The sequence below is a fragment of the Aquarana catesbeiana genome, linkage group LG02, assembly GCF_042186555.1.
Source record: "Aquarana catesbeiana isolate 2022-GZ linkage group LG02, ASM4218655v1, whole genome shotgun sequence".
NCBI lineage: Eukaryota > Metazoa > Chordata > Amphibia > Anura > Ranidae > Aquarana > Aquarana catesbeiana.
In genome coordinates, this window is record NC_133325.1 from 24,534,414 (window position 1) to 24,606,502 (window position 72,089).

A 72,089-nucleotide genomic window follows, 5' to 3' on the forward strand; every position below is an offset into this window, starting at 1 on the left:
TAGGGCTTATTTTCGGGGAAACAGGGTAGGGCTTATTTGGGGGGTAGGGCTTATATTGCAGCCATCACCGACAATCATGCTAGGTCTTATTTTCGGGGAAACAGGGTATATATATATAATATATATATTTTTATTTTTTATTTTTTTTATTTATTTATTTATTTATTTTTTGGGGGTGGGGGGGGGGGGTTAGTCACGCACAGCTGCTGTATGAGTGTTGGGTGGGAATGAATCATGGGAGTAAATGTGTGGAACAGGTAGGATGGAAACTGGTCACCTTAAAAACCCCGGGGGTTTACCTGGTTAGGTGGGAAAGGGGGGAGATAGGGTAGGAGAGGGGAGGTGGGAGGGCGAGAGGGGGGTAGGGGTAGGGAGGGTTTTTCAGTGGGGTGGGGGGGTGGGGGGGTTTATAGGTATTGTTGAAACACTGATAACAGGGAAGCTTGGTTTAAATGTACTCACAGTGAGTAGGAACATTAGAACTCTGAAGGGGATCACTTTTGATGGTTTTTGGAGTGTATACAAAGTCAGGATTATAGGAAAATATTTGTAATCTACACTGGTTATGTTGGACACGCTATTAAAAATCACTAAGGTTTTTGGAAATGAAGGGGGGCATGGAATACACGGTTTAAAAAACGAAATAGAAGAGGGGTGTTAACTTCCCCACATCATTTAACTTCACCGCTGTTTATAGTAGGAGAGGCGATTTGGAACCCACGAGTTAAAATATTGCATAGCAGAGCGGTGTTAAAGTATTATTTTTTAATGAAATTAGTGTTAGATAGATATATCCTTTAGATCAGTACTTGTTTTCCTCTGGTACCTAGATGCGAGCTAAAATGTTAAAAATAGGATCCTGGAATGTCAGGGGATTAGGGACTCCGCTCAAAAGGATGGCAGTGCTGTCCACGTTGGAGAGCTGCGGCGTGGAACTGATCTGCCTGCAGGACACTCATTGAACTAAAAATTCACTTCAGCAATTACAGTCGAAGAAATACCACTGCCATTTCCACGCGGTTTACTCCTCCTATAGTAGGGGGGTTATGGTGAAAACAGGGGTGAATTTTTCCTGCAGGCAGGCCAGTATTGATGAGCTGGGCTGTTACATTTTTCTTTATTGCTCAATTGATAGTAGTATGTATGTTGTGGCAAACATATATATATATATATATATATCCCCCCCCCCTTTTAATTTGGACGTTATGTTTAGATTGAACGAATTTCTGCTAGATAAAGAAGGGGTGCCGATTATAGCAGTGGGCGATTTTAATGAGATATTGGATAGAAGGTTGGATAGATTTCCTGTACGATCTTTTTCAGAGTCTAGGGAGAGGAGTCGTTTGCGTCAATTCTTGGATGAAGTGGGGCTATTAGATCTGTGGAGGGCGAGGAACCCGGGAGTCTTGCAATATTCATGCTACTCAGCCTCGCACTCTGCGCTATCTAGGATAGACTTGGTTCTCGGAAAGGATAGAGCTCTACAGATTACCGATAAAATCTTATATTGGCCAAGAGGTATATCAGATCATTCCCCTGTGGTGGCCACTCTGAAATTAGGAGGGAATAATAAGTGGAAAATAAACCCGTACTGGTTTGAACTAATAAAAAAGACGAACGGGGTTCTCCCCAAACTGAGTGAATTTATAGAAATAAATGAAGGAACAGTGTCACCTATCTTGCTGTGGGACGCCCTGAAGGCTTTCCTCAGGGGGGGGTACTAATTCAGCAGGTGGCCAAATTGAATAAAGAGGCTAGGAGTGGGGAAGAAAAAATTCAAAAAGAGGTGTCTGAGGAAGAATACAATTATATAATGGATCCGACTCCTGAGAGAGAAAATTCTTGGCTAGATAAACAGCAAGAGTATAAGGTAGTTGTCATGCAGAAAGCGGAGACTAGTCGCCTCCTTCAGCGACAGGTCTCTTGGGTTGAGGGCGAAAGAGTGGGAAAGTTGCTGGCGCAACTGGTGAAGTCCAATTCTGCCCCGTCGACTGTCCTGGCTATTAGGTCTCCAGGTGGAGATATATTAGCAAAGACCTCAGAGATAGTGCAATTATTCAGGGATTATTATACAAATCTTTACTCCACCCAGAAAATAGGAATAGAGGGGGGTAATGGACAATTTTTTGAAGGACCTGGCAATACCGACCATCTCACAAGCAGAAAGGGATCTATTAGAAATGCCAATTACACTTGCTGAACTTCAGCAAGCTATAGCTAGTATGGCAAATCAAAAAAATCTCCCGGCCCAGACGGACTTCCAATTGAGGCCTATAAACAGTATGGTGATGTATTAATTCCAGAGCTGTTAAAAGCACTGGGAGGGGTGACTAAGAGGGGACATTTGCCAGTTTCAATGCTGGAGGCAACTATCATAGTAATTCAGAAAGAGGGGAAGGACCCCCTCGATGTGGCCGCTTATAGGCCAATCTCCCTTCTATGCTCTGATGCCAAAATTTTTGCAAAGGTTTTGTCATCTAGATTAAAGTGGTGTTCCGGACTAAATTATACTTTTCAAATAAAAATACCCCTATCATACACAAGCTTAATGTATTCTAGTAAAGTTAGTCTGTAAACTAAGGTCTGTTTTGTTAGTTTATAGCAGTAGTTTGTTATTTTATAAACTTACAGCAGGCCGTGGCCATCTTAAGTGTGGGCATCTGAAGCTAGACTGTATTTCTTCCTGGATCTCATCCTTGCAGATCTCGCACATGCTCAGTGCAGCACAAGCAGTGTAATAGGTTTCAGGTCAGGTTTCCATAGCAACGGCAGTGTCAGAGGAAGTTGCCGCCCCTTCCCAGAAGGCATTGCAAACAGGAAATGATGCGATGGGCCGCGGCCAGGGAGGAGGAAGTGAAAAATGAATACAGCAGATATACAGTAGGTGCTGAGAAAAAAAAATTAAAATATCCAATTCGTTTACAGTGCACAGTTTAGTGAGGGATGCTGAAGAGTTGTAAAAGTGGGTGGAACTCCACTTTAATGAATTTGAAAAAATGTGGAAGCCATGGTTGGAGAAGGTGGGAGGCTCTTAATAGGATGCAAAGAATATTACAGAGTGGGGTATAATAATAATAATAAAACTCCCAGTCTGCTAGGGAAATGTACTACCAGACTTTAACCAAGAGAGCGATTGTTCCTATTAGATAAATAATAGCTATTAGCAGCTTAGTTCGTTATATTTAATCGGGCTGGAATTCCAACTTTGAGTATTTTCTGTAAGGGGGAGGGGGGTGCTGGAAGGGGGGGCTGAGGGGAAGGGGAAAGAATGATGGAATTAAGATACATATATTGATTTGGATAATACTGGAAGTGGCTGTAAGAGTGGGCGCGGGAAGTTCTTTACTTACTTGGGCTGATTTACTGAACTCACACCGCGACCCGATTCGACCATAGTAACCGTTTGTTAATTAATGTTTAAACCAATATCTTGCTCAATCTTTGTTTAAAGCTCAGGGAAGATAAAAAAAAAGAAAAAAAAATAGGGATAGAAAATTTTGCCACAATGATGTGAACCCGAGAAGGAGTCTGAAAATGAACGCTAAGCTCAATAAGCCCCCAGACAGAGTTCTCTGAAGTGGTAAAAAGAAAAAAAAAAAATCTAGTATTGATGTTGGGGGGGGGGGGGGGGGGGGGTGAGAAGCTGGTCCCGGCTGTTTTTAATGGACCTAATAGAAGTAGAGGGGATGCTGCCCCTTGCTAACCAAGCCAGGAGCTTCCCATTCTTCCCCCCCGAACTCAAACACCCGTTGGGCCGAATAAAGGAGGGCCCTATCAGACGGATCACGTAGGGCCTGTTGCCAGGCTTGATAGTGAGCCTCAGTCTGGTTGGAAATATAGTCAGCCTCTAGTTTGATGGACCTACCCTCCAGCTCCTCCTGGGCCTGGGCTCTTTCTCGTTTAGTGCGTGATATCTTGGATATAAAATTCTCCTCTAACCCAGGCTTTAAAAGAATCCCAAAGTACTGGGGGGGGGGGGGACTGTGTCAGTATTTTCAGTCCAGTAGTTGCATACGGATGCTGTAATAGGCTCCTGGAGCTTCTCCTCTGCTGCCCAATAGCTAGAAAGTCGCCATAGACGGGACCCAGAGGGAACAGTTAGTGTTAAAGAAAGGGCCAATGCTCAATGTAGAGATTAGCAGTGAAGAGATAGACAAACAGTACGTCTGTTAGAGCAGAGTAAGGACAGACCATCCACACCACCCAAGTCCAGCAAAATGATGCCTGGTTTGGGAGTGGTGTAGTCTGTCCTCGATTGCTGTGGCCGGCCCTGGTACCGCCCCTTCCCCAGTCCTCGGGACCCTCCACCTCAGCTCCCGTGTGGAGTTGTTTGTCCGGATTGCTCGTGCGGCCCTACCACCATATAGACACTACACCAACCTCAGTAAGTAAGCCTCGGTTGGAGGGGGGTGACACCTCACCCCTTACCTTGTCTTTCTTCTTAACGTCACAAATTGTTCTTACATCTATATTATCTCTACAGATATTACACGTGCTTGATCCAGACGAGTGGCAAAAGCCACGAAACGCGTAGAGCTATCGATTGCCGTGTCCTTACCAATTTTATCAAGATTCTTCAAGCTATCACGTATTTATCTTTTCAGGTCTAGTGAGACCACAGGTCCCGCAAGTAATACCATGTGATTTACTGTTTATACTCATCTGTTTTGTGATGTACTGAGGAATTTATAATATGTGAGTTTACCATCATTGTCTACATGTTGTCCAGTATTTATTACTGTTACCTTAATGCATGTCTACATGAGATCTTCAATGGCTCAACTAGTGTGTGTATATATATATATCTATATGTTACTTTGTATCATTGCCACCAGAACTATTTATATATGTATTTTTTATTCAGCTCTTTAATAAAATTCCCCTTTTTTCATCCAAATATTTATTTGCTGTCCGGTGCTTCACTCAAAGTCCCACCCTCGGTGTTTCTACACGTTCCTTTCCAAATGTATATGGGATGGATATGCATGATCTTACCAGACCATGATATCAATTAAAGTCCCTAGGGATGGAAACGCATGACACCCTACCATGTCATGCATTCCTGAAAGACCCTATTTCCCCAAATCTCTTTGATTGGTGGGGTCAGGGTATTTAAAGAGTGGTTAATCCCGGTCAGCTGGCGCACAAGATGCACACAGCTGATGACCGGGATGGTTTCCAGGGAAACCTAAGAAGCTGCCCCCTGGGCTGGATGTGCGGCCCCCCACCGCGCACGCGCGAGCGCCTGCACGTCGGGGCGACGTCACGCACACCCAGTCCACCGACACGGAATGCCGACTCGGTCGACTGCGCATGTCCGCCAGAGTGGCAAGATGGAGGCTGTGGGCGGTGGAGGTCCAGCAGCCTCCAAAGGCGCCGCCCAGAGAGAAAAACTGTTTGTCTATTCACTGCTAATCTCTACATTGGCTCATAAGGAGACTAAGCAATGCTTTATTTAGTCTTACTGATAACAGAAATAGAACCTCATTCCTAATATACTCCTTTATTTATTTATGTCCGTACATACCCATAGACTTTCCCATTCCCTTTCTATTTATATATGTAGATTCAAACTCCCACTTGCTATAAATGCAACATCTCAATTTCATTTATTTAGCTATTTACAATATCCCACCACTTCATTTATTTTGCCTGTACAAATTTAATATCCCATTACCTAAATAATATTGAGACTAATTCATAGTACCTGTATGTGAATATTTTTACATCCGGGTATTTTCTCCAATTAGTTATAAGCTTACTCTTTGAATCTCACTTTTATTCCTGATATTACTATCAGAATACGTATATAACTAATAGACATTCACACATATTTATGTATACATATAATTGTTTCCCCCTCATATGTCTTTTTACAATTCAACTCATTCCTATTCCTCTACCACACACCAACTACATTTTATTAAGGAGATTCATATATTCAGTTTACTTTCTTTTTACCCCCAGGGATCCCTTTTTGCCTCAGTATATTCCTTGGGCCGTAACGCTGCCGTGGAGTGCAGGAGGGACCCCCTCCCCCTCTCCTAAGGATACTAACTCACCCCTTTTTGAATATATCACTCTGATACTCCATTGTTCACCCCAAGACAGCCGTCCCACCAACTCAAATATTTGGTGCTACTCTAATTGCAAGCTTTTATGTGAATCGACAAAACATTGTTAAACCGCTCTACCAATCAATCGTATGTAAGTGCCATGATACTAATGCTTTAGACTTACAATTCTCTATGATCCCATATGCTCTAGGTTTGTCTAACTGATTTTATATCCTTAATTTCATCTTAGATGAACCCCTCCTAATTCTCTACACCCCTGAAGAAGGACTATATATAGATACCGAAACGCGTTGGATGTGAGGAGGTTTTGTTACATACTTTTTTATGGCGTTCCATATGCACTGTATAGATTAATCAATGTCTTGTTACAAATGTTTTTAATGTATTTCTATAAATAAAAATTATGCATTTTTATACATTTTTGTATACTTTGATATATATACTTTTACTACACAATACGATTTGAGTGCCTTTAAAGTCCATTTAGGGGAACCATTTGTGCTTTTGCCTCAGTTACTGGATGTGGCACTCCCCCCGGACATAGGTTAGCCTTTTGTCCTTCTTTTAGAACCCCAAACATTATACACCCAACGCTAGGGGGCGTGTACCAGTGGGCGTATATACACACTGAGGGGGGGGGAGCGACCCCGCAGATCAGGAGAGGCTCCACCCCCCAGTGCAGGAGAGGATCAACCGGGAGTGGACTGATAACTTATGGGGCCCCCGGGCAATAGGAGATTATGGGGCCCCCAGGCAATCAGAGATTATGGGGCCACACAGTATACACACACACAGTATACACACACACAGTATACACATACATGTACACACAGTATACACACACACAGTATACACACACACAGTATACACACACAGTATACACATACATGTACACACAGTATACACACACACAGTATACACACACACAGTATACACACACACAGTATACACACACAGTATACACATACATGTACACACAGTATACACACACACAGTATACACACACACAGTATACACACACACAGTATACACACACAGTATACACATACATGTACACACAGTATACACACACACAGTATACACACACACAGTATACACACACAGTATACACACACATGTACACACAGTATACACACACACAGTATACACACACACAGTATACACATACATGTACACACAGTATACACACACAGTATACACATACATGTACACACAGTATACACACACACAGTATACACACACACAGTATACACACACAGTATACACATACATGTACACACAGTATACACACACACAGTATACACACACACAGTATACACATACATGTACACACAGTATACACACACACAGTATACACACACAGTATACACATACATGTACACACAGTATACACAGACAGATGTAAAAAAAACACAGATTTATACATACTGTCCCTGGATTTACTGAGGCTGGCAACCCTGATGGGGCCCCCTATTGGCCCAGGGCCCTCGGGTCAGTGCCCGAGTGGCTCAATGGTCAGTCCGCCCCTGGGATCAGCACAATGATTAGGTTTCATCTCCATACGTCAAATGTGCACCGAGAGATAACAAAACGCATACCCTTTACGCATTTAAACATGAGCGGGGGGGGATAGCATACGGGTAGACCCCAAGAGAAATACAATCCCATCCCCCCGAATATCAGTCCTTTAAGTCAGGGCCAAGGAATAAACCTTCTGCATCTATACAGTCTGCACAGGAGTACAGGGCTACAGTACCTCTTACCCGACACTAGAGTCCGCTAGGGAGTCAGAAGTTAGTGCAACATAAGTCTGTCCGTTTTGGTCCCTCTTCAGCAGGAGAAGTGAGACTCTGTGCAAGTGAAAAAAAAACAACAGATAAGGCAAACTCTGCATCAGGAAACGACATCTTGGCAGATCGGGGAGGGGCTCTACCTCCATTGTAGGGGAATATCAATAAAAATATTAGGTCTCATCCGCTTCCGGCAAACATACAAGAATTATTAGAACATATCCCCATCCCCCTCCCCTCCAGAGGGGAAGGGGGGGGGACAGCACGAGAGCAAACATCCCCCCAACCCCCTGAATACCGACCCTGTAGATCAAACTTCTGCAGCTGCACTTCACAGTCTGCATAGGAATGCAGGCTGCAGTACCCTTTACCCGACACTAGAGTCCGCTACTGAGTCAGAAGTTAGTGTAAAGGAAGTCTTTCCACTTTGAGCACTTTGCAGCAGGAGGAATGAGACTCTGTGCAGGCAAAAAAAAACAAAACAACATATAAGGCAAACCCTGCAGCAGGAAATATCATTTCGTCATGAGCCGTAAAATCTGGGGTACTTAATGCGCTGTTCTGCTGTATGGATTCTGGAGCGCACCTTGTCCATGTCCTGCCTGATTAACCCCACATCAAGCTGCACCACATCTACTTCAGTGGTTAGGGAGGTGACCGAGGCATGACAATTTGTGATGGCAGCCAGGACCTCCGCAAGACTGGTTACAGGCGGCTCCTGGTTCTCCACCTGGGACGCCATGATTGTGGATGGGCGCCTTCCATGCCCCACGCGGTCCTTGCAGACCGGGACGGATTCCTCCGACACCGGGGGGGGGAGTATACTTCTTACCCCGTCCTCTCGATGCCCGGGGATGAGTATCGTCTCCTGGAGATGTCCACTGCCTCTGTAGGTGTACTCTGTCTACCAGGAGGAGGGAGGAAAGCCTCACTCAGAGACGTCCGCTCAGTTCGCCATCCCCCCCGCCACGTTCAACCCTTAAAGTGTGTGTGTGGGCTGCGGATGTGCCTTGGCAGAGATTGCAGGCAGCCCGGAGACCCCTCCAGGAGGGGGTGGATTGCAAAACAGCCAGGGGAAGCTAGGAGAGCCCACCAGGGCCACCGCCGGGTGGAGCAAGATGGCCGCCGTTCCTGGGAGGTAGGCCGGGGAGATACAGGGTGCGGGTGCACAGCGATGGCGGCCTCAGGTAGTCCGGAGGTGATTCCAAAAGAGGATCAAGTTCTGTGTGGTCAGGGAGGCCCGAAAAGCTTGCCCGGGCCGCCGCCGGGTGGAGCAAGATGGCCGCATCCCAGAGACGTCCAACGATCGATAGACTTCATACATGGGAATGGAGGCCACAATGGATAACGAGGTGATAAATGGGAGGAGTTACGTCTTCTAGTAAATTCTGCTGGAAAGGAGGTTGAAGGTTCTTCTGGGTAGGTAGAGACTTTAGTAGAAGTATTAGTGGTCAGTGGGCACTCCGATCACCGGGGGGGGGGCACGTCCCATTCATCACCCAAGTGTATGACGGATCCTATTCCCAGGAGAACTTTACAGATGTCTATGGGCATAACAATCACCGAGGAGGAGTGTTGTTGTTGTTGTTGTTGTTGTTGTTGCCATACAAGGGGGACACAGCTGTTCTCCTCGGTGACTCCAGGATATGCCAGTAAAAACTTGACTGTGTCAGTAAATTTTGAGTGTTTTTTGTTGGGTCTTGAGCCTAATATACAAACCAGGGCGCTATATGGAAAATGACCACAAGGTGGCGATAAAATGTCACAAAAAGTTCTTTGCGGTTAAATCCTCACAAATAAATCAGATGTTCAAATAATCCAAAAATAAAGCGTCATAAACTTCATGACCGGAGCGTTGTCTGCTATTCAGCACTGCGCTACTTTAACTGGTAATTGCTCCGTCATGCAACACTGTACTCTATATTACCAAAAGTATTGGGACATCTGCCTTTACACACACATGAACTTTAATGACATCCCAGTCTTAGTCCGGAGGGTTCAATATTGAGTTGGCTCCGCCCTTTACAGCTATAACAGCTTCAACTCTTCTGGGAAGGCCGTCCACAAGGTTTAGGAGTGTGTCTATGGGAATGTTTGACCATTCTTCCAGAAGAGCATTTGTGAGGTCAGGCACTGATGTTGGACGAGAAGGCCTGGCTCGCAGTCTCCACTCTAATTTATCCCAAAGGCGTTCTATCGGGTTGAGGTCAGGACTCTGTGCAGGCCAATCAAGTTTCTCCACCCCAAACTCACTCATCCATGTCTTTATGGACTTTGCTTTGAGCACTGGTGTGCAGTCATGTTGGAACAGGAAGGGGCCGTCCCCAAACTGTTCCCACAAAGTTGGGACTATGAAATTGTCCAAAATGTCTTGGTATGCTGACACCTTAAGAGTTCCCTTCACTGGAACTAAGGGGCCAAACCCAACCCCTGAAAAACAACCCCACACCATAATCCCCCCCCCCTCCCCCCACACCATAATCCCCCCTCCACCAAATGATTTGGACCAGTGCACAAAGCAAGGTCCATAAAGACATGGATGAGCGAGTTTGGGGTGGAGGAACTTGACTGGCCTGCACAGAGTCCTGACCTCAACCCGATAGAACACCTTTGGGATGAATTAGAACGGAGACTGCGAGCCAGGCCTTCTCATCCAACATCAGTGCCTGACCTCACAAATGCTCTTCTGGAAGAATGGTGAAACATTCCCATAGACACACTCCTAAACCTTGTGGACAGCCTTCCCAGAAGAGTTGAAGCTGTTATATCTGCAAAGGGTGGGCCAACTCAATATTGAACCCTACGGACTAAGACTGGGATGTCATTAACCGCTTGCTGACCACCTCATGACGATATACCTCAGCAGAATCACTTACCTGTACGTTACCCTTTAAGAGGCGGCCAGCGGGCGCACAGCAAGCTCCATGAGAGTGACTGGGGGTCCCGTGGACTCGATCGCCGTGGGGATACCCGCGATCGGCTCACTGGGAGGAAGAACGGGGAGATGCTGATGTAAACAGCATCTCCCTTTTCTGCCTAGTGACACTGACACTGATCACAGCTCCTTGTCATCGGAGCAGAGATCAGTGACATCACACACACAGCCCATCCCCCTACAGTTAGAATCACTCCCCTAGGACACACTTAACCCCTCCCCGCCCCCTAGTGGTTAACCCCTTCACTGCCAGTGTCATTTACACAGTAATCAGTGCATTTTTATAGCACTGATCGCTGTATAAATGACAATGGTCCCAAAAATGTGTCAAAAATGTCCGATGTGTCCGCCATAATGTCACAGTCATAATAAAAATCACTGATCACCGCCATTACTAGTTAAAAAAAAATATTAATAAAAATGCCATAAAACTATCCCCTATTTTGTAGACGCTATAACTTTTGCGCAAACCAATCAATATACACTTATTGCGATTTTTTTTTACCAAAAATATGTAGAAGAATACATATCGGCCTAAACTGAGGAAAAAAAATGTTTTTTTATATATTTTTGGGGGATATTTATTATAGCAAAAAATAAAAAATAATGCGTTTTTTTTTTTCCAAAATTTTTGGCCTTTTTTATTTATTTAGCAAAAAATAAAAACCGCAGAGGTGATCAAATACCACCACAAGAAAGCTCTATTTGTGTGGAAAAATACAGGTCAGTTTTGTTTGGGAGCCACGTCGCACGACCGCGCAATTGTCAGTTAAAACGACGCAGTGCCGAATCGCAAAAAGTGCTCTGGTCAGGAAGGGGGGTAAATTCTTCCGGGGCTGAAGTGGTTAAAGTTCATGTGTGTGTAAAGGCAGGCGTCCCAATACTATTGGTAATATAGTGTGTATCTTTTTTCCCCACAAATAGAACTTTCTTTCAGTGGTATTTGATCACCTCTCCGGTTTTTATTTTTTGCTAAACAAATAAAATAGACCGAAAAGTTTGTAAAAAAAAAGTTTCTTTGTTTCTGTTATAAAATTTTTTAAATAAGTAAGTTTTTTCCTTCACTGATGAGGCTGCACTGACAGGCACTGATAAGATGGCACTGATGAGTGTGGGTGAGGTGGCACTGATATGCGACAATGATGGATACTTATGAGTGGCACTGATGGGCCCTGATAGGCGGCACTGATAGGCGGCACTAATGGGCCCTGATAGGTGGCACTGATGGGCACTGATAGGTGGCACTGATAGGTGGCACTGATGGGCACTGATAGGTGGCACTGATGGGCACTGATAGGTGGCACTGATAGGTGGCACTGATGGGCACTGATAGGTGGCACTGATGGGCACTGATAGGTGGCACTAATGGGCCCTGATAGGTGGCACTAATGGGCCCTGATAGGTGGCACTGATGGGCACTGATAGGTGGCACTGATAGGTGGCACTGATGGGCCCTGATAGGTGGCACTGATGGGCACTGATAGGTGCACTGATAGGTGGCACTGATGGGCACTGATAGGTGGCACTGATGGGCACTGATAGGCGGCACTGATGGGCACTGATAGGCGGCACTGATAGGCACTGATAGGCGGCACTAATGGGCCCTGATAGGCGGCACTGATAGGCACTGATAGGTGGGCACTGATGGACACGGATGAGTGGCACTGATTGACACTGATTGATGGCACTGATGGGCATCACTGATTAGGAGGCACTGGCAGGTATTGCTGGTGGGCACTGATTGGCATCATGTGTGGGCATACACCCACCCATGGCTACCAGGGATGCCGTACCTGGTGGTCATCAGTTGTGGACATCCCTGGTGGTCCTGGGTGGGCATCCGTGGGGGGGGCTGTGCTGATAAATAATCAGCACTGCCCCCCCTGTCAGGAGAGCCACCGATCGACTCTCCTCTAGTCATGTCTATCAGATGCGAGCGAGGAAAAGTCGATTAACGGCTCCTCCTGTTTACATCGTGATCAGCCGTGATTGGACACGTGATTGGACACGGCTGATCACATGGTAAAGAGTCTCCATCAGAGACTCTACCTAGATCGGAGTTGTGTGTCTCAGACTGACACGCTGCAACAACGATTGCCGCGATGCGTGCCCCCGGGTGCTTGTTATCCTGATGTTGCTCGGTGATGTTGCCCGGTGATGTTGCTCGGTGATGTTGCCCGGTGATGTTGCTCGGTGATGTTGCCCGGTGATGTTGCCCGGTGAGGTTGCCTGGTCATGTTGCCCGGTGATGTTGCCCGGTGATGTTGCTCGGTGATGTTGCCCTGTGAGGTTGCTCGGTGATGTTGCCCGGTGATGTTGCCCGGTGATGTTGCCCGGTGATGTTGCCCGGTGATGTTGCTCGGTGATGTTGCCCGGTGAGGTTGCCTGGTCATGTTGCCCGGGGATGTTGCCTGGTGATGTTGCCCGGTGATGTTGCCCGGTGAGGTTGCCTGGTCATGTTGCTTGGTGATGTTGCTCGGTGATGTTGCTCGGTGATGTTGCTCGGTGATGTTGCCCGGCGATGTTGCCCGGTGAGGTTGCCCGGTGAGGTTGCTCGGTGATGTTGCCCAGTGAGGTTGCTCGGTGATGTTGCCCGGGGATGTTGCCCGGGGATGTTGCCCGGTGATGTTGCTCGGTGATGTTGCTCGGTGATGTTGCCCGGTGATGTTGCCCGGTGAGGTTGCCCGGTGAGGTTGCTCGGTGATGTTGCCCGGTGAGGTTGCCCGGTGATGTTGCCCGGGGATGTTGCCCGGGGATGTTGCCCGGTGATGTTGCCCGGTGATGTTGCCCGGTGATGTTGCCCGGTGAGGTTGCTCGGTGATGTTGCTCGGTGATGTTGCTCGGTGATGTTGCCCGGTGAGGTTGCTCGGTGATGTTGCTCGGTGATGTTGCCCGGGGATGTTGCCCGGTGATGTTGCCCGGTGATGTTGCCCGGTGATGTTGCCCGGTGAGGTTGCTTGGTGATGTTGCTCGGTGATGTTGCTCGGTGATGTTGCCCGGTGATGTTGCTCGGTGATGTTGCTCGGTGATGTTGCCCGGTGATGTTGCTCGGTGATGTTGCCCGGTGATGTTGCCCGGGGATGTTGCCCGGGGATGTTGCCCGGTGATGTTGCCCGGTGATGTTGCCCGGTGATGTTGCCCGGTGATGTTGCCCGGTGATGTTGCCTGGTGAGGTTGCTCGGTGATGTTGCCCGGTGATGTTGCTCGGTGATGTTGCCCGGTGATGTTGCTCGGTGATGTTGCCCGGTGATGTTGCCCGGGGATGTTGCCCGGTCATGTTGCCCGGGGATGTTGCCCGGGGATGTTGCCCGGGGATGTTGCCCGGGGATGTTGCCCGGGGATGTTGCCCGGTGATGTTGCCCGGGGATGTTGCCCGGTGATGTTGCCCGGTGATGTTGCTCGGTGATGTTGCTCTGGCTCGTACTGCTTCCAGGTCCTGGCTGGGTTGTATACAGCAGGCTCAGTCCTAGGACCGCACCACACAATGGTAAGCCACACCAATGGACACAAAATGTATAAAAACGCCCCACCCTGGGAGAACGCACTTCACCCAATATTTAGGACCTAATCATAGAGGCCTCTACCATTAAGCCTTAAATGTAGTGAAACGCGTCGGAGGCTCTCCCAGGGGCGGAGACCATTTTTTATACATTTTGTGGCCATTGGTGCTCCTTATCAGTGTCATAAAAAAACAACAATTTTTACAACATTCCGGATAAAGCTGTTTTAGCCCCCCGATAACCAGAGAGTACACAATGGGGGGGGGATTTACTAAATCTGGAGAGGGGCGAAAATCTGTCACATTTCTACAAAGACCCCAAAAAAGGTTCTGACCTCAGATTGTTTCATTAAAGCTTAAAGCAAACAAAACCTGGAAGCGGATTGGTTCCTCTGCAGACATGTGACTCGTTTTCCCCTCTCTAGTTTTAGTAAATAAGCTCCAATGGGGTTTGATTTACTAGAACTGGAGAGTGAAAACTCCGGTGCAGCTGTGCACGGCGGCCAATCAGCTTCCAACTTCAGCTCCTTCAATTAAACTTTGACAAAATCCTGGAAGCGGATTGGTTTCTGTGCAGAGCTGCACCGGATTTTGCACTCTCCTGTATTAGTCAACCAACTGCGGTGCCTCATCTTCAGCTGTGTTGAGGGTTCTTTACTGTCAGAACGTAAAAAAATTTGACTGTGTCAGTAAATGTTGAGTGTTTTTTGTTGGGTCTTTATCCTAATATACAAACCAGAGCGCTATATGGAAAATGACCACAAGGTGGCGCTATAATGTCACAATATAAAATGTTCTTTGCGGTTAAATCCTCACAAATAAATCTGATGTTCAAATAATCCAAAAATAAAACATTTATTCCAATTCAAAGACCAATTCATAAACTTCATGACCGGAGCGTTGTCTGCTATTCAGCACTGCGCTACTTTAACTGGTAATTGCTCCGTCATACAAACTTTTCATCTGATTTCTAAATTCCAAAACCCAATATAAAGGAATAATAGGGGGTAAAAAAGCCCTTTGTGGGTTTAACCAATCATTTTGTTTGTCTGATTCCCCTTTAAGGGGGCGTGGCAAGGGGTGTGTCCTATGCCTGTATACTTTTTCTAATAGGTGTCCCTCAATCCCATCTCACAAAGTTAGGGGGTGTATTGGTGTCACTGGTGATGTCAGTGTGGTGGACAATCTTTAACATGAACTTTAATGACATCCCAGTCTTAGTCCGTAGGGTTCAATATTGAGTTGGCTCCGCCCTTTGCAGCTATAACAGCTTTAACTCTTCTGGGAAGGCCGTCCACAAGGTTTAGGAGTGTGTCTATGGGAATGTTTGACCATTCTTCCAGAAGAGCATTTGTGAGGTCAGGCACTGATGTTGGATGAGAAGGCCTGGCTCGCAGTTTCCGCGCTAATTCATCCCAAAGGTGTTCTATGGGGTTGAGGTCAGGACTCTGTGCAGGCCAGTCAAGTTCCTCCACCCCAAACTCGCTCATCCATGTCTTTATGGACCTTGCTTTGTGCACTGGTCCAAATCATTTGGTGGAGGGGGGATTGTGGTGTGGGGGGGGGGGATTACTGACCAGTAAAAATAATAATTATTGGCAACATTATCAGGAAAGAGAATATAAAAATGAGTATTTGTTTCCCCAAAATACACGGCAACCTCGGTTATCCTCTTGCGGATCGCCCACCACGACAGGGCGGACCCTCGGCGGCGGATCACGTGCGTGTTCAATCACTCCTGACGCCCCGTCTGGGCTGTGATTCGGCACAGCACAAGCCGATCAGCAAGTCCCAGCCAATGATTTGGAGGGATTGTCCCTGATTTGGAGGGATTTTCTATGATTTGGAGGGACTGTCTCTGATTCGGAGGGATTGTCTCTGATTCGGAGGGATTGTCTCTGATTCGGAGGGATTGTCTCTGATTTGGACGGACTGTCCCTGGTTCGGAGGGATTGTCTCTGATTCGGAGGGATTTCGGAGGGACTGTCTCTGATTCGGAGGGACTGTCTCTGATTCGGAGGGACTGTCTCTGATTCGGAGGGACTGTCTCTGATTCGGAGGGACTGTCCCTGGTTCAGACGGACTGTCCCTGGTTCGGAGGGACTGTCCCTGGTTCGGAGGGACTGTCCCTGGTTCGGAGGGACTGTCTCTGATTCGGAGGGACTGTCTCTGATTCGGAGGGACTGTCTCTGATTCGGAGGGACTGTCTCTGATTCGGAGGGATTGTCTCTGATTCGGAGGGACTGTCCTTCATTTGGAGGGACTGTCCCTGGTTTGGAAATCAGGAACAATCCGTCCAAATCAGGGACAATCCCTCCAAATCAGGGACAGTCCTTCCAAATCAGGGACAATCCCTCCAGATCAGGGACAATCCCTCCAAACCAGGGACAACCCTCCAGATCAGGGACAATCCCTCCAAACCAGGGACAATCCCTCCAGATCAGGGACAATCCCTCCAAATCAGGGACAATCCCTCCAGATCAGGGACAATCCCTCCAAACCAGGGACAATCCCTCCAAATCAGGGACAATCCCTCCAGATCAGGGACAATCCCTCCAAACCAGGGACAATCCCTCCAGATCAGGGACAATCCCTCCAAATCAGGGACAATCCCTCCAAACCAGGGACAATCCCTCCAAATCAGGGACAATCCGTCCAAATCAGGGACAATCCCTCCAGATCAGAGACAATCCCTCCAAATCAGGGACAATCCCTCCAAATCAGGGACAATCCCTCCAAACCAGGGACAACCCTCCAGATCAGGGACAATCCCTCCAAATCAGGGACAATCCCTCCAGATCAGGGACAATCCCTCCAAATCAGGGACAATCCCTCCAGATCAGGGACAAATCAAGGACAGTCTTCCAAATCAGAGACAGTTGGGAGCTATGGTGATCAGTGCTAATACTATACACTGTCACTGTACTAATGACACTGGCTGGGAAGAGGGTTAACTTCAAGGGGCAATCACGGGGTTGCCTGTGTAGCTAACAATGTGGAGGTGTGCTGCTTTTACTAATAGATGTGGCTGATTGTCCGCCCTGCTCTGCAGGGAGAAGAAACAGGCAGATCACTCCTCTGTGTACAGAGCTCTGTGTTGTTAGTAAGCACAGGGCTCTGTACTGTGGATTCACTAAGCCGATCAGCAGGTCCCACCCAGAAATCATTGGCTGCGACTTGCTGATCGGCCTGTGCTGTGCTGAATCACAGCCCAGACGGGGCGGCAGGAGCGACTGAGCGCGCACGTGATCCGTCACCGAGGGTCCGCCCTGTCGTGGTGGGCGATCCGCAAGAGGATAACCGAGGTTGCCGTGTATTTTGGGGAAACAAATACTCATTTTTATATTCTCTTTCCTGATAATGTTGCCAATAATTATTATTTTTACTGGTCAGGTGGTGAATTATTGATCAGGTGGTGAATTATTGGTCAGGCTGGTGAATTATTGGTCAGGCTGGTGAATTATTGGTCAGGTGGTGAATTATTGGTCAGGCTGGTGAATTATTGGTCAGGTGGTGAATTATTGGTCAGGTGGTGACTCTGACTCTACCACCACGTGGTCCTAACAAGTACCAGAACTACACCAACCACTGGGTTATTGTATATAAAGCTCGGGACAAGTGTTTTAGAGGTATTTTTGGTCACTGTTTGTGTCCCCGATGGAGAAATGTACCTTCACTTCCTGCCTTGGTTGTACCTTCAAAGGACAAACATTTAGGAGAAGAGACTCCATTGTGGGGGAATATGAGGAGACCAGGAATTACAGATCTCCATTACCAAAAAAATAAAAGTAGAGCGGATGATTTAGCCTCTTGGAGTTCATCACACACTAAACTATTGGATTCAGGTGGACTGTCCCTTTAATAAGGCGGAGCAATGATGGATGGCGGGTCAAAGTTTAGGTACAGGGCCGGGATTGTGTGTTCCATTCCCACTAAAGACCATCGGATAGTTTGTTTGGATTTTTTTCTTTATCTAATCCAGTTTTCTTCACCAAAAAACATGTTGGTAGGCAAGTCCATATCCTCCTGGAATTTCCCCTAGTGGGGCTGTGCACATGGTACAGATATTGGACTGAAAGCAAAGACTGAAGTGATGGACTTGATGTGATCCATGATAGTGCAGTGGCAGTATAACATAGTCAGTGGAAATATAACATAGTCAGTGGCAGTATAACATAGTCAGTGGAAATATAACATAGTCAGTGGCAGTTTACCATTGTCAGCAGCCATTTACATAATAATAGGCCAATGAGATCTGATTGGATGTGCTTTGCTGGTTAAGGAGTTATAATCTGGATGTGTTTTCTAATAGTGCCCGAATATTCACTCACCGGACACTCTATTCGGTCCCCCTTGCTAGTCCCGGGTTGGACCCCCTTTGGCCTTCATTCTTGGTGGCATAAATGAAACAAGGTGTTGGAAACGTTCCTCAGAGATTTTGCTCCATAGTGACATGATAACATCACACAGTTGCTGCAGATTTGTCGGCTGCACATCCATGGTGCCGATCTCCCGTTCTACCACATCCCAAAGGAACTCTATAGGATGAGATGTGGTGAGTGTGGAGGACATTGGAGTACAGTGACCTCATTGTCCAGTGGTGAGATGATTGGAGCTTTGTGACATGGGGCATTATCCTGCTGGAAGGAGCCATCAGAAGATGGGGACACTGTAGTCATAAAGGGATGGACATGGTCAGCAACAATACTCAGATAGGCCATGGCCATTAAACCATGATCAATTGGTACTAGGGGGCCCAAAGTGTACCAAGAAAATATCCCCCCCACCATTACACCACCAGCCTGAACCGGTGATACCCCATCCCCCACACCATTACACCCCACCACCAGCCTGAACCAGTGATACCCCATCCCCCACACCATTACACCCCCACCACCAGCCTGAACCGGTGATATCCCATCCCCCACACCATTACACCCCCACCACCAGCCTGAACCGGTGATACCCCATCCCCCACACCATTACACCCCCACCACCAGCCTGAACCGGTGATACCCCATCCCCCACACCATTACACCCCCACCACCAGCCTGAACCGGTGATATCCCATCCCCCCCACCACCAGCCTGAACCAGTGATATCCCATCCCCCACACCATTACACCCCCACCACCAGCCTGAACCGGTGATATCCCATCCCCCACACCATTACACCCCCACCACCAGCCTGAACCGGTGATATCCCATCCCCCACACCATTACACCCCCACCACCAGCCTGAACCGGTGATACCCCATCCCCCACACCATTACACCCCCACCACCAGCCTGAACCGGTGATACCCCATCCCCCACACCATTACACCCCCACCACCAGCCTGAACCGGTGATATCCCATCCCCCACACCATTACACCCCCACCACCAGCCTGAACCGGTGATACCCCATCCCCCACACCATTACACCCCCACCACCAGCCTGAACCAGTGATATCCCATCCCCCACACCATTACACCCCCACCACCAGCCTGAACCGGTGATACCCCATCCCCCACACCATTACACCCCCACCACCAGCCTGAACCAGTGATATCCCATCCCCCACACCATTACACCCCCACCACCAGCCTGAACCGGTGATATCCCATCCCCCCCACCATTACACCCCCACCACCAGCCTGAACCGGTGATATCCCATCCCCCACACCATTACACCCCCACCACCAGCCTGAACCGGTGATACCCCATCCCCCACACCATTACACCCCCACCACCAGCCTGAACCAGTGATATCCCATCCCCCACACCATTACACCCCCACCACCAGCCTGAACCGGTGATACCCCATCCCCCACACCATTACACCCCCACCACCAGCCTGAACCGGTGATATCCCATCCCCCACACCATTACACCTCCACCACCAGCCTGAACCGGTGATATCCCATCCCCCACACCATTACACCCCCACCACCAGCCTGAACCGGTGATACAAGACAGGATGGATCCATGCACCAAATTCTGACCCCACCATCTGAATGTCGCAGCTGAAATCCAGTCTTCAGACCAGGCAATGTTTTTCCAATCTTCTATTGTCCAATTTTGGTGATCCTGTGCCAATTGTAGCCTCAGTTTCCTGTTCTTAGCTGACAGGAGTGGAACCCGGTGTGGTCTTCTGCTGCTGTAGCCCATCTGCTTCTACGTTGGATGTGTTGTGTGTTCAGAGATGGTATTCTGCATACATTGGGTGTAACGAGGGGTTATTTGAGTTACTGTTGTCTTTCTATGATCTGGAATCAGTCTGCCCATTCTCCTCTGACCTCAACAAGGCATTTTCCTCAACACAACTGCCGCTCACTGGATATTTTCTCTTTTTCCCACCATTCTCTGTAATCCTGAGAGATGATTGTGTGTGAAAATCCCAGAAATACTCAGACCAGCCCGTCTACCACCAACAACCATGCCACGTTCAAAGTCATCGAGATCCCATTTCTTATAAATGTGCACCGAATGGAAACGAAAAATGACAGTTTTTTAAAAATATACAAATAATTGTTTTATATTGAACTTCTTAATTCATATCATGAATTTAAATGACTATGAATTTATTGTCAGCCATTATGGGCACCTTTAACGCAAGAAAAGCTCAAGAAAAATGTATCCCTTTTACCACTTGACCTCTGGAAGATTTACCCCCCTTTCATAACCAGGCCATTTTTTGCGATACGGCACTGCATTACCTTAACTGACAATTGCACGGTCGTGCGACGTTGTACCCAAATACAATCGATGTTCTTTTTTTTCCACCCCAGAAATAGAGCTTTCTTTTGGTGGTATTTGATCACCTCCTCATTTCTTTTTTGCGCTATAAACAAAAAGACCGACAATTTTGAAAAAAAAACAAAACAGTATTTCTTACTTTCTACTATAAAACAATCCCAATAAAAAAAAAAAAAACGAATTTCTTCCTCAGTTTAGGCCGATATGTATTCTGCTACATATTTTTGGTAAAAAAAAAATCCCAATAAGCATATATTGATTGGTTTGCACAAGTTATAGTGTCTACAAACTATGGGATAGATTTAGCGGGACTGCGACATTGGGACGGAGAAATCGGACACTAAGTGACACTTTTTTTGGGGACCAGTGACACTAATACAGTGATCAGTGCTGAAAGAATATGCACTGTCACTGTACTAATGACACTGGCAGGGAAAGGGTTAATATCAGGAGCGGATCAAAGGGGTTTAAATCTGTTCCTAGGGAGTGATTGCTAACTGTGTGAGGTGGGGGGGGGGGAGGTGCTTGTACTATGGGAAGGTAGAGATCCGTGTTCCTGCTTGGCACAGGATCACAGCCTTCCCTCCTCACAGACCGCCGTTCTGCCTGTGTTCCTGAGCGATCGCTGGGTTCCCGGCGGAAATCATGTCCACAGCTCCCGCCGTGTCCAATCACAGCGGGAGCGGGTCCCTGGCATTGAAAACGCAGCACAAACGCAGCAAGAACGCGCCGTGTTATGTTTTTGATGCGATTTTTGAGCCACGTGACCTATGAAAAAACACACCATAAGCACAGTAAAATTTTGGTAAATTGACGCAAAATTGCGTGCGTTATCGGCAAAATACCAATAGCACCATTTTCGTCCGAAATTTCAGTGCAACTCTACTTTCTTCCCCATTCTGATGCTCGGTTTGAACTTCAGCAAGTCGTCTTCACCACGTCTAGATGCCTAAATGCATTGAGTTGCTGCCATGTGATTGGCTGATTAGCAAATTGTGTATCCAAGCAATTGAACAGGTGTATGTAATAAAGCGGCCGGTGAGTGTACATTTATTGTGATGGGGACAGGCCCATCTGGTGGCGGGCGGTGGTAAACTAAACACAAGGCAGAACAATCTACATATTTGCCGGCACACCATGGATCTTGAAATAACATCCAAAAGGTTTTATTCAAAAGTGGTCGCATGACAGCGGAAAATTGCCATGTTTCGGGGGCCATGCAGGGCCCCTTCATCAGGCATGTGATAAGTACACACAGCAGTGCGAGTGAGCGGGGACGAAACACGTCAGGGGAGTGTGGCTGGAGCGGTGCTGGCTGAGGCCACATTCATCTACATACTAATGCACTGGTTTGGTGAGCGGCGACTTTCCTTCTCTTTGATAAAGATATAGGGTTACTCCACGGTCGTAACGTTATGTTTTTTAAATGTTGTTCATCTCCAATGGAGACTTACAACACCAACCTGTAGTCTTCTGACAATGTCCCCAACCTGGCAAAAGTGCCACCTGAAAGAAAAGTAAATCTACAAAAACCGGCATAACCAGAGGAACTTCACACCTTACACAGAACATTCTTGACATGTTTGAGAAAAAAAATTGAATTTATTAGTGCAAATCATCAATATCCAGTCAAACAATCCAGAATCGCACAAATCTTTACAAAGTATTACCAGATTCTCCTTCTGATTCTACGCCTTCAACTTCTGGAATCTCAGCAGAGAAGCACACAAATGATCACTGTAATAGGATTCATACTACACAATTCCGTTTGTATTTGAAGGCGGGTCATGGAAATCTGTGGTGGGGGGGATAGAATGTAGTGCAAGGTGTTGTAGATAATTAATGAGCTGTGTATGGTGTGGTGGGGTGAGGAGAAGGAGGAGATACTTTGGGTTTGGTGGAGGATGAATGAGCTGTGTATGGTGTGGTGGGGTGAGGAGAAGAAGGAGATACTTTGGGTTTGGTGGAGGATTGATGAGCTGTGTATGGTGTGGTGGGGTGAGGAGAAGAAGGAGATACTTTGGGTTTGGTGGAGGATGAATGAGCTGTGTATGACGTTGTGGAGTGAGGAGGGGGAGATACTTTGGGTTTGGTGGAGGATTGATGAGCTGTGTATAGTGTGGTGGGGTGAGGAGAAGAAGGAGATACTTTGGGTTTGGTGGAGGATGAATGAGCTGTGTATGACGTTGTGGAGTGAGGAGGGGGAGATACTTTGGGTTTGGTGGAGGATTGATGAGCTGTGTATAGTGTGGTGGGGTGAGGACAAGGAGGAGATACTTTGGGTTTGGTGGAGGATTGATGAGCTGTGTATGAAGTGGTGGGGTGAGGAGAAGGAGGAGATACTTTGGGTTTGGTGGAGGATGAATGAGCTGTGTATGGTGTGGTGGGGTGAGGAGGAAGAGGAGATACTTTGGGTTTGGTGGAGGATTGATGAGCTGTGTATGGTGTGATGGGGTGAGGAGGAGGAGATACTTTGGGTTTGGTGGAGGATGAATGAGCTGTGTATGAAGTGGTGGGTGAGGACAAGGAGGAGATACTTTGGGTTTGGTGGAGGATGAATGAGCTGTGTATGAAGTGGTGGGTGAGGAGAAGGAGGAGATACTTTGGGTTTGGTGGAGGATGAATGAGCTGTGTATGAAGTGGTGGGGTGAGGAGAAGGAGGAGATACTTTGGGTTTGGTGGAGGATGAATGAGCTGTGTATGGTGTGGTGGGGTGAGGAGGAGGAGGAGATACTTTGGGTTTGGTGGAGGTTGAATGAGCTGTGTATGGTGTGGTGGGGTGAGGAGGAGGAGATACTTTGGGTTTGGTGGAGGATGAATGAGCTGTGTATGAAGTGGTGGGTGAGGACAAGGAGGAGATACTTTGGGTTTGGTGGAGGATGAATGAGCTGTGTATGAAGTGGTGGGGTGAGGAGAAGGAGGAGATACTTTGGGTTTGGTGGAGGATGAATGAGCTGTGTATGAAGTGGTGGGGTGAGGAGAAGGAGGAGATACTTTGGGTTTGGTGGAGGATGAATGAGCTGTGTATGAAGTGGTGGGGTGAGGAGAAGGAGGAGATACTTTGGGTTTGGTGGAGGATGAATGAGCTGTGTATGGTGTGGTGGGGTGAGGAGGAGGAGGAGATACTTTGGGTTTGGTGGAGGTTGAATGAGCTGTGTATGGTGTGGTGGGGTGAGGAGGAGGAGATACTTTGGGTTTGGTGGAGGAATGATGAGCTGTGTATGACATTGTGGGGTGAGGAGGAGGAGATACTTTGGGTTTGGTGGAGGAATTATGAGCTGTGTATGGTGTGGTGGGGTGAGGAGGAAGAGACACCTTGGATTTGATAGAGGTTTAATGAGCTGTGTATGGTGTGGTGGGGTGAGGAGGAGGAGATACTTTGAGTCTGGTGGAGGATTTATGAGCTGTGTATGGTATGGTGGAGTGAGGAGGAGATATTTAGGGTAGGATTGATGAGCTGTGTTTGGTGTGGTGGGTTAGGGAAGAGAAGCAGATACTTGGCGAAGGATTGATGAGCTGTATACAATATGGTGTGGTGTTTTGGGGAAGAGAAGGAGATGCTTTGGGCTTGGTGGAGGACTGATGAACTGTGTATGGTGTGGTGGGTTGGGGAAGAGGAGATACTTTGGGCTTGGCGAAGGACTGATGAGCTGTGTACAATATGGTGTGGTGGGTTGGGGAAGAGAAGGATATATTTTGGGCTCGGTGGAGGATTGATGAGCTGTGTATGGTGTGGTGGGTTGGGGAAGAGGAGATCCTTTGGGTTTGGTGAAGGATTGATGAGCCATGTATGGTGTGGTGAGTTAAGGAGGAGAAGAAGGTTTTTTGGCTTGGTGGAGGATTGATGAGCTGTGCATGAAGCGGTGGGTGAGGAGGAAGAGATACTTTGAGTTTGAAGTAGGATTGATGAGATGTTGTGGTATGATGAGGAGGAGATAAAGGAGATAAGTTGGGCTTGGTGAAAGATGGATGAGCTGTGTATGATGTGTTGGGGTGAGGAGGTATTTTGGTTTCGGTGGAAGATTGAGTAGCTGTGTATGGTGTGGTGGAGTGAGGAGGTACTTTGGGCTTGGTGAAGGGGGCATGAGCTGTGTATGGTGTGGTGGGGTGAGATGGGGAAGGAGGTGGAGATACAGTACTTTGGGTATAGTGGAAGATAGGTGAGTAAAGTGCAGATATGTGATGTAGAGATACTTTGGGTGTGATGGGTGATGGATATGTAAGATTGGTGAGTTATATATAGTATGGTGGAGTGAGGGGGAAGAGGAGGTGGAGATACTTTGGGTGCAGTGGAAGATTGGTGAATTGGGTGTTTTGGATTGGCGAGTATGGCATGGAGAAATGATAGGGAAGATTGGGTGGAGATACGTTGGGTGTGGTGGAAGATTGGCGAGCTGCGCATGGTATGGTGGGGAATTTAAAAAGCAGCAAGTTGGAGATGTGAGGGGTTAATAAGATCAAGATTGTAACAGCATTAATAAGAGTGGGTGAAATGTTATGAGGTTCAGAAGCACAATGGGGTGAGATGTGGGAGTAGAACAGGGTACAACAAATATTCCTCAGGTCCCATTAACAGTTTTGTGTCCAAATAAGTAGCCAGAGGACACTGCTGGGACATGAATTTGTCCCCCCTGTAAATAGTATGTAAGCTTACCTGCTCAGTAGACTTTGAGGACAGTTCTGGGAAACACTTGGGTTGAAAGCAGAAGTAACTCACACAGTGATGTAACAGATTATAAAAAGTTTGATTGGACACGAGGAGTTATGGAGCGCAGTAAAGGAACTGGGGTGATGGTGACGATTGGGGCATTAGCAGATTGATATACGGGGAGATTTTGGAGGATTGTGGAAAGATGGCAGAGGAACCTATTTGGGGTGTGGGACAGTTTGGTGTTGTTGGCAGTTCCTGTGAGGTGGTAGGGTGGAAACATTTCTGGTCATATGGAGTTGGATGGAAGAACTGAAGTCATTTTTCAAGAGTAATGCAGAGACAGCAGGAGGCCAGGTGAACCTTTCTCTGTCACTTTCTTCAATGGCTTCCAATCCAGCTGAACCAAAGAGAACATATTTGAACTCAAAAGTCATTCTCCTTTGTTTTTAAAAACACTTCCCCCATCCCACGGCTATAGATCTCACCTCAATGATAAACCTCACAATTTCACTCTCGGTTCCTCCACCGATTTACTAATGGCCTCTTTGACCATATCCTCATTCCTTGTACGGTGTATGGTGGAGGAATGTAGAGGAACTGAACATGTGTGGTGACTTCCCTGATGGAGCTCCAATCTCTACCACATAGACTAAGTTCTTTATAATTACATATCCACCCTTTTCTCCTCCCCAACTGTTCTTGATCAAAGGGATTCACAAGATCACTAGGTATTTACTGTACATAGCAGATTTCACTTCAATAAAGGAACTAATATTTGTAATGTGAAGGACAAAGGACTGAGATCCCTGAGTTTTATCATTTAGGAGAACATACACTTTAAGGAGAGACGAGCTGTGATTTGTATGTGCCTGTTGGGAACTTTTGAAGAGTTTCTCTACTATGTGCTTGGCTCTTTTACTGCTTGTTCAGAATAAGTACATTTAATATCCTTTAGTCATGTTTGAGGTCAAGCCTGAGTGGCAACCATAGCTCCCTCCATAGATACAATGATGAAGTTAGTATAGCCACCAATGGACTGGCAGCCTCTCCCTCTTAAAGTGGTTGTCAGAATGCCACTCCTACAGACAGATAAAACGTTTAATGGTGTCATGCCACTTCTTCTGCCATTGGCATCTGTTCTGGAACTATGCAGGCACCATTAAGCAGAAGGTCAACCAGCCACAGCTCAAGGAACTTCTATGAACCTCTGGAGGAACCCTACTTGAGAATGGCTGTTCTCAATTGTTAGATCATTTATAAACGACCCTCTTCCTGCTCCGGTACGTGTTTTTACCCTTTTATATGATGTACATTGGGGTTTGTCATATTGCTAAGGCAGACTTGTTTAGTGGTGAAAAAGTCTGGGGCAGAATATGAAGGAAAGCGAAGAAGAGATTAAAAGATGGCCGATGAATGGGGACTTTGATAAAGGAGGGGTATTGGGGTTGTGATATAAGAGATTGGGGAAGTTAGCGATTTGTCATTGTTTGAGGAGAGAATGGCTAAGGTCAGAAATTAGCTAGGGTGCCTTTGGATATAAGAAGGCGTATTAATTAGTCCCACTTCCATACGATATAAGAAAGATCTAAGCCATTAGGAAGTGTGGTAGCAATGGTCACTTTCAGAGACAGAATTGTCTAAGTGACTTGTCAGTTGAATAGAAAACACCTGAGCTTGTAGATAGAACCACCAAAGGTATCTGAATGCAGAAGTCACCAGGAAGACGTTGGCGTGTGAGTAGTCCACACGTTTTAACCCTTCGCGTTCTCAGAACTTCACAGAGAGATCAGATTGTTGGAGAACATCCTGGTCTACGTTGCCTTCATTCAAGTTTATCTCCATGTCGACATTCCCAAGGAACCACCACAGTTCTATAAATACTCTAAAAGCTCCTGAGATTTCTTGGTTGTGCTTAGCTTATACGAAACGCTTTTCAGGAGGTCTGTGCATTTTGTAAACAGTCCTTTCCTCCATGAGATGAGTTCCATCTCCTCTAGGAGAGGAATATAGATCTACAGGTCCTCAGAAGCTGCAGCCTCAGCAAAGGGATTTGCGTTTCCAGTTGGGTTTCCGGTCAAGTCCCAGATCTTTGCAGAGTTGGGGATCACTGGACCTTCCAGTACGAAGGATACAAATCACAGTCCTCTTACACATTGGCTCACATACCTCTTTGACGTGACCCTTGTGATGGAGGAACCAGAAGGTCTGGAAAAGGCTTTCATCCTGTAGGAATCTCTTTAGCAGGTTGTCCCAGTCTGATGGATAGGCCGACTTCATCCCATACGTGTTGAGGGCGCTGTACAAGAAAGTCCACCGTGGCTCCTCCTTTTTTTTGTTGGCTTCAGTCAGGTTGAGGATGTAGGTCTCGTGGTCTAATACAACGTGGGAGCTGTTGGGGTATTCGCCATCAATCTGGTACACACGGTAACCTGAAAAAAGAGGACATTTGTGAGATCCACTACACACGGACTATAAGGAACATCAACTCTGTCCACATCTACCCAAAGTGAAGGTCACCATACAGATTCAATTCTGGCTATATAGTGGTGGGAGTTTCATCCACCCTCACTGTAGTGGATGGAGACATTGTTAGATTTTTTTTTTTCGATCACATGTATGTGTGCATGGCCAGCCTCACTGAGAGAGGTCAGAGGAGAAAAGCCAGTCTAGGTGAAGAAGGAAGGAAGGCCAAAACTGATCCACAAACCTCTCTTTACAGCACTGCTGTGCAGAAGACCATCTGTGAACACATAGTACAGGCAATCTGAAGAAGATGGGCTACAGCAGCAGGAGGCCATGCTGGGCTCCTCTCCTGAGAACGGGAACAGGAGGCTACATGGGGAAGTTTATTACCAGCACCACAAAAAGTTGGTGGTCTGATGGATCTCCAGATGTTCTGGGACAAGCAGGAGGGTCATACGAGATCAGAAGACCTCATTTTGAAGTCCATTTCTCCCACATTTCTGCCTCGGAGGTAAAATGAAATCCGTTTAAATTCTGCCTTCCCTGGTTCTCTGTGCTTCTCTACGTATGCAGGCTGGTCAGATGGACCGGCAGGGCGCTTCCTGAAAATATCACCCCCCCCCCCCCCCCCCCGGATTCTGTACTCCTCTCCAGAATGCTCAGCTCTGATGTAAGCAGTAGGCGGGGCTCTCGGGAGGAGTAATACAAATATCACAGTGTCTTCAGGGGAAATGTCATTCTGTATGGAAGTGCCGACCTACCGAGGTGAGAGACCAAGTCTTCATTATTAGAAGAACTCAAATCCAATCAATGAAATGTTTACATTACTGGTCTCCAAAGTGCTGCTTCATTTATCTGGGGCACCATTCTTCCCACTGATACTAATGATGGGGCACCGTTCTTCCCACTGACACCAATGATGGGGCACTATTCCTCCCACTGATACTAATGAAGGGGCACCGTTCCTCCCACTGATACTAATGATGGGGCACCGTTCTTCCCACTGACACCAATGATGGGGCACTATTCCTCCCACTGATACTAATGAAGGGGCACCGTTCCTCCCACTGATACTAATGATGGGGCACCGTTCCTCCCACTGATACCAATGATGGGGCACTATTCCTCCCACTGATACCAATGATGGGGCACTATTCCTCCCAATGACACCAATGATGGGGCACTATTCCTCCCACTGACACCAATGATGGGGCACTATTCCTCCCACTGATACCAATGATGGGGCACTATTCCTCCCACTGATACCAATGATGGGCACTATTCCTCCCACTGACACCAATGATGGGGCACTATTCCTCCCACTGATACCAATGATGGGGCACTATTCCTCCCACTGACACCAATGATGGGGCACTATTCCTCCCACTGACACCAATGATGGGGCACTATTCCTCCCACTGACACCAATGATGGGGCACTATTCCTCCCACTGACACCAATGATGGGGCACTATTCCTCCCACTGACACCAATGATGGGGCACTATTCCTCCCACTGACACCAATGATGGGGCACTATTCCTCCCACTGACACCAATGATGGGGCACTATTCCTCCCACTGATACCAATGATGGGGCACTATTCCTCCCACTGATACCAATGATGGGGCACTATTCCTCCCCACTGATACCAATGATGGGGCACCGTTCCTCCCACTGACACCAATGATGGGGCACTATTCCTCACACTGATACTAATGATGGGGCACTATTCCCCCACTGATACTAATGATGGGGCACTATTCCCCCACTGATACTAATGATGGGGCACTATTCCTCCCACTGATACCAATGATGGGGCACTATTCCCCCACTGATACTAATGATGGGGCACTATTCCCCCACTGATACTAATGATGGGGCACTATTCCCCCACTGATACTAATGATGGGGCACTATTCCTCCCACTGATACCAATGATGGGGCACTATTCCTCCCACTGATACTAATGATGGGGCACTATTCCCCCACTGACACCAATGATGGGGCACTATTCCTCCTACTGATACCAATGATGGGGCACTATTCATCCCACTAACACCAATGATGGGGCACTATTCCCCCCACTGACACCAATGATGGGGCACCGTTCCTCCCACTGATACTAATGATGGGGCACCGTTCCTCCCACTGATACCAATGATGGGGCACTATTCCTCCCACTGATACCAATGATGGGGCACTATTCCTCCCACTGATACCAATGATGGGGCACTATTCCTCCCACTGACACCAAAGATGGGGCACTATTCATCCCACTGATACTAATGATGGGGCACTATTCCTCTCACTGACACCAATGATGGGGCACTATTCCTCCCACTGACACCAATGATGGGGCACTATTCCTCCCACTGATACTAATGATGGGGCACTATTCCTCCCACTGACACCAATGATGGGGCACTATTCCCCCCACTGACACCAATGATGGGGCACTATTCCCCCCACTGACACCAATGATGGGGCACTATTCCCCCCACTGATACTAATGATGGGGCACTATTCCTCCCACTGATACCAATGATGGGGCACTATTCATCCCACTGATACTAATGATGGGGCACTATTCCTCCCACTGACACCAATGATGGGGCACTATTCCTCCCACTGACACCAAAGATGGGGCACCGTTCCTCCCACTGACACCAATGATGGGGCACTATTCCTCCCACTGACACCAATGATGGGGCACTATTCCTCCCACTGATACCAATGATGGGGCACTATTCCTCCCACTGATACCAATGATGGGGCACTATTCCTCCCACTGATACCAATGATGGGGCACTATTCCTCCCACTGACACCAAAGATGGGGCACTATTCATCCCACTGATACTAATGATGGGGCACTATTCCTCTCACTGACACCAATGATGGGGCACTATTCCTCCCACTGACACCAATGATGGGGCACTATTCCTCCCACTGATACTAATGATGGGGCACTATTCCTCCCACTGACACCAATGATGGGGCACTATTCCCCCCACTGATACCAATGATGGGGCACTATTCCCCCCACTGACACCAATGATGGGGCACTATTCCCCCCACTGATACTAATGATGGGGCACTATTCCTCCCACTGATACCAATGATGGGGCACTATTCCTCCCATTAACACCAATGATGGGGCACTATTCCTCCCACTGACACCAATGATGGGGCACTATTCCTCCCACTGACACCAAAGATGGGGCACCGTTCCTCCCACTGACACCAAAGATGGGGCACTATTCCTCCCACTGACACCAATGATGGGGCACTATTCCTCCTACTGACGCCAATGATGGGGCACTATTCCTTCCCACTGACACCAATGATGGGGCACAATTCCTCCCACTGATACCAATGATGGGGCACCATTCCTTCCACTGATACCAATGATGGGGCACTATTCCTTCCCACTGACACCAATGATGGGGCACTATTCCTCCCCCTGACACCAATGATGGGGCACTATTCCTCCCACTGATACCAATGATGGGGCACTATTCCTCCCACTGATACCAATGATGGGGCACTATTCCTTCCACTGATACCAATGATGGGGCACTATTACTCCTCCTACTGATCTCAGTCGCTGAGTAATTTTTTTCTCCTACTGACCACTAACCCTGGGAGACATTATCTATTATCACCGGTCACAGTCCGGCCCCCCTAAAGTCTAAAGGACAGTAATCTGACCCTTTCTTGAGAAAGTTTGGAGACCCCCCTGATCTAGATGATGCTGGACGTTCTCCAGCCAGGAAATGAGGGCGGGGCTCTATCTGATTGGCTGCAGTTTCTAATGCACATGGTGAGAAGCTCACAGTGTGCGGTGAAATCAGAGGAAGCCGTTTCAGTTCAGGATGGGAGCCGGTACGCCCGTGGTGCAGGACTGAAGGGGAGGAGCCGGTACACCCGTGGTGCAGGACTGAAGGGGAGGAGCCGGTACACCCGTGGTGCAGGACTGAAGGGGAGGAGCCGGTACACCCGTGGTGCAGGACTGAAGGGGAGGAGCCGGTACACCCGTGGTGCAGGACTGAAGGGGAGGAGCCGGTACACCCGTGGTGCAGGACTGAAGGGGAGGAGCCGGTACACCCGTGGTGCAGGACTGAAGGGGAGGAGCCGGTACACCCGTGGTGCAGGACTGAAGGGGAGGAGCCGGTACACCCTTGGTGCAGGACTGAAGGGGAGGAGCCGGTACACCCGTGGTGCAGGACTGAAGGGGAGGAGCCGGTACACCCGTGGTGCAGGACTGAAGGGGAGGAGCCGGTACGCCCGTGGTGCAGGACTGAGGGGGAGGAGCCGGTACGCCCGTGGTGCAGGACTGAGGGGGAGGAGCCGGTACGCCCGTGGTGCAGGACTGAGGGGGAGGAGCCGGTACGCCCGTGGTGCAGGACTGAGGGGGAGGAGCCGGTACGCCCGTGGTGCAGGACTGAGGGGGAGGAGCCGGTACACCCGTGGTGCAGGACTGAGGGGGAGGAGCCGGTACACCCGTGGTGCAGGACTGAAGGGGAGGAGCCGGTACACCCGTGGTGCAGGACTGAAGGGGAGGAGCCGGTACACCCGTGGTGCAGGACTGAAGGGGAGGAGCCGGTACAGACGTGGTGCAGGACTGAAGGGGAGGAGCCGGTACACCCGTGGTGCAGGACTGAAGGGGAGGAGCCGGTACACCCGTGGTGCAGGACTGAAGGGGAGGAGCCGGTACACCCGTGGTGCAGGACTGAAGGGGAGGAGCCGGTACACCCGTGGTGCAGGACTGAAGGGGAGGAGCCGGTACACCCGTGGTGCAGGACTGAAGGGGAGGAGCCGGTACACCCGTGGTGCAGGACTGAAGGGGAGGAGCCGGTACACCCGTGGTGCAGGATTGAAGGGGAGGAGCCGGTACACCCGTGGTGCAGGACTGAAGGGGAGGAGCCGGTACACCCGTGGTGCAGGACTGAAGGGGAGGAGCCGGTACACCCGTGGTGCAGGACTGAAGGGGAGGAGCCGGTACACCCGTGGTGCAGGACTGAAGGGGAGGAGCCGGTACACCCGTGGTGCAGGACTGAAGGGGAGGGGCCGGTACACCCCCCGTGGTGCAGGACTGAAGGGGAGGAGCCGGTACACCCGTGGTGCAGGACTGAAGGGGAGAAGCCGGTACACCCTCCGTGGTGCAGGATTGAAGGGGAGGAGCCGGTACACCCGTGGTGCAGGACTGAAGGGGAGGAGCCGGTACACCCGTGGTGCAGGACTGAAGGGGAGGAGCCGGTACACCCGTGGTGCAGGATTGAAGGGGAGGGGCCGGTACAGCCGTGGTGCAGGACTGAAGGGGAGGAGCCGGTACACCCCCCGTGGTGCAGGACTGAAGGGGAGGAGCCGGTACACCTATGGTGCAGGACTGAAGGGGAGGAGCCGGTACAACCCTCCGTGGTGCAGGACTGAAGGGGAGGAGCCGGTACACCCTCCGTGGTGCAGGATTGAAGGGGAGGGGCCGGTACACCCGTGGTGCAGGACTGAAGGGGAGGGCGGAGGTCAGACTTAACCAATGCTTCACTATTATTAGATAAACCTCCGGGACGCAGTGAACTTTCCGGCAGGTAAACTGTACTTCGGTCCAGCCACATTTGTGGTGTTACTTGCCAGCTGTCTGGTGGTGCACGGAATATCCAGGCTCTGTACATGGTCACAGTGCCCGCTAATTACCTGGGTTGAGGTCAATGAAGGTGGTGACACTGGGTGCGATGTAGGCCACAGAGAGTGGGCGGCTGATGGTCTCTTCATCATAAAATATCTCAAACTCATCCAGGTGAGTGTGTCCAAAGAACTGGGCAGCAATGGTGCTCTCATATCTGTGGAGAGAAGGTAACAATGAGACAACGGGGAGGATTCTGGGAAGACCGGACCATGACCCCCATCAGATGTGTGGAGCGTTATCAGGGTTACAACAATGGATCTCTTATCATGTTAGTGGAAGTCCTGAGCCCTGTATCAGTAGACCCAACTCAATATTAAGGGCTGTGGTGTAGACGTTAGGATAGGATGGTCATGGCTGGGGGTACAGAGATTAGGTGGGGTGGTCATGGCTGGGGGTACAGATATTAAGGGGGGGGTCATGGCTGGGGGTACAGATATTATGGAGAGATGGTCATGGCTGGGGGTACAGATATTAAGAGGGGGTGATAATGGCTGGGGGTACAAAGATTATGGAGGGATGGTCATGGCTGGGGGTACAGATATTAAGGGGGGTGGTCATGGCTGGGGGTACAGATATTAAGGGGGGGTGGTAATGGCTGGGGGTACAGATATTAAGGGAGGGGGTCGTGGCTGGGGGTACAGAGATTAAGGTGGGTGGTAATGGCTGGGGGTACAGAGATTATGAAGGGATGGTCATGGCTGGGGGTACAGATATTAAGGGGGGGTCATGGCTGGGGGTACAGAGATTATGGAGGGATGGTCATGGCTGGGGGTACAGATATTATGAAGGGATGGTCATGGCTGGGGGCACAGATATTAAGGGGGTGGTCATGGCTAGGGGTACAGATATTAAGGGGTGTGGTCATGGCTGGGGGTACAGATATTATGGAGGGATGGTCATGGTTGGGGGTACAGATATTATTGAGGGATGGTCATGGTTGGGGGTACAGATATTATGGAGGGATGGTCATGGCTGGGGGTACAGATATTATTGAGGGATGGTCATGGCTGGGGGTACAGATATTATTGAGGGATGGTCATGGCTGGGGGTACAGATATTAAGTTGGGTGGTCATGGTTGGGGGTACAGATATTATTGAGGGATGGTCATGGCTGGGGGTACAGATATTATTGAGGGATGGTCATGGCTGGGGGTACAGATATTATTGAGGGATGGTCATGGCTGGGGGTACAGATATTATTGAGGGATGGTCATGGCTGGGGGTACAGATATTAAGTTGGGTGGTCATGGTTGGGGGTACAGATATTATTGAGGGATGGTCATGGCTGGGGGTACAGAGGACACAGTAGGGGGGGTGGTACAAGTAACAAGGGACACACTACCCCTTGACATGCCATGAAGAGGGGTATGGGAGTGTGCTGGGAAATAACATGGGCTCACCTGTTGACAATCCGGTAATAGTTCCAGCTCCAGCTCTTCAGGCACACCCCGGGTGGGATGTGTCCAATAATATGAACCTGTGACCATAGAAATGAGGAGATTAACTCACAGACCTGGGGTCATATCTCACCCATGTATTCCGGGGTTGTCACTGCTCTCACAGTCTCACCCTCCACCTAGACCTCCTCTAAGCCCTAATAACCATATACCACCATATCATCACACCAAATCTACAACTCTTATTTATAATATCACCGTATCTTTGTTATGGATACATCCTCTTCCGGTGTCTACCATGAATCACACGGGCAGAAGTAGACCTCATAGTCCGTAGCTCCTCAACCACTCGGGCAGCATGGGGAATCCATTTAGCCCATTTGTCAAATCACCTTTGCTGGACAAGGCTGGTTCTCCCCTTTGGCAAAAATCATATGGCCAAATGTCTTTAATCATGTGGGCTGCACTGGGGGGAGCATGAAGAAGCATTTTCTCCAGGGAAGCCAGAAGGTGATTCCTTCTATTACTCCTAATCCCAGTAAAGATGATAATGTAGATCTAGATATACAATTGCCAGAAGATTGGAAACACTCCTCACCTTTTCATGGTTGTCCTCGGCCTCCTGTAGAATTCCCACCAGCCACTTCAGCTGCCCAGCGGGGTCCGTGAAATTGATGAGGAGCCAGAAGTTCTCGCTGGCGCAGTAGTTCATGTTCAGGGACACCAGTCGCAGGCCGGGACCGATCTTCACTGTGTAATAACCAACCGTACTGAAACACCAAGGCCAAAGGTCAGAGACAAACAGGAAGAGGAGGCCAAGTGCAGAAGATCAGGAGAGGGAGAGGACAGGCTTGACACGGGAAGAGACGGGACATGGAGAAACCTCAACCCCTAGATATGAAAAGGAGAGGAGCAGGACCCTCATACCTCCAGTTCTCTATTAGATGTAATGATCGGGACCCTCATACCTCCTGTTGTCTATTAGATGTAATGATCAGGACCCTCATACCTCCTGTTGTCTATTAGATGTAATGATCAGGACCCTCATACCTCCTGTTCTCTATTAGTTGTAAATAATGATCAGGACCCTCATACCTCCTGTTCTATATAAGATGTAATGATCAGGACCCTCATACCTCCTGTTGTCTATTAGATGTAATAATCGGGACCCTCATACCTCCTGTTCTCTATAAGATGTAATGATCAGGACCCTCATACCTCCTGTTCTCTATTAGATGTAATGATCGGGACCCTCATACCTCCTGTTCTCTATAAGATGTAATGATCAGGACCCTCATACCTCCTGTTCTCTATAAGATGTAATGATCAGGACCCTCATACCTCCTGTTCTCTATTAGATGTAATGATCAGGACCCTCATACCTCCTGTTCTCTATTAGATGTAATGATCAGGACCCTCATACCTCCTGTTCTCTATAAGATGTAATGATCAGGACCCTCATACCTCCTGTTCTCTATTAGATGTAATGATCGGGACCCTCATACCTCCTGTTCTCTATTAGATGTAATGATCGGGACCCTCATACCTCCTGTTCTCTATTAGATGTAATGATCAGGACCCTCATACCTCCTGTTCCCTCTTAGATGTAATGATCAGGACCCTCATACCTCCTGTTCTCTATTAGATGTAATGATCGGGACCCTCATACCTCCTGTTCCCTCTTAGATGTAATGATGAGGACCCTCATACCTCCTGTTCTCTATTAGATGTAATGATCAGGACCCTCATACCTCCTGTTCTCTATTAGATGTAATGATCGGGACCCTCATACCTCCTGTTCCCTCTTAGATGTAATGATCAGGACCCTCATACCTCCTGTTCTCTATTAGATGTAATGATCGGGACCCTCATACCTCCTGTTCCCTCTTAGATGTAATGATCGGGACCCTCATACCTCCTGTTCTCTATTAGATGTAATGATCGGGACCCTCATACCTCCTGTTCCCTCTTAGATGTAATGATGAGGACCCTCATACCTCCTGTTCTCTATTAGATGTAATGATCAGGACCCTCAGTCTCTGGTTCCGTTTCCATATTGAGGAGCACCATGGGATACAATGTTCTATATATAGTAGACAATAGTGATCTCAGCTCACCTGAGTGTCTCCAGAGCTTCTGGGGAAAGCCATTCCTTCCACTCCTGGGCCATGGCCTGGTACAGCCAGCTGGAGGACAGGTTTCCATGCACAGAGGGGGGAGGGAAGCTATTGACAGGCGCACTCTCATGGTTGCCCACGGCGGGATAGACAGGCACTGGGCCCAGGTATTTCTTGATGAGTCCAGTAATGGTTCTGAGGGCACCCAGCTGTTCCCCCCGGGTCTGCTCCCATATGTTGTGGGCCGGGATGTCTCCTGTCCAGTAGACCCGGTCATAGGGGCCACTGCTGGCAACATGACGCAGAAGAGACTCGATGGTGTGCAGAGGAAGGTCGCATTTGCTGTATTCCCCCCAGTACCCAGCCGAGCCGTGTCCTTCTGATGGGCTGCTCCTGCAGCACAGCGGTTCCCTGCAGGTAATCGGACCCCCTGGGGAGTAGCCATGATCCCAATGGACATCCGTCAGGAAGAGAACACGAGATACTAGAGACCCCGGAGCTGGTGGGACAGGAGGCTGTACGGGGGGTTTGGGCACAGCGGGCAGCGTAATATTCCAGTCCAAGCCTATATCCCAGTGGCCGCAGTCAGTGCCCAGGAGCAGACCACAGATCTCAGAGGGGCGCAACACAGAGAGGACCCAGGCCATGATCATGTCCTGCTTGAAGATCTGCACCGCCTGCTTGCACACGCTGGGCTCCGCCAGGTGCAGATCGTCACACACCCTCACCGCCAGCGAAGCCACCAGATCCATGTTACTCTCCAGCTGCAATCAGAGAGAGACGGGAGATTAAAAATGAAATATCCATAATGCCTTATCACATGACAGTGCTTGGGCCTGCTTGAATGGTATTGGGCTTGTGTCAATGGCATCAGATTGAGACTCTGCTGAGATCATTCAGATTTCATTGACAGGTGCATTTTACACCCTTCTGCTCTGCAATTGATGCCCTTCTGACAGTACTGGATTCAGGTTTTGTCCTGCCCTAGGCCTGACTAAACTTGGGTACCCCCCCCCCCTAATTTAAATATGACCCACCCCTTCCTGTCAAGGCCACACCCCTTGCTGTTTAAGACCTGCCCTGAAATTTTCAAGTGGGGACACTAGTTCTGAGGGACGGGGGGGGGGGGCAATGGATTCCCTTAATTTGCATAGATTTCCTCTCACTTCCTGTTTGGCTATGGGGCAGGAAGTGGAGGGAAATCTCTGCAATGGGACAGGGATGGTAAACAATAAACTGACAGGGGCTATAACCCTCCCTTATTCTATCCAAAATGAAAAAAAAAAAAAGTGTTGCCTATAGTTCTACTTTAACCACTTCCCGCCCGCCCTATAGCGGATTGACGTCCGGGAAGTGGTTCTGTTATCCTGACTGGATGTCATATGCATTGCGGCGATCGGTGGAGCGGTGTGTCAGTCTGACACACCGCTACACTGATCTTGGTAAAAAGCCTCCGGCGGAGGCTCTTTACCACGTGATCAGCCGTGTCCAATCACGGCTGATCACGCTGTCAATAGGAAGAGCCGTTGATCGGCTCTTCCTCACTCGCGTCTGACAGACGCAAGTAGAGGAGAGCCGATCGGCGGCTCTCCTGGCAGGGGGGGTCTGCGCTGATTGTTTATCAGCGCAGCCCCCCCTCAGATCACCACACTGGACCACCAGGGATCGCCACTAGGACCACCAGGGAAGGGGCAACATGTGGATGGCCAGGTATGTACCCCATGGCCATCCACATGTGCCCAGTGTGCCAAATCTGTGCCAATCAGTGCCCACAAATGGGCACTGATTGGCACAATTATGTTGCAGTGATGCCCAGCAGTGCCACCCTTAGGGGCATCACTGCAAACAAGTAATGCCATCAGTGCCACCCATCAGTGTCCATTCATGCCACCTGTCAGTGCCCATCCGTGCCCATCAGTGCCCATCTATCAGTGCCCATCCGTGCCCATCTGTGCCAACTATCAGTGCCACCCATAAGTAACCATCAATGCCACCGAGTGCCCATCAATGCCGCCTATAAGTGCCCATCCGTGCCACCTATGAGTGCCCATCAGTGCCGCATACCAGTGCCACCTATCAGTGCCCATCAGTGCCCGTCAGTGCCACCTCATCAGTGCCACCTCATCGGTGCCCGTCAGTGCAGCCATATCAGTGCCCATCATTGAAGAAGAAAACGTACTTATTTACAAAAAGTTTTAACAGAAACAAAGAAAAACTTGTTTTTTTTTTCAAAATTTTTGGTCTTTTTTTATTTGTTGCGCAACAAATAAAAACCGCAGAGGTGATCAAATACCACCAAAAGAAAGCTCTATTTGTGGGAACAAAATGATAAAAAATTTGTTTGGGTACAGTGTAGCATGACCGCGCAATTGTCATTGAAATTGTGACAGCGCTGAAAGCTGAAAATTGGTCTGGGCGGGAAGGTGTCTAAGTGCCTGGTATTGAAGTGGTTAAGCACAAATTTCTGATAATTTTATGGAGAGGAGTAAGAAGATATAACTATGGTGCAGCAGAAAATATATAGCCCAGTGAGGAAGGTTTGTAGTCCAGGATGAGAGGACAGTCAAAATTAGAATCAGCGCCCGCCCCTCAGTTGCAGCATGCCGGCCGCCCGCATACTGGAAGCAGTGCGGCCGCTTTATGGGGGCGCTAGACTCATTTGCCTCTCAGCCTAATATGCCCCATAAGACTGGCGCTATACTAACAGTGTAGCGCAAGGCGGCGGGGACTCTTTCCGTGCTGCCCCCCTGCAAAGTGCTGCCCTAGGCCTGGGCCTTGTCGGCCTAGGCCAGGATACAGCATTGCCTTCTCACCTGCAGATGAAGCCCTTCTCACCCGCAGATGAAGCCCTTCTCACCCGCAGTTGAAGCCCTTCTCACCCGCAGATGAAGCCCTTCTCACCCGCAGATGAAGCCCTTCTCACCCGCAGATGAAGCCCTTCTCACCCGCAGTTGAAGCCCTTCTCACCCGCAGATGAAGCCCTTCTCACCTGCAGATGAAGCCCTTCTCACCCGCAGATGAAGCCCTTCTCACCTGCAGATGAAGCCCTTCTCACCCGCAGTTGAAGCCCTTCTCACCCGCAGTTGAAGCCCTTCTCACCCGCAGTTGAAGCCCTTCTCACCCGCAGATGAAGCCCTTCTCACCCGCTGATGAAGCCCTTCTCACCCGCAGATGAAGCCCTTCTCACCTGCAGATGAAGCCCTTCTCACCCGCAGTTGAAGCCCTTCTCACCCGCAGTTGAAGCCCTTCTCACCCGCAGATGAAGCCCTTCTCACCCGCAGATGAAGCCCTTCTCACCCGCAGTTGAAGCCCTTCTCACCCGCAGATGAAGCCCTTCTCACCCGCAGTTGAAGCCCTTCTCACCCGCAGATGAAGCCCTTCTCACCCGCAGATGAAGCCCTTCTCACCCGCAGATGAAGCCCTTCTCACCCGCAGATGAAGCCCTTCTCACCTGCAGATGAAGCCCTTCTCACCCGCAGTTGAAGCCCTTCTCACCCGCAGTTGAAGCCCTTCTCACCCGCAGATGAAGCCCTTCTCACCCGCAGTTGAAGCCCTTCTCACCCGCAGATGAAGCCCTTCTCACCTGCAGATGAAGCCCTTCTCACCCGCAGATGAAGCCCTTCTCACCCGCAGATGAAGCCCTTCTCACCCGCAGATGAAGCCCTTCTCACCCGCAGATGAAGCCCTTCTCACCTGCAGATGAAGCCCTTCTCACCCGCAGATGAAGCCCTTCTCACCCGCAGATGAAGCCCTTCTCACCCGCAGATGAAGCCCTTCTCACCCGCAGATGAAGCCCTTCTCACCCGCAGTTGAAGCCCTTCTCACCCGCAGATGAAGCCCTTCTCACCCGCAGATGAAGCCCTTCTCACCCGCAGTTGAAGCCCTTCTCACCCGCAGATGAAGCCCTTCTCACCCGCAGATGAAGCCCTTCTCACCCGCAGATGAAGCCCTTCTCACCCGCAGATGAAGCCCTTCTCACCCGCAGTTGAAGCCCTTCTCACCCGCAGATGAAGCCCTTCTCACCCGCAGATGAAGCCCTTCTCACCCGCAGTTGAAGCCCTTCTCACCTGCAGATGAAGCCCTTCTCACCCGCAGATGAAGCCCTTCTCACCCGCAGATGAAGCCCTTCTCACCCGCAGTTGAAGCCCTTCTCACCCGCAGATGAAGCCCTTCTCACCCGCAGATGAAGCCCTTCTCACCCGCAGATGAAGCCCTTCTCACCCGCAGTTGAAGCCCTTCTGAATTGCAGTTTACACCCTTTTTAACCTGTGGTTGACATCCTTCTGACCTGTATTGGAAGCCCTTCTGACCTACAGCTGAAGCCTCTCTGACCTGCATCAATTGCTCTTCTGACCTGCATATGATATCCTTCTGACCTGGAGTGGATGCCTTTGTGATCTTCAGTTGACCTGGTCCAAGCTGGTTTTGCATTCCCATAGACTTGTATAGGAATGTGAAACCCTTTTGACACAAACAAAGCCTGTCAACAAAGGCCCAAAAATGCCAGCTTTACCTCCCAAATTACCGTATGTTACCGCAATGGACAAATCGGGGTGCGTTGCTGGACCATTCATTTTTAATAAGATCTCAACACACTATGACAGCAACATCAGAATGACGAAACACGTAGGAAGGGATTAGCCTATGTCATCAAGATACACACTGGCGCTCTGTTGATCTGGGAGTGAGAAGCTGCTGACTTGTGGTGGATCGCATGGTCAGCAGCAACTGGCTCTGGGGAAGGTAGGAGATCGGGAAGGGGTGCGACACCTACGGGACACCTGGCAAGAAAGTGGTATGACCCTTTTTTTTTTAAAGGGACAGTGTAAAAATAAAAAATAAATAAGAAAAAAAAAAAAAAAATGTAAAGCGCCCCGTCCCGCCGATGTGAGGTATCACCGCGATCAGTAGAGTGAGAGCAATAATTCTAGTCCTAGACCTCCTCTGTAACACAAAACAAGCAACCGGTAGAATTTTTCAAACGTCGCCTATGGAGATTTTCAAGGGTCAAAGTTTGTCGCCATTCCACGAGCGGGCGCAATTTTGAAGCGTGACATGTTGGGTATCAATTTACTCGGCGTAACATTATATTTCACAATATACATTTTTTTTTTTTTAAATGGGGCTAACTTTACTGTTTTCTTATTTTTTTAATAAAAAAAGTGTATTTTTTCCCCAAAAAATTAAGTTTGAAAGACCGCTAAAAGACGTTTGAAATACGGTGTGACATAAAATATTGCAACGACCGCCATTTTATTCTCTAGGGTGTCTGAATTTTTTTTTACATATATATAAATGTTTGGGGGTTCTAAGTAATTTTCTACCAAAAAAAATACAGATTGTTACATGTGAACAAAAAGTGCCAGAAAAGGCCCTGGGGGGGAGACATGACAGGACAACACATTTGTTTCTATGGGGGGGAGGGGAGGAGAAGTCGAGGAGCCAATGAAGGGCCACGGATAGACTTGTCACCTCATCCCTTTAAACCTGAACACATATGAATAACTCGGGATCTGAGGACGATTAAATGCAGAGAAGACAACAAGTGAGTTTAATTATCACCTGAATCAGACACAGATCCGAGTGATTATTATGTGTTCAGGTTTAAAGGGATGAGATGAGAACTCCGGGGCCCGGAGATGGGATGACTGTGATAGGTGAGTGTTGTCACCCCCTCCCCCCCCCCTCCTCCACCTGATTGGCTGTTCTTATACAAGGCGGTCAGATGTCACCTCAACTGAACCCCAAGTGCCACCAAACCCCCCCATATAGATCTCAGATTGATAAGTGGGGGGGGGGCTGTATTCACCCAATGGGGGTTTATTAGGAGGGACCCCCCCCCCAGGGCTGTCATATGATGGGTGCGGAGGGCTGATCATGTGACTTGACCCGGGGGGGGGGGGGGGGGGGTAAATCAGGTCCACATGCCAGTCACATGTATCCCTGTATTAACCCCTTCCCTGCCAGAGCTACAGATCTCACCCCCCCCCCATACAGAGAGCCTGGGCCAATCAGAGAGTCCCGTCACAGCACACCCCGGATGTGGGTATTAAAGGGCCGGTACACAGAATACGGGGGGGGGGGGGCACTATGCATTAACCCCGTCACTCCCAACCCAGTGCATTAATCCCGTCACTCCCAGCCCTATGCATTAACCCTGTCACTCCCAGCACTATGCATTAACCCCATCACTCCCAGCCCTATGCATTAACCCCATCACTCCCAGCACTATGCATTAACCCCATCACTCCCAGCCCTATGCATTAACCCCGTCACTCCCAGCACTATGCATTAACCCCGTCACTCCCAGCACTATGCATTAACCCCATCACTCCCAGCACTATGCATTAACCCCATCACTCCCAGCACTATGCATTAACCCCGTCACTCCCAGCCCTATGCATTAACCCCGTCACTCCCAGCCCTATGCATTAACCCCGTCACTCCCAGCCCTATGCATTAACCCCATCACTCCCAGCACTATGCATTAACCCCATCACTCCCAGCCCTATGCATTAACCCCGTCACTCCCAGCCCTATGCATTAACCCCATCACTCCCAGCACTATGCATTAACCCCATCACTCCCAGCCCTATGCATTAACCCCGTCACTCCCAGCACTATGCATTAACCCCGTCACTCCCAGCACTATGCATTAACCCCATCACTCCCAGCACTATGCATTAACCCCGTCACTCCCAGCACTATGCATTAACCCCATCACTCCCAGCCCTATGCATTAACCCCGTCACTCCCAGCACATTAACCCCATCACTCCCAGCCCTATGCATTAACCCCGTCACTCCCAGCACATTAACCCCATCACTCCCAGCCCTATGCATTAACCCCGTCACTCCCAGCCCTATGCATTAACCCCGTCACTCCCAGCCCTATGCATTAACCCCGTCACTCCCAGCCCTATGCATTAACCCCATCACTCCCAGCCCTATGCATTAACCCCGTCACTCCCAGCACTATGCATTAACCCCATCACTCCCAGCACTATGCATTAACCCCATCACTCCCAGCCCTATGCATTAACCCCATCACTCCCAGCCCTATGCATTAACCCCGTCACTCCCAGCACTATGCATTAACCCCATCACTCCCAGCCCTATGCATTAACCCCATCACTCCCAGCACTATGCATTAACCCCATCACTCCCAGCACTATGCATTAACCCCATCACTCCCAGCACTATGCATTAACCCCATCACTCCCAGCACTATGCATTAACCCCATCACTCCCAGCACTATGCATTAACCCCGTCACTCCCAGCACTATGCATTAACCCCATCACTCCCAGCCCTATGCATTAACCCCATCACTCCCAGCCCTATGCATTAACCCCGTCACTCCCAGCACATTAACCCCATCACTCCCAGCCCTATGCATTAACCCCGTCACTCCCAGCACATTAACCCCATCACTCCCAGCCCTATGCATTAACCCCGTCACTCCCAGCCCTATGCATTAACCCCGTCACTCCCAGCCCTATGCATTAACCCCGTCACTCCCAGCACATTAACCCCATCACTCCCAGCCCTATGCATTAACCCCGTCACTCCCAGCCCTATGCATTAACCCCGTCACTCCCAGCCCTATGCATTAACCCCGTCACTCCCAGCCCTATGCATTAACCCCGTCACTCCCAGCACTATGCATTAACCCCATCACTCCCAGCCCTATGCATTAACCCCATCACTCCCAGCCCTATGCATTAACCCCATCACTCCCAGCCCTATGCATTAACCCCATCACTCCCAGCCCTATGCATTAACCCCATCACTCCCAGCCCTATGCATTAACCCCGTCACTTCCAGCCCAGCACTATGCTTTAACCTCTTCACTCTCAGCCCAATACATTAACCCCATCACTCCCAGTCCAGTATACCCACCCACACCCACACCTCCAGGTGCCAAGGGAAATACATTAACCCCCGCATCCCCAGTCCTCTCTCACCTGCAGGCTGATGTCCAGGGCGGTGAAGAGCGCCTTACAGGCGGTGCAGGTGACATTCTGCCAGCTGTATTCCAGTGATATGGGGGGCATGTGAGCGGAGAGGGGGAGCCCCGACCCCGGGGAGGAGAACAACAGCAGCACACCGACCACTCCCAGCATGGGGGACATAGTGTGCCTCTAGATCAGGGGGTGCACCGAGTCTATGGAGCCACCTGGATAGAGGGGACTCTCCTCTTCTCCTTCTCTTCTCTTCTCCTTCCCTTCTCTCCTCTCCTCTTCTCTCCTCTCCTCTCTGTATAGGAGATGGGACTCTCTCTCCTTCTCTCCTCTCCTCTTTTTCCTCTTCTCTCTTCTCTGTATAGGAGATGGGACCCTCCTTCTCTTCTCTTCTCTCCTCTCTGTATAGGAGATGGGACTCTCTCTCCTCTCCTCTTCTCTCCTCTCCTCTTTTTCCTCTTCTCTCTTCTCTGTATAGAAGATGGGACTCTCTCTCCTTCTCTCCTCTCCTCTTTTTCCTCTTCTCTCCTCTCTGTATAGAAGATGGGACTCTCTCTCCTTCTCTCCTCTTCTCTCTTCTCTGTATAGGAGATGGGACTCTCTCTCCTCTCCTCTTCTCTCCTCTCCTCTTTTTCCTCTTCTCTCTTCTCTGTATAGGAGATGTGACTCTCCAGTGACAACCAGGAAGACACACAGCCCCTCCCCCTCCCTGTTCTGGGTGTGGACTGGCAGATCAGACTGCAGCAGTGGGGCGGAGTCAGAGCTGTGATTGGTGGAGTGTCTCCGGACAGGAAGTGCAGACTGTTTACACTGTGACCTGAGATGATACATTGGGGGTTATTTACTAAAGGCAAATCCACTCTGCAGTACAAGAGCAGCGAGAGTTCAGTCTCTGGAGATCTGAGGGGGACATGCAAGGAAAATAAAAAACATAATTTTACCTTGTACGTGATTGGATGAAAAAATCAGCAGAGCTTCCCCTCAGATCTACAGCGACTGAACTTCCAAGTGCAATTGTACTGCAAAGTGGATTTGCCTTTTCGTAAATAACCCCCAATGTCTCCATATCATGAGGAGATACATTGTATACATATCATGGGGGAGATACATTGTATACATATCATGGGGGAGATACATTGTATACATATCATGGGGAGATACATTGTATACATATCATGGGGAGATACATTGTATACATATCATGGGGAGATACATTGTATACATATCATGGGGGTGATACATTGTATACATATCATGGGGAGATACATTGTATACATATCATGGGGGAGATACATTGTATACATATCATGGGGGAGATACATTGTATACATATCATGGGGGAGATACATTGTATACATATCATGGGGTGATACATTGTATACATATCATGGGGAGATACATTGTATACATATCATGGGGGTGATACATTGTATACATATCATGGGGAGATACATTGTATACATATCATGGGGAGATACATTGTATACATATCATGGGGAGATACATTGTATACATATCATGGGAGAGATACATTGTATACATATCATGGGGTGATACATTGTATACATATCATGAGGAGATACATTGTATACATATCATGGGGAGATACATTGTATACATATCATGGGGTGATACATTGTATACATATCATGGGGGAGATACATTGTATACATATCATGAGGAGATACATTGTATACATATCATGGGGAGATACATTGTATACATATCATGGGGTGATACATTGTATACATATCATGGGGAGATACATTGTATACATATCATGGGGAGATACATTGTATACATATCATAGGGAGATACATTGTATACATATCATGGGGAGATACATTGTATACATATCATAGGGAGATACATTGTATACATATCATGGGGAGATACATTGTATACATATCATGGGGTGATACATTGTATACATATCATGGGGTGATACATTGTATACATATCATGGGGAGATACATTGTATACATATCATGGGGAGATACATTGTATACATATCATGGGGTGATACATTGTATACATATCATGGGGAGATACATTGTATACATATCATGGGGAGATACATTGTATACATATCATAGGGAGATACATTGTATACATATCATGGGGAGATACATTGTATACATATCATGGGGAGATACATTGTATACATATCATGGGGGAGATACATTGTATACATATCATGGGGGAGATACATTGTATACATATCATGGGGGAGATACATTGTATACATATCATGGGGAGATACATTGTATACATATCATGGGGGAGATACATTGTATACATATCATGGGGAGATACATTGTATACATATCATGGGGGAGATACATTGTATACATATCATGGGGGAGATACATTGTATACATATCATGGGGAGATACATTGTATACTTATAAAATCTGAATTAGGGGATTGGCGCTGTTCACTAGTATGAGATAAAGAGATCCACTATAAACAAACTGCTACTCCAAGGAAAACATTTTACCCCAATTATAAATGAATGAAAAATGTAGCACAGTGTAAATGCTGTTAGAAAAATAAAAATAAGTGCTAGGAATGGTCACAAAAATGTGCAGACTACCCAAAGTAAAAAAGAATATAATACATAAAAGATATGTAAAAAATGGAACTCCAAACAATGAGTGATCAGTTAAGTGTGTGTAGAAAGTGGTTGTCAGAGTCCACTGAGAATGAATGATGTTTATGCAATAAAAAGTGCAATAAAAAATATATATAAGTGAGTTATACCTAAGAGTGGGGGCAAACACACTTTTGCCCACTATAAATAAGTGTGTATACTAGTGTAGCCAAATATTGAAAAAAAAAAAAAAAAAAATGTGTTGAAAAAAAGTGAAAAAACACAAAACAAAAATAAAAATAAAAAAACAAAAAAACAAAAAAAACATAGGAAAAAACAAAGTCCAGGTAACCACAAAAATGTTATCAAAAAGCAACACAAAAACAACAAGTGCCGTGAATATTAATTCTGTCGTTCAGTAAAACAGTTCTAGTGCAACAGGCTAGTGCATCTTCAGAGGTTACAGGTAAGTCCGTCCCAATAGTTGTATACTGTCCAGGGTGGAGTCCCCTCTAGTGCCCCCACTCACCAGAGCGCCCAACCCCTGCAGGGGTAATGAGCATGTAGATCCAAATCTGATGATCCAATCGATCGGTGTCCCCCTCACCACCTTTTATCACTTGTGTCACCAGATCGTTCTCAGAGGACATCCATCCGGAACAGTTATCATGTGCAGGGTTGAAGAGAAGAGCCTCATAGTGTAATTCCGAAAGTAAATTTATTAAACTTAAGCTCACAACAGGAATAAATAAAATCTGAAGATTAAAACAAATAGAAACAAATGGCACTCTGCCGGCTGACTCCACGTGAGAAGCCGCAGACAGAGCAGTGTGAGCGGCGTGCGTTCCACAGCCGTCTGCCGATGCCGGAAGTGCAGGACAACAACGAAAGGATAAAAAGACGTATGCGTACCAAGAGACCACGCCTTACGCGTTTCGTCATCAAGACGTCATCTGAGGCGCGGCCATCTTGGTACACCATACGTCTATAAATGGTGTACCAAGATGGCCGCGCCTCAGATGACGTCTTGATGACGAAACGCGTAAGGCGTGGTCTCTTGGTACGCATACGTCTTTTTATCCTTTCGTTGTTGTCCTGCACTTCCGGCATCGGCAGACGGCTGTGGAACGCACGCCGCTCACACTGCTCTGTCTGCGGCTTCTCACGTGGAGTCAGCCGGCAGAGTGCCATTTGTTTCTATTTGTTTTAATCTTCAGATTTTATTTATTCCTGTTGTGAGCTTAAGTTTAATAAATTTACTTTCGGAATTACACTATGAGGCTCTTCTCTTCTCCCTGCACATGATAACTGTTCCGGATGGATGTCCTCTGAGAACGATCTGGTGACACAAGTGATAAAAGGTGGTGAGGGGGACACCGATCGATTGGATCATCAGATTTGGATCTACATGCTCATTACCCCTGCAGGGGTTGGGCGCTCTGGTGAGTGGGGGCACTAGAGGGGACTCCACCCTGGACAGTATACAACTATTGGGACGGACTTACCTGTAACCTCTGAAGATGCACTAGCCTGTTGCACTAGAACTGTTTTACTGAACGACAGAATTAATATTCACGGCACTTGTTGTTTTTGTGTTGCTTTTTGATAACATTTTTGTGGTTACCTGGACTTTGTTTTTTCCTATGTTTTTTTTGTTTTTTTGTTTTTTTATTTTTATTTTTGTTTTGTGTTTTTTCACTTTTTTTCAACACATTTTTTTTTTTTTTTTTTTCAATATTTGGCTACACTAGTATACACACTTATTTATAGTGGGCAAAAGTGTGTTTGCCCCCACTCTTAGGTATAACTCACTTATATATATTTTTTATTGCACTTTTTATTGCATAAACATCATTCATTCTCAGTGGACTCTGACAACCACTTTCTACACACACTTAACTGATCACTCATTGTTTGGAGTTCCATTTTTTACATATCTTTTATGTATTATATTCTTTTTTACTTTGGGTAGTCTGCACATTTTTGTGACCATTCCTAGCACTTATTTTTATTTTTCTAACAGCATTTACACTGTGCTACATTTTTCATTCATTTATAATTGGGGTAAAATGTTTTCCTTGGAGTAGCAGTTTGTTTATAGTGGATCTCTTTATCTCATACTAGTGAACAGCGCCAATCCCCTAATTCAGATTTTATAACTACTGGATCGCACCTTTGGGGCTTTCTTTATCTGGGGGGCTGCAGTTCAGTCACAAGCCCGTCCTAAGCGCAGAACACCACCATATACATTGTATACTTATGGTGGAGCCCTATGTCCGATATGGACATAGATAACATTTGTAGTTAGCATAAAACTTACCATCGGAAATAGACCTGGAAGTGTGCCTTGGTCTGCTGGTCGGTATGCCAGAATAAGGGGGCATACCCTAGTTAAAGAAATGATTATTCTGTAGAGAGAAATGAATGAAATGAATGAATGAAATGAATGAATGAAATGAATGCCTTGAAATGGGGATGGGAGGGTGGGTATCGCGCACAGGAAACCGACAAGCACCACAGGTGCGCGGGCTGCTTAAATACCCCCCGGGCTCCTCCCATAAATTCAGGCAAACCATACTGGCCTTCCTACTTATGGGTGGAGCCCTATGTCCGATATGGACATAGATAACATTTGTAGTTAGCATAAAACTTACCATCGGAAATAGACCTGGAAGTGTGGACTTACCATATGAAATGGACCTGAAAGTGTGCCTTGGTCTGCTGGTCGGTATGCCAGAATAAGGGGGCAAAAACATTCAGGTAGGGGTGTGGTTTTATTAGTTTTGGCTTTATTTATTTGAGCAAGTTTGGTGAATGCTTGTGCCGTTTCCACCTAAGGAGTGGGGACGTACAGGCGAGGTAGGCAGAGTTTCACCTGCTGAGTCTCTTGATGACGTGGTCTGGGACCCATGCCGAAATGCTGCTATGGCTGCCCCAATACTAAAGAGTGACTGGAGTGCTGAATGGGGTCGAGGTGTAGGCAGTGTAGAAGAACCCCCAGGTGTTTGATGAACTGGCAGGCACTCGAGGGTTGCCCGGAAAGGTAATAGGGGACTAGAGGTTGAGTGTTCCGGTAGGAGTGACAGTAGGCGGGCGAGTATGGTTACTGGCCACCGGACGTTGTTTACTTTATGGAGATGGATGACTATCCTGGAGCTTGATTGCTGGGTTTTGGACACTGCAGGGTGGAGGATGAAATGGTTTTGGCAGCGAGCCAACTACACAGAACTTGGCCTGCGGGATTGCTGCAGGTGAACTCGCTGGGCCGCCAGAACCCGTGGTAGGCCGAGTAAATGGCTGCTTGTATGACCAAACTGGGGAGAAGGCCCAACAGTGAACTGGTTAATATAGTAGACATGTCCCAGAAGATGGCAGCCTGGAACGAACGTGCAGTGGACATTAAACTGGTGTTGCCAGGCTAATTACACCAGCCTGCGCAAGAAGGACATAACAGAGCGATGCGGACCTGGCTTCATTAAGAGGCTCGCCTCGGACCGGATGTCGGTGGCAAGCCACGACCTGTCCTGTCCAGATAAGACCCTAGAGTTAAGCGGTTGCCATGACTGGGTGTAACTTGAAGAGGGAGGAAGTCCGGGTAAACCCGGGGTTTAGGAGTGTCTCTGGGGGCCATGTACTTGTGAACCTATGATGGCCAAAAATTGCCGCGATGCCTGTGGTGGCTGTGGCATCTGTCGCTACCTGGGGTGATAAGAGCGATGTAGGTGATAAGACCCTAGAGTTTAAGGTATAACCATTGATACACCGACCCACGTAGTACGGGACCTTCCGACATTGATAGGTCCGCATTTTTAGGAAAGACTGCAGCTGCTTGTTAGTACACACCCGTGTATGGGTGAAGTCTTGGGGAACTAACCTGATACGGGTCAGTTTGTCAAGGGGGAGGCTGGCCTGCGTGGTGTTCGTTAATTCGGAGGAGGTTATTGTAGACCTCGGTTCCGGTTTATTGAGTTTTTAGAGACTACAAGCTGAAGGACATAATGGTATTACCAGCGAGTCAAGTTGTGTCTACGTAGTACCTGGCTGCCTGTGCCAGTAAAAGTGAATTGTTAGGCTGTAGAAACCACAGAGGGCCAGGTAGATGGCTGCTTGTCTAGACTGGGGAATGTCTGAGGTTTTGACATGTCCCTGAAGATGGCAGTTGTGATGGGCAACGTTAGCCGTTAGCTATGGGCTGATGCTTCTGGACGCCACGTAGAAAGGATCCTACTGTATGAGCCGTAAACACGGATGACTCTCTGCTGTCCTGTGAGGGCAAGAAACGCTGGATGTAGGCTAGGTATAGCCTGATGATGTTATGAGGAGCCAGCTGTGTGTGGAAATACGATACCTGGTGCGGGGTGGAACCTGAACTCAACTGACCTAAGCGAGATGTGATACAGAAATTGATGAATGGCTCGTATGAAATGCCACTGGAGACAAGTGGCCGATTAAGTGCCACTGAAGATTGATGTGTGACTGATTGTGTGCCACTGGAAATGTGTACTAACTGCAAGAAGTCATGCTAAGATGCGAACCCTGCAATGATTGCAAGAGTTGTGCTTAATACGTGTTTGCAACAATTGCCAGGGAGTTTGTGTCAATGGAGATGTGTTTGCCGTGACTGCATGAAGTCCGTATTACTGCATGTGCTTGCACGGGCTGCAAGGAGTTATACTTGGATGCGTGTTTGCAACAATTATAAAGTTGTGTTTGGATGCGTGCTTGCCATGATTGCAAGAAGTTATGCTTGGGTGTGTCCCTGCAACATTTGCGAGAAGTTGTGACTGGATGCGTGCTTGCAATGATTGCAAGAAGTTATGCTAATATGCGTGTCTTGTAATGATTGTAAGATTTGTGCTTGAATGTGTGCTTGCAACGATTGCAAGGGAGTTCCTGTCGGTGGAGATGTGTTTGTAGTGACTGTGAAAAGTTCGTATTGCTGCATGTGCTTGCAAGACTGCAAGCGTTAAGCTTGGATGTGTGCTTGCAATGGCTGCGAGAAGTTGTAATTGGATGCGTACTTGCGACGATTGCAAGAAGTTATGCTTGAATGCATGCCTGCAACGTTTGCAAGAAGTTTTGTGATTGGATGCGTGTTTGAAATGATTGCAAGAAATTGTGCTTGGATGTGTGCTTGCAACGATTGCAAGACGTTCTGTTTGGATGCGTACTTGCAACGATTGCAAGAAGTCATGATGGGATGTGTGCTTGCAATTGCAAGAAGTTATGTTTCGATGTGTGCTTGCAATGAAATGCAAGAAGTTGTGTTTGGATGCGTATTTGCGATGATTGCAAGAGGTTATGCTTGGATGTGCAGTGACTATGAGGGGGTATAGTTGCGAGGCGAAGGTTCCAACGAATGAAATCAGGACCATGACTGAGCTTCGAAGGAAGACGGGGTGTGGCCCCCCCCCTTTTTTTTTTTTTTTTTTTTGACTGACCTAGAGGAAATGACAGATGAGAACCGGTGGAGTGTTTGACTACCTGGTTTGAAAGGTAATTGTAACATGTTTAAGCGACAGGTGCATGGCATTAAATAAATGAGTGAACTGTTTGTGCCATGACAAAGGCACGAATCGGTGTGCCATGACTGCGCAAATGAGGCTGCACCAACTGGGGCTTGCCAGGATGAATGGATGTCTGACAGATGCCCTGAATTTGAATCGGGGCGCGGCATGCGACAGCGAAATAAATGAAATGTTTGCCTTAGAGTGAAATGAATGAGAAACGTTTCGCCATGACAGAGGCACGAATCGGTTGTGCCGCAGCTGCAACTGACTGCGGCCTGGACTCTGGAGCATATACTGAAATGAGGCAAAGAAACGCTGGTGCATGCCGGAATAAGTTGGTGCATCACGGATGCGACTGGATTTGAATTGGAGTGTGGTATGTAACCGTGAAATGTTTGTCCTGGCAAAGGCACGAATTGTTTATGCCGCAACTGATAGCTAACCAAGTTCTGATGCAGGTGTTGGCTGGGGCCGTTTGTATGGTGTTTGCAATCTTTGTGACAATGAAATGATTCGAAATGTTTGCCTTGATTATGAAATGAGTGAACTCCCTGACAGAGGCCCGGCCTGGTCGTGTCGTGACTGATTTGACCATGAACCGGGCTCTGGAGCATGTATTGAAATGAGGCAACTGAAAACATTGGTGCACACCGGGACGAATCGGTGCCTGTTTGATGCATCTGGATTCGAATCGGAGCGCAGTATGAAATGAAACGAGATAAATGTTTACCTTGACCGAGGCTCGAATTGGTTGTGCCGTGTTCTGCGACTGGCAACTAACCGAGCTCTGGTATAGGTATGGATACGGTCGAAACAAGCGAGGCATTCCGTGACGACTCGGTGCATCTCAGATGCGACTGGTTTCGAAACGGTGATGCGTTGTGGGAGTGAAATGGTAGTAATTGCATGACAGAGATACGGATCAGTCGCCCGATATCTGCGACTAGCTATGATCCGGACTCTGGAGCATGTTTCAGAAATGAGGCCGAGCCCTGGGGCACGCCGTAACGAATGGATGCATGGAAGATGCAACTGGATTCGAAGTGGAGCGCGGTAAGTGCAGGTGTAACATATCGTTTGCCATGACGGAGGCTCGAATCGGTCGTGCTGTTGTAGCGACTGACTACGAATCGGACTCCGGAGCATGTACCGAAATGTGGCCAATCCTGGGGCACGCCGAGACGAATCGATGCATTTCCATGCGACTGCATTCATGTCGGAACGTGATACGTGGAAATGAAATGATAACCATGACAGAGGTACGAATGACTGATAATAACGTAACTCTGGAGCATGTATAGAAATGAGGCCAATCCTGGGGCACACCGAGACGAATCGGTGCATTTCCATGCGACTGGATTCATGTCGGAACGTGATACGTGGAAATGAAATGATAACCATGACAGAGGTACGAGTGACTGATAATAACGTAACTCTGGAGCATGTATAGAAATGAGGCCGTAATAACTGGGGCACACCGGAACGAATCGGTGCATCTTTTGGTGCGACTGGATTCGAATCGGAGCGCGGTAGGTGACTGAAATGAGAAATGATTGAAATGATTTGAAATGTCAGAAATGAGTTTAGAAATGTTTCAGAAATGAGAAATGGTTGGTATCGAACTGACTTGATAAATTGCAAATTGCGACTCGCTATGGCTGTCTACCGACGCATATATTTTTTTTTTTTTTTTTTCGTTTTTGAATACCGACATGCTAGAAATGAAGCGACGTCTGCGTCGCAGTGCTGTCGAAATGGTAACATATCGAACGTACGAGCGATATACATTGCAGTTTGTGAAATGCGAGTGAAACGAAAATTTGAAATCACGGTTTAGTGACATGATATGAAAACGAAAAGTCCGACGGGACCTTACCTGCGACAGCCAAGCCAGACGCGTGGTACAAAATACGAACGGAAAACGCGGACTTCGAAGGTTTTGAGTACGGAATATCGAATACGGGAACTTGCGAGGCAAGAACTTGCGGACGCTGGTATATCGAATAGTCGGCCTAGTGACGTATATCGCGCACAGGAAACCGACAAGCACCACAGGTGAGCGGGCTGCTTAAATACCCCCCGGGCTCCTCCCATAAATTCAGGCCACCATACTGGCCTTCCTACATATCATGGGGGTGATACATTGTATACATATCATGGGGAGATACATTGTATACATATCATGGGGAGATACATTGTATACATATCATGGGGAGATACATTGTATACATATCATGGGGGTGATACATTGTATACATATCATGGGGGAGATACATTGTATACATATCATGGGGGTGATACATTGTATACATATCATGGGGGAGATACATTGTATACATATCATGGGGAGATACATTGTATACATATCATGGGGGAGATACATTGTATACATATCATGGGGGAGATACATTGTATACATATCATGGGGGTGATACATTGTATACATATCATGGGGTGATACATTGTATACATATCATGGGGAGATACATTGTATACATATCATGGGGAGATACATTGTATACATATCATGGGGAGATACATTGTATACATATCATGGGGAGATACATTGTATACATATCATGGGGGTGATACATTGTATACATATCATGGGGGAGATACATTGTATACATATCATGGGGGTGATACATTGTATACATATCATGGGGGAGATACATTGTATACATATCATGGGGAGATACATTGTATACATATCATGAGGAGATACATTGTATACATATCATGGGGGTGATACATTGTATACATATCATGGGGAGATACATTGTATACATATCATGGGGAGATACATTGTATACATATCATGGGGGTGATACATTGTATACATATCATGAGGAGATACATTGTATACATATCATGGGGGAGATACATTGTATACATATCATGGGGTGATACATTGTATACATATCATGGGGAGATACATTGTATACATATCATGGGGGAGATACATTGTATACATATCATGGGGGTGATACATTGTATACATATCATGGGGTGATACATTGTATACATATCATGGGGAGATACATTGTATACATATCATGGGGAGATACATTGTATACATATCATGGGGAGATACATTGTATACATATCATGGGGAGATACATTGTATACATATCATGGGGGTGATACATTGTATACATATCATGGGGGAGATACATTGTATACATATCATGGGGGTGATACATTGTATACATATCATGGGGGAGATACATTGTATACATATCATGGGGAGATACATTGTATACATATCATGAGGAGATACATTGTATACATATCATGGGGGTGATACATTGTATACATATCATGGGGAGATACATTGTATACATATCATGGGGAGATACATTGTATACATATCATGGGGGTGATACATTGTATACATATCATGAGGAGATACATTGTATACATATCATGGGGGAGATACATTGTATACATATCATGGGGTGATACATTGTATACATATCATGGGGAGATACATTGTATACATATCATGGGGAGATACATTGTATACATATCATGGGGAGATACATTGTATACATATCATGGGGAGATACATTGTATACATATCATGGGGAGATACATTGTATACATATCATGAGGAGATACATTGTATACATATCATGGGGGAGATACATTGTATACATATCATGGGGAGATACATTGTATACATATCATGGGGAGATACATTGTATACATATCATGGGGGTGATACATTGTATACATATCATGAGGAGATACATTGTATACATATCATGGGGGTGATACATTGTATACATATCATGGGGAGATACATTGTATACATATCATGAGGAGATACATTGTATACATATCATGGGGGTGATACATTGTATACATATCATGGGGAGATACATTGTATACATATCATGAGGAGATACATTGTATACATATCATGAGGAGATACATTGTATACATATCATGGGGGTGATACATTGTATACATATCATGGGGAGATACATTGTATACATATCATGGGGGAGATACATTGTATACATATCATGGGGAGATACATTGTATACATATCATGAGGAGATACATTGTATACATATCATGGGGGTGATACATTGTATACATATCATGGGGAGATACATTGTATACATATCATGGGGAGATACATTGTATACATATCATGGGGGAGATACATTGTATACATATCATGGGAGAGATACATTGTATACATATCATGGGGGAGATACATTGTATACATATCATGGGGGAGATACATTGTATACATATCATGGGGAGATACATTGTATACATATCATGGAGAGATACATTGTATACATATCATGGGGAGATACATTGTATACATATCATGGGAGATACATTGTATACATATCATGGGGGAGATACATTGTATACATATCATGGGGGAGATACATTGTATACATATCATGGGGTGATACATTGTATACATATCATGGGGGAGATACATTGTATACATATCATGGGGGAGATACATTGTATACATATCATGGGGTGATACATTGTATACATATCATGGGGTGATACATTGTATACATATCATGGGGTGATACATTGTATACATATCATGGGGGAGATACATTGTATACATATCATGGGAGATACATTGTATACATATCATGGGGAGATACATTGTATACATATCATGGGGGTGATACATTGTATACATATCATGAGGAGATACATTGTATACATATCATGGGGGTGATACATTGTATACATATCATGGGGAGATACATTGTATACATATCATGGGGGAGATACATTGTATACATATCATGGGGGTGATACATTGTATACATATCATGGGGGTGATACATTGTATACATATCATGGGGGTGATACATTGTATACATATCATGGGGGTGATACATTGTATACATATCATGGGGAGATACATTGTATACATATCATGGGGGTGATACATTGTATACATATCATGGGGGAGATACATTGTATACATATCATGGGGGAGATACATTGTATACATATCATGGGGGAGATACATTGTATACATATCATGGGGGAGATACATTGTATACATATCATGGGGGAGATACATTGTATACATATCATGGGGAGATACATTGTATACATATCATGGGAGATACATTGTATACATATCATGGGGAGATACATTGTATACATATCATGGGGGAGATACATTGTATACATATCATGGGGGAGATACATTGTATACATATCATGGGGAGATACATTGTATACATATCATGGGAGATACATTGTATACATATCATGGGGGAGATACATTGTATACATATCATGGGGTGATACATTGTATACATATCATGGGGTGATACATTGTATACATATAATGGGGGAGATACATTGTATACATATCATGGGGGAGATACATTGTATACATATCATGGGGTGATACATTGTATACATATCATGGGGTGATACATTGTATACATATAATGGGGGAGATACATTGTATACATATCATGGGAGATACATTGTATACATATCATGGGGAGATACATTGTATACATATCATGGGGAGATACATTGTATACATATCATGGGGGTGATACATTGTATACATATCATGAGGAGATACATTGTATACATATCATGGGGGTGATACATTGTATACATATCATGGGGAGATACATTGTATACATATCATGGGGGAGATACATTGTATACATATCATGGGGGAGATACATTGTATACATATCATGGGGGTGATACATTGTATACATATCATGGGGGTGATACATTGTATACATATCATGGGGGTGATACATTGTATACATATCATGGGGTGATACATTGTATACATATCATGGGGGAGATACATTGTATACATATCATGGGGGAGATACATTGTATACATATCATGGGGGAGATACATTGTATACATATCATGGGAGATACATTGTATACATATCATGGGGTGATACATTGTATACATATAATGGGGGAGATACATTGTATACATATCATAGGGAGATACATTGTATACATATCATGGGGAGATACATTGTATACATATCATGGGAGATACATTGTATACATATCATGGGGAGATACATTGTATACATATCATGGGGAGATACATTGTATACATATCATGGGGGTGATACATTGTATACATATCATGAGGAGATACATTGTATACATATCATGGGGGAGATACATTGTATACATATCATGGGGGTGATACATTGTATACATATCATGAGGAGATACATTGTATACATATCATGGGGGAGATACATTGTATACATATCATGGGGGAGATACATTGTATACATATCATGGGAGATACATTGTATACATATCATGGGAGATACATTGTATACATATCATGGGGAGATACATTGTATACATATCATGGGGGTGATACATTGTATACATATCATGGGGAGATACATTGTATACATATCATAGGGAGATACATTGTATACATATCATGGGGGTGATACATTGTATACATATCATGGGGAGATACATTGTATACATATCATGGGGAGATACATTGTATACATATCATGGGGGAGATACATTGTATACATATCATGGGGGAGATACATTGTATACATATCATGGGGGTGATACATTGTATACATATCATGGGGGTGATACATTGTATACATATCATGGGGAGATACATTGTATACATATCATGGGGGAGATACATTGTATACATATCATGGGGGAGATACATTGTATACATATCATGGGGGAGATACATTGTATACATATCATGGGGGAGATACATTGTATACATATCATGGGGAGATACATTGTATACATATCATGGGGAGATACATTGTATACATATCATGGGGGTGATACATTGTATACATATCATGGGGAGATACATTGTATACATATCATGGGGAGATACATTGTATACATATCATGGGGGAGATACATTGTATACATATCATGGGGGTGATACATTGTATACATATCATGGGGGTGATACATTGTATACATATCATGGGGGTGATACATTGTATACATATCATGGGGAGATACATTGTATACATATCATGGGGGAGATACATTGTATACATATCATGGGGGTGATACATTGTATACATATCATGGGGGTGATACATTGTATACATATCATGGGGGTGATACATTGTATACATATCATGGGAGATACATTGTATACATATCATGGGGGAGATACATTGTATACATATCATGGGAGATACATTGTATACATATCATGGGGGTGATACATTGTATACATATCATGGGGGTGATACATTGTATACATATCATGGGGGTGATACATTGTATACATATCATGGGGGTGATACATTGTATACATATCATGGGGAGATACATTGTATACATATCATGGGGGTGATACATTGTATACATATCATGGGGGAGATACATTGTATACATATCATGGGGAGATACATTGTATACATATCATGGGGGTGATACATTGTATACATATCATGGGGAGATACATTGTATACATATCATGGGGGAGATACATTGTATACATATCATGGGGGAGATACATTGTATACATATCATGGGGAGATACATTGTATACATATCATGGGGGTGATACATTGTATACATATCATGGGGAGATACATTGTATACATATCATGGGGAGATACATTGTATACATATCATGGGGGAGATACATTGTATACATATCATGGGGGAGATACATTGTATACATATCATGGGGGAGATACATTGTATACATATCATGAGGAGATACATTGTATACATATCATAGGGAGATACATTGTATACATATCATGGGGGAGATACATTGTATACATATCATGAGGAGATACATTGTATACATATCATAGGGAGATACATTGTATACATATAATGGGGGTGATACATTGTATACATATCATGGGGGAGATACATTGTATACATATCATAGGGAGATACATTGTATACATATCATGGGGAGATACATTGTATACATATCATGGGGGTGATACATTGTATACATATAATGGGGGTGATACATTGTATACATATCATGGGGGAGATACATTGTATACATATCATAGGGAGATACATTGTATACATATCATGGGGAGATACATTGTATACATATCATGAGGAGATACATTGTATACATATCATGGGGAGATACATTGTATACATATCATGGGGGTGATACATTGTATACATATCATGGGGTGATACATTGTATACATATCATGGGGTGATACATTGTATACATATCATGGGGGAGATACATTGTATACATATCATGGGGGAGATACATTGTATACATATCATGGGGGAGATACATTGTATACATATCATGGGGGTGATACATTGTATACATATCATGGGGAGATACATTGTATACATATCATGGGGTCATACATTGTATACATATCATGGGGGTGATACATTGTTGATGATTTACTAAATACAAAATATATTGAGCTCTCTGCAGGTTCAGTTCCTCCAGAGCTTAGTAAATGAGGGGAAGCTTCACTTTACAAAGAATATCCAATAACGACATGCAAGGAAAAAATAAAGAAAAATTGGGGCATCGGTTGGCACATCGGGCAGTGTTGGGCATTGGGCATCGGCGGGCACATCGAGCAGCGTCGGGGAGCGGGGCATCAGCGGGCACATCCGGCAGCGTTGGGATCAGGGCATCAGCAGGCACATTGGGCAGCATTGGGATCGGGGCATTGGTGGGCACATTGGGCAGTGTTGGGGATCGGGGCATTAGTGGGCACATTGGGCAGTGTTGGGGATCGGGGCATTGGTGGGCACATCGGCAGTGTTGGGCATTGGGCATCGGTGGGCACATCGGGCAGCGTTGGGGAGCGGGGCATCAGCTGGCACATTGGGCAGCGTTGGGATCGGGGCATCGGCGGGCACATTGGGCAGTGTTGGGGATCGGGGCATTGGTGGGCACATCAGCAGTGTTGGGCATTGGGCATCGGTGGGCACATCGGGCAGCGTTGGGGAGTGGGGCATCAGCGGGCACATTGGGCAGTGTTGGGGATCGGGGCATCGGTTGGCACATCGGGCAGCGTTGGGATCAGGGCATCAGCGGGCACATTGGGCAGCGTTGGGATCGGGGCATCGGCGCGCACATTGGGCAGTGATGGGGATCGGGGCATCGGTGGGCACATCGGGCAGCATTGGGGATCAGGGCATCGGCGGGCACATTGGGCAGCATTGGGATCAGGGCATCGGCGGGCACATTGGGCAGCATTGGGATCGGGGCATCGGTGGGCACATTGGGCAGTGTTGGGGATCGGGGCACGGTGGGCACATCGGGCAGCGTTGGGGATCAGGGCATCAGTGGGCACATTGGGCAGTGTTGGGGATCGGGGCATCGGTGGGCACATCAGGCAGTGTTGGGCATTGGGCATCGGGCAGCATTGGGGAGCGGGGCATCAGCTGGCACATTAGGCAGCGTTGGGATCGGGGCATCGGCGGGCACATTGGACAGTGTTGGGGATCGGGGTATTGGTGGGCACATCGGGCAGTGTTGGGCATTGGGCATCGGCGGGCACATCGGGCAGCATTGGGGAGTGGGGCATCAGCGGGCACATTGGGCAGTGTTGGGGATTGGGGCATCGGTGGGCACATCGGGCAGCGTTGGGATCAGGGCATCGGCGGGCACATTGGGCAGCGTTAGGATCGGGGCATCGGCGGGCACATTGGGCAGTGTTGGGGATTGGGGCATCAGTGGGCACATCGGGCAGCGTTGGGGATCAGGGCATCGGCGGGCACATTGGGCAGCGTTGGGATTGGGGCATTGGCGGGCACATTGGGCAGTATTGGGGGTCGGGGCATTGGTGGGTACATCGGGCAGTGTTGGGGATCAGGGCATCGGAGGGCACATTGGGCAGCGTTGGGATCGGGGCATCGGCGGGCACATTGGGCAGTGTTGGGGATCGGGGCATTGGTGGGCACATTGGGCAGCGTTGGGATCGGGGCATCGGTGGACATCAGGCTGCATTGGGCACCGGCTCCTGTGTCTTCTCCTCCTCGCTTCCACCGTGCGTCTCCTAATCTCCTCCTAGTCTTATCATTATTTTTCCCTCTGATCTGCTCTGCCTCTGATGATCAAATTATAGATCCTTCTACAAGAAGCAATCGTCGTCTGCTGGGAAATCTCTGACCCCCCCTCCCCACACGTTATCGATCTCTCCACAGAAAGAACAAACCCCAATTCAGCTGTGATAAAATATTGTAATCCTGTCCTTCTTCATCTCTCTTCCACTGATCTCCCGCAGCCTCTTGGCGGTCACTTCCTGTCTACATGCACCAGTCAGGAGCCCCTCCTCTTCCTTCCAGGCTATGCACAGCATAGTTGTAAATCGGCTTTTTGAAATCAGTCTTGTACCCGCAACCTGAACCTAGACCTTCCAATCCCCCCCATATGTCACTGGGGGGGCAATTACACCAGGGTGGTCAGGGACGGTCTGTTGTTGCCCCTTTTCACCTTTTCTAGACCCCTTATGTTCCGCAGCTTCCGTGCCTCTGCTTCGCCTACTTCCTTTGGACTATCGGTGCTTCTGCTCCGCCTACTTCCTTTGGACTATCGGTGCCTCTGCTCCGCCTACTTCCTTTGGACTATCAGTGCCTCTGCTCTGCCTATTTCCTTTGGACTATCGGTGCTTCTGTTCCGCCTACTGCCTTTGGACTATCAGTGCTTCTGCTCCACCTACTGCCTTTGGACTATCGGTGCCTCTGCTCTACCTACTGCCTTTGGACTATCAGTGCTTCTGCTCTGCCTACTGCCTTTGGACTATTGGTGCTTCTGCTCCACCTACTGCCTTCGGACTATCGGTGCTTCTGCTCCACCTACTGCCTTTGGACTATCGATCGGTGCCTCTGCTCCACCTACTGCCTTTGGACTATCGTGCCTCTATCAGTGCTTCTGCTCCACCTACTGCCTTTGGACTGTCGGTGCTTCTGCTCCACCTACTGCCTTTGGACTATCGATGCCATTATCAGTGCTTCTGCTCCGCCTACTGCCTTTGGACTATCAGTGCTTCTGCTCCGCCTACTGCCTTTGGACTATCTGTGCTTCTGCTCCACCTACTGCCTTTGGACTATCGGTGCCATTATCAGTGCTTCTGCTCCGCCTACTGCCTTTGGACTATCGGTGCTTCTGCTCCGCCTACTGCCTTTGGACTATCGGTGCTTCTGCTCTGCCTACTGCCTTTGGACTATCGGTGCTTCTGCTCCACCTACTGCCTTTGGACTATCGGTGCCTCTGCTCTTCCAATCCCCCCCCATATGTCACTGGGGGGGCAATTACACCAGGGTGGTCAGGGATGGTCTGTTGTTGCCCCTTTTCACCTTTTCTAGACCCCTTATGTTCCGCAGCTTCCGTGCCTCTGCTTCGCCTACTTCCTTTGGACTATCGGTGCTTCTGCTCCGCCTACTTCCTTTGGACTATCGGTGCCTCTGCTCCGCCTACTTCCTTTGTAACTATCAGTGCCTCTGCTCTGCCTACTTCCTTTGGACTATCGGTGCTTCTGCTCCGCCTACTGCCTTTGGACTACTATCGGTGCTTCTGCTCTGCCTACTGCCTTTGGACTATCGGTGCTTCTGCTCCGCCTACTTCCTTTGGACTATCGGTGCCTCTGCTCCGCCTACTTCCTTTGGACTATCAGTGCCTCTGCTCTGCCTACTTCCTTTGGACTATCGGTGCTTCTGCTCCGCCTACTGCCTTTGGACTACTATCGGTGCTTCTGTTCCGCTTACTGCCTTTGGACTATCGGTGCTTCTGCTCCACCTACTGCCTTTGGACTATCGGTGCCTCTGCTCTACCTACTGCCTTTGGACTATCAGTGCTTCTGCTCCGCCTACTGCCTTTGGACTATTGGTGCTTCTGCTCCGCCTACTGCCTTTGGACTATCGATCGGTGCCTCTGCTCCACCTACTGCCTTTGGACTATCGTGCCTCTATCAGTGCTTCTGCTCCGCCTACTGCCTTTGGACTGTCGGTGCTTCTGCTCCACCTACTGCCTTTGGACTATCGGTGCCATTATCAGTGCTTCTGCTCTGCCTACTGCCTTTGGACTATCAGTGCTTCTGCTCCGCCTACTGCCTTTGGACTATCTGTGCTTCTGCTCCACCTACTGCCTTTGGACTATCGGTGCCATTATGAGTGCTTCTGCTCCGCCTACTGCCTTTGGACTATCGGGGCTTCTGCTCCGCCTACTGCCTTTGGACTATCGGTGCTTCTGCTCCACCTACTGCCTTTGGACTACTATCGGTGCTTCTGCTCTGCCTACTGCCTTTGGACTATCTGTGCTTCTGCTCCACCTACTGCCTTTGGACTATCTGTGCCTCTGCTCTACCTACTGCCTTTGGACTATCGGTGCCTCTATCAGTGCTTCTGCTCCGCCTACTGCCTTTGGACTATTGGTGCTTCTGCTCTGCCTACTGCCTTTGGACTATCGATCGGTGCCTCTGCTCCACCTACTGCCTTTGGACTATCGTGCCTCTATCAGTGCTTCTGCTCCGCCTACTGCCTTTGGACTATCGGTGCTTCTGCTCCACCTACTGCCTTTGGACTATCGGTGCTTCTGCTCCGCCTACTGCCTTTGGACTATCGGTGCTTCTGCTCCACCTACTGCCTTTGGACTATCGTGCCTCTGCTCCGCCTACTTCCTTTGGACTATCGGTGGCCAAAGGTCATATTATACAAATGTACTCCACCCCCTGGAAGGCGGAGTCTATGTACCAGCTGGTTTTCCCCTAGAGCTCCTGGTGGTAAAGATGGGCTGGGAGCCCTAATGGCCCCCAGAGCTCTATGCTGCAGGATGGTACCCCCAGGATCGCCCCACCAAGGCGTGAACCAGAATAGAAACCCAGTACACTAGAGAGTAGTCAGGTCCAGGCAGAGGGCAATCAAGAGAGTAGTCAGGTCCAGGCAGAGGACGAGGCAGGGGGCAATCAAGAGAGTAGTCAGGTCCAGGCAGGGGACGAGGCAGGGGGCAATCAAGAGAGTAGTCAGGTCCAGGCAGGGGACGAGGCAGGGGGCAATCAAGAGAGTAGTCTGGTCCAGGCAGGGGACGAGGCAGGGGGCAATCAAGAGAGTAGTCAGGTCCAGGCAGGGGACGAGGCAGGGGGCAATCAAGAGAGTAGTCAGGTCCAGGTAGGGGACGAGGCAGGGGGCAATCAAGAGAGTAGTCAGGTCCAGGCAGGGGACGAGGCAGGGGGCAATCAAGAGAGTAGTCAGGTCCAGGCAGGGGACGAGGCAGGGGGCAATCAAGAGAGTAGTCAGGTCCAGGCAGGGGACGAGGCAGGGGGCAATCAAGAGAGTAGTCAGGTCCAGGCAGGGGACGAGGCAGGGGGCAATCAAGAGAGTAGTCAGGTCCAGGCAGGGGACGAGGCAGGGGGCAATCAAGAGAGTAGTCAGGTCCAGGCAGGGGACGAGGCAGGGGGCAATCAAGAGAGTAGTCAGGTCCAGGCAGGGGACGAGGCAGGGGGCAATCAAGAGAGTAGTCAGGTCCAGGCAGGGGACGAGGCAGGGGGCAATCAAGAGAGTAGTCAGGTCCAGGCAGGGGACGAGGCAGGGGGCAATCAAGAGAGTAGTCAGGTCCAGGTAGGGGACGAGGCAGGGGGCAGTGGAGGGATTGGCAGAGAGGGGTGGAGGACACTGAATTGAGGACAGTGGAGGGATTGGTGGAGAGGGGTGGAGTGCACTCAATGGAGGACAGTGGAGGGATTGGCGGAGAGGGGTGGAGGACACTGAATGGAGGAAAGTGGAGGGATTGGCGGAGAGGGGTGGAGTGCACTCAATGGAGGACAGTGGAGGGATTGGCGGAGAGGGGTGGAGGGCACTGAATGGAGGACAGTGGAGGGATTGGCGGAGAGGGGTGGAGGGCACTGAATGGAGGACAGTGGAGGGATTGGCGGAGAGGGGTGGAGGGCACTCAATGGAGGACAGTGGAGGGATTGGCGGAGAGGGGTGGAGGGCACTGAATGGAGGACAGTGGAGGGATTGGCGGAGAGGGATGGAGGGCACTGAATGGAGGACAGTGGAGGGATTGGCGGAGAGGGGTGGAGGGCACTGAATGGAGGACAGTGGAGGGATTGGCGGAGAGGGGTGGAGGGCACTGAATGGAGGACAGTGGAGGGATTGGCGGAGAGGGGTGGAGGGCACTGAATGAAGGACAGTGGAGGGATTGGCGGAGAGGGGTGGAGGGCACTGAATGGAGGACAGTGGAGGGATTGGCGAAGACGGGTGGAGGACACTGAATGGAGGACAGTGGAGGGATTGGCGGAGAGGGGTGGAGGGCACTCAATGGAGGACAGTGGAGGGATTGGCGAAGACGGGTGGAGGACACTGAATGGAGGACAGTGGAGGGATTGGCGGAGAGGGGTGGAGGGCACTGAATGGAGGACAGTGGAGGGATTGGCGGAGAGGGGTGGAGGGCACTCAATGGAGGACAGTGGAGGGATTGGCGGAAAGGGGTGGAGGGCACTGAATGGAGGACAGTGGAGGGATTGACAGAGAGGGGTGGAGGGCACTCAATGGAGGACAGTGGAGGGATTGGCGGAAAGGGGTGGAGGGCACTGAATGGAGGACAGTGGAGGGATTGGCGGAGAGGGGTGGAGGACACTGAATGGAGGACAGTGGAGGGATTGACAGAGAGGGGTGGAGGGCACTCAATGGAGGACAGTGGAGGGATTGGCGGAGAGGGGTGGAGGGCACTGAATGGAGGACAGTGGAGGGATTGGCGGAGAGGGGTGGAGGACACTGAATGGAGGACAGTGGAGGGATTGGCGGAGAGGGGTGGAGGGCACTGAATGGAGGACAGTGGAGGGATTGGCGGAGAGGGGTGGAGGGCACTGAATGGAGGACAGTGGAGGGATTGGCGGAGAGGGGTGGAGGACACTGAATGGAGGACAGTGGAGGGATTGGCGGAGAGGGGTGGAGGACACTGAATGGAGGACAGTGGAGGGATTGGGGGGAGAGGGGTGGAGGACACTGAATGGAGGACAGTGGAGGGATTGGCGGAGAGGGGTGGAGGACACTGAATGGAGGACAGTGGAGGGATTGGCGGAGAGGGGTGGAGGGCACTGAATGGAGGACAGTGGAGGGATTGGCGGAGAGGGGTGGAGGGCACTGAATGAAGGACAGTGGAGGGATTGGCGGAGAGGGGTGGAGGGCACTGAATGGAGGACAGTGGAGGGATTGGCGAAGACGGGTGGAGGACACTGAATGGAGGACAGTGGAGGGATTGGCGGAGAGGGGTGGAGGGCACTGAATGGAGGACAGTGGAGGGATTGGCGGAGAGGGGTGGAGGGCACTCAATGGAGGACAGTGGAGGGATTGGCGAAGACGGGTGGAGGACACTGAATGGAGGACAGTGGAGGGATTGGCGGAGAGGGGTGGAGGGCACTGAATGGAGGACAGTGGAGGGATTGGCGGAGAGGGGTGGAGGGCACTCAATGGAGGACAGTGGAGGGATTGGCGGAAAGGGGTGGAGGGCACTGAATGGAGGACAGTGGAGGGATTGACAGAGAGGGGTGGAGGGCACTCAATGGAGGACAGTGGAGGGATTGGCGGAAAGGGGTGGAGGGCACTGAATGGAGGACAGTGGAGGGATTGGCGGAGAGGGGTGGAGGACACTGAATGGAGGACAGTGGAGGGATTGGCGGAGAGGGGTGGAGGGCACTGAATGGAGGACAGTGGAGGGATTGGCGGAGAGGGGTGGAGGGCACTGAATGGAGGACAGTGGAGGGATTGGCGGAGAGGGGTGGAGGACACTGAATGGAGGACAGTGGAGGGATTGGCGGAGAGGGGTGGAGGACACTGAATGGAGGACAGTGGAGGGATTGGGGGGAGAGGGATGGAGGACAGTGGAGGGATTGGCGGAGAGGGGTGGAGGACACTGAATGGAGGACAGTGGAGGGATTGGCGGAGAGGGGTGGAGGACACTGAATGGAGGACAGTGGAGGGATTGGCGGAGAGGGGTGGAGGACACTGAATGGAGGACAGTGGAGGGATTGGGGGGAGAGGGATGGAGGACAGTGGAGGGATTGGCGGAGAGGGGTGGAGGACACTGAATGGAGGACAGTGGAGGGATTGGCGGAGAGGGGTGGAGGGCACTGAATGGAGGACAGTGGAGGGATTGGCGGAGAGGGGTGGAGGGCACTGAATGGAGGACAGTGGAGGGATTGGCGGAGAGGGGTGGAGGGCACTGAATGGAGGACAGTGGCAAAGTTTCTTTTAAAATAACAATAAATGTTTAAGAGAATCGCATATCATTTTGAATATCATGTAAAACCACTTCTTACTCTACATGTTTCGCTCAGAAGAGCTTCCTCAGGAGTTTTTGAAAGTTTTCCGTGAAGTTTAAATACTACAAAAGAAGCAACAGTCATAAATAATTATATTTAAAAAACTGCCATAAGAAAATGTCACAAAATCGCATAACATATCATAGATCATATATATATATATATACATTTTATATAGTGTGATGGTGAACTGAGGATGCATGCCTACCAGATGCTTCTTGTTCATAAAAGATACATTTCTAATTCTTAGATTGGAGCCCTGATTGAAAGTTTGAGATTGAGGAAGTGGTGTGACTTCCATGCTGATATATTAGTTAGTTAGTATTAGTAATGCGAGAGGAGACTGAAGGGTGAGGTGAGGAGTAGAGAGATAGATTTGGGTGTCATCAGCATTGAGGTGGTACTGGAAGCCGTGGGAGGCTATCAATAGACCAAGGGAGGAGGTGTAAATGGAGAAGAGGAGGGATCTGAGGACATCTGAGGACAGAACCTAAAGAAAGAGGAAGTGGAGAGGAGGAGACAGAGTTGTAGGCAACACTGAAGGAGCTCTGTGATAGTAGGAGGAGAACCAGGAGAGAGCAGAATCTTAAAGGCCAAGAGAAGAGGAGGGGATGGTCAACAGTATCGAAGGCTGAAGAGAGGTCTAGAAATATGAGTTTTGAGTAGTGGATGTAATGATCAGGACCCTCATACCTCCTGTTGTCTATTAGATGTAATGATCGGGACCCTCATACCTCCTGTTCTCTATTAGATGTAATGATCAGGACCCTCATACCTCCTGTTCTCTAAAAGATGTAATGATCAGGACCCTCATACCTCCTGTTCTCTATTAGATGTAATGATCAGGACCCTCATACCTCCTGTTCTCTATTAGATGTAATGATCAGGACCCTCATACCTCCTGTTCTCTATTAGATGTAATGATCAGGACCCTCATACCTCCTGTTCTCTATTAGATGTAATGATCGTGACCCTCATACCTCCTGTTCTCTATTAGATGTAATGATCGTGACCCTCATACCTCCTGTTCTCTATTAGATGTAATGATCGTGACCCTCATACCTCCTGTTCTCTATTAGATGTAATGATCGTGACCCTCATACCTCCTGTTCTCTATTAGATGTAATGATCAGGACTCTCAGTATAGTAATGATGGAGGATGAATCCATTGGTAGGATCAGATGTAATGCTCGGAGGATGATGGATTGTATTATTTTGGGGATCTATCCTGAAGCCATAGGGACTCTCCTGTGATTTGCACTGTCCGGCTGTCAGAGAGTGGGGGGGGGGGATGTTAGGGTGTTGATTGTAAATGACAGAGAAGGAGGAAGTGTCCCTGCAGAAAAAGGGAAGAGAGATGGCAATGTGGTGGGAAGAAGATAAGGAACCATCTGCAGGGCTCCAGAAAGGGGAAGAAGGACGGGCACACGAGCACATAGTCAGACATATGGTGGTGTGAAAGTTTAATGCTTGTTTTTGTATGAAAACATAAACATTCTACCAGTCCATGGAGTCCGGTGTTTTCTTGCTTGCAGGCAAAGCTCTTCCTATGCCTCATAGTGAAGATTCACTTTATTCCCATTTCAAAAGTTTAATCTTTTTATATTCACAGCTGTCATTATAATATAATATGTCTGCAGTCTCTGATCATCTCCTGTACTATGTCTGCAGTCTCTGATCATCTCCTGTATTATGTCTGCAGTCTCTGATCATCTCCTGTACTATGTCTGCAGTCTCTGATCATCTGCTGTACTATGTCTGCAGTCTCTGATCATCTCCTGTACTATGTCTGCAGTCTCTGATCATCTCCTGTACTATGTCTGCAGTCTCTGATCATCTGCTGTACTATGTCTGCAGTCTCTGATCATCTCCTGTACTATGTCTGCAGTCTCTGATCATCTCCTGTACTATGTCTGCAGTCTCTGATCATCTCCTGTATTATGTCTGCAGTCTCTGATCATCCCCTGTATTATGTCTGCAGTCTCTGATCATCCCCTGTTCCATGTCTGCAGTCTCTGATCATCTTCTGTATTATGTCTGCAGTCTCTGATCATCTCCTGTACTATGTCTGCAGTCTCTGATCATCTCCTGTATTATGTCTGCAGTCTCTGATCATCTCCTGTACTATGTCTGCAGTCTCTGATCATCTCCTGTACTATGTCTGCAGTCTCTGATCATCTCCTGTACTATGTCTGCAGTCTCTGATCATCTCCTGTACTATGTCTGCAGTCTCTGATCATCTCCTGTATTATGTCTGCAGTCTCTGATCATCTTCTGTATTATGTCTGCAGTCTCTGATCATCTCCTGTACTATGTCTGCAGTCTCTGATCATCTCCTGTACTATGTCTGCAGTCTCTGATCATCTGCTGTA

The 72,089-nt window shown here is 48.0% G+C and overlaps 1 protein-coding gene across 1 annotated transcript; it reads right to left on the minus strand.

Annotated features, from left to right (window-relative positions):
- Nucleotides 1-23,286: 23,286 nt before the first annotated feature.
- On the minus strand, nt 23,287-46,061 carry SMPD1 (sphingomyelin phosphodiesterase 1). Its single transcript, XM_073612669.1, has 6 exons — nt 45,320-46,061; nt 37,355-38,118; nt 35,836-36,007; nt 35,241-35,317; nt 33,849-33,994; nt 23,287-28,120 (listed from the first exon to the last, which is right to left on the minus strand). Exons 1-6 carry the CDS (start codon nt 45,485-45,487, stop codon nt 27,729-27,731), a joined length of 1,719 nt encoding a protein of 572 aa, XP_073468770.1. The 5' UTR covers nt 45,488-46,061; the 3' UTR covers nt 23,287-27,728.
- Between the last annotated feature and the right edge of the window lie 26,028 nt (nt 46,062-72,089).

Bases quoted from the DNA above. Each gene is read 5' to 3' on its own strand.
- SMPD1 (XM_073612669.1), bottom strand. From the start codon at position 45,487: ATGTCCCCCATGCTGGGAGTGGTCGGTGTGCTGCTGTTGTTCTCCTCC. The intron at 38,119-45,319 runs GTGAGAGAGGAC...CTCTGATTGCAG, and splicing joins CCCTGGACATCAGCCTGCAG to CTGGAGAGTAACATGGATCT. The intron at 28,121-33,848 runs GTAATTAGCGGG...CTCTTTTTTCAG, and splicing joins CTTCATTGACCTCAACCCAG to GTTACCGTGTGTACCAGATT.